The sequence below is a fragment of the Nicotiana tomentosiformis genome, chromosome 4, assembly GCF_000390325.3.
Source record: "Nicotiana tomentosiformis chromosome 4, ASM39032v3, whole genome shotgun sequence".
Taxonomy (NCBI): Eukaryota; Viridiplantae; Streptophyta; class Magnoliopsida; order Solanales; family Solanaceae; genus Nicotiana; species Nicotiana tomentosiformis.
This window is the reverse complement of record NC_090815.1, coordinates 86,885,644-86,957,732: the sequence shown is the minus strand read 5'-3', so window position 1 is coordinate 86,957,732 and position 72,089 is coordinate 86,885,644. Positions and strand designations below refer to the sequence as shown.

Below are 72,089 nucleotides of genomic sequence, written 5' to 3'. Positions count from 1 at the left end.
GGTCGGTGTCCGTAAGCCTCGGAGTCACCTTCCTCTATTCTTATTTCTTGCTGTTTTTTATTTCAGACGGTGATGTAGTAGATACTCTAGTTTTGCTCTGTAGAGCTTATGACTTAGTTCCACCGGTCTTGGGGAGTGTGTTGTTGTTGATTCTATTTTTGAAAGTTTATATCAGATATTCAGCCTTGTTTTAGTATTCTATTAATTATATCCGTCAAGTTATTATTAACTATTAGGCTTACCTATTCATAGAGACTAGGTGCCATCACGACATCCTTCTAAGGGAAATTGGTGTCGTGACAAGTTGGTATCATAGCTCTAGGTTCATAGGTGTTACGAGTCATAAGCAGGTTTAGTAGAGTCTTGCGGATCGATACGGAGACGTATGCACTTATCTTCGGGAGGCTATGGAACTATTAGGAAACTTACTTCTTTGATTCCTTATCGTGCGAATTTGTTGACTTCGAAATTCTGAATCTTGTCTTTCTATTCTATCACAGATGGGAGGAGACGCACTGCTGGATCGATCAGACACTGCACCACCTGCTAAAGCCGCGAGAGCCCAAGGCCGGGGCAGAGGCTGAGGAGGGGCACATGGTGAAGCCAGAGCACCTGCCTGAGCTGCGACAGAGGAGCCACTAGTAGCTCCAGTTGGGGGGTAGGCACCCAAGGCACCTGTTTCCACCCAAGCACTTCAGGCGACCCTCGCAAAATTCTTGAGGATGTTTTTTACCCTAGCTCAGGCGGGGTTGATTCCACTTGCACCAGTCACATCTCAGGATGGGGAAGGAGCTTAGACTTCCGCGGCCCGTACCCCAGAGCAATGGGTCAAAGTTGATTAGGTCCCAGAGGTTATACTAGTACAACCTATTGCTCCGGTTCAGCCCGTGGTTAGGGCATCAGTATCTGAGGAAGAGCAGCTTATACTTGAGCGGTTCAAGAAGTATCAACCTTCTACTTTCAGTGGTTTGGCTTCACAGGATGCATATGGGTTTCTAAAGGAGTGCCACCATATTCTCCGCACCATGGGTATTGCGGAGATGAGTGGGGTTTCTTTTGCTACATTTCAGTTATTGGGAGCAGCGTATCAGTAATGGCAAGTGTAAGAGGAGGGTAGCCCAGCCGATGCAGCTTCACTTATATGGACTCGATTTTCAAATTTATTCTTAAGAGAATTTGTTCGTCAGACCTTTCGGGATGCATGGTGCGCAAAGTTTGAACAACTGTGCTAGGGTACTATGACAGTGTCAGAGTATGCGGTCCGATGCAGTGATTTGTCCGAACATGCACCTGCCTTGGTTTCTACATTTAGAGAGCGAGTCTATAAATTTATCGAGGGGCTCAACTATGGTATTAGGTTCAGCATGACTCGAGAACTGGAGACAAATACCTCATATCAGCAGGTGATAGAAATTGCATAGAGGTTGGAGGGTATGCGGGGATGTGAGAGAGAGGACAGGGAGGCCAGGAGGCCTCGTGGTACGGGAGGATTTAGTGGTGGTCACGCTGCAGCTACAACCCATCATGGTAGAGGCTATATGAGTCGTCCAGTTCATTCAGCACTTCCAGCTTCTAGTGTAGCTCCGGTTATTCCGATATCTCAGGTTGCCCACTTTGCTCAGCGACTTTCTAGTGCACCTCCTACATGGGGTGCCTTCAGTGGTTAGTCCAGCAGACTAGTCCCGAGCCAGTCCAAAAAGCCACGCCCACCGAGAGCATGCTTTGAGTGTAGTGATACCCGTCACATGGTTAGAGACTGCCCCAGACCCAGGAGGGGTGCACCTCCATAGGCCACTCAGGCTCCACGGATTCAGTCAGGTCCATAGACTTCTCAAGCTATGATTGTTGCCCCAGCTGCCGCTCCATCCGCACAGCCAGCTAGGGGTGGGGGACGGGCAGGAAGAGCTCACCTTAAAGGGGCAGACCAGACCAGATTCTATATTTTTTCATGTAGGACGGAGGCAGTTGTTTCAGACTCAGTCATTACATACATGGTTCCGGTTTGCCATAGAGATGCATCAGTATTATTTGATTCGGGATTCACTTATTCATATGTGTCATCCTACGTTGCTCCGTATTTGGATATATCATGTGATTTTTTGAGTTCTCCTATTTATGTGTCCACACCTGTGGGATATTCCATTATTGTGGACCGTGTGTATCGGTCGTGTTTAGTTGTTACTAGTGGTTTGAGACTAGATGTAATGACCCGACTTGTCATTTTAAGAATTAACGCTCCGTTCAGTGACTTAAGGTCTCGAGCAGTTTCGTAATATGTATTATGACCTGCATGTATGGTCTAGTTTGATTTTTAGAAGATTCGGAATTTAATTTGAAAGAATAATTCTCACTTTGAAGCTTAAATGAAAAGAGTTGACCGTAGAGTTGACTTTTGAGCAAACGACTCCGGGATGGAGTTTTGTTGATGTCAATAGTTTTGTATGGTGATTTCGGACTTAGGCGTATGTTCGGATTTAAATTTTGAAGTCCGTAGGACAATTCGACGCATTTTGGCGAAAGTTGAAAAATGGAAGATTTAGGAAAGTTCGACCGAAGGTTGAATTTTTGATAACCAGGTCGGATTTCGATTCCGGAAATTGGAACTCACTCAACACACACGAGAGGGGAGAGAGAGAATGGAAAAAGGCGGAAAAGAAAACAAAAACCTAGAGCTAAAGGTTGAAAAGTGCCGCTAAGCTCATCATCTTCTTTAGGCCACCAAAAGCCAATATGAAACCTGCTTCTTCTTCCATTAAAACAGTCCGAAAACCAGCTACTCATATCACTAAAACAAACCTACAATTTAAGCTCAATTTTCAGCCCATGAACACCAAGTTTTAACTACCAAACTTCAGCTTTAAATCAGTCATTTGGAAGCCTCAAAACCGCACCTTAAACTACCCATGAAGGCCACCATTTTCACCTCCAAAATGCTACTCATTTCCAGCCCGTTTCGGCCACAAAAGTCGCACCTTCAGCTCTAAAGACTTAGCTAAAAACACAGTAGACTTCAGCCCTCAAAACTCCATGAAAACACCTGAGTTACACCACCATTTTAGCATAGAAATGCAGCTGAAAACAGCCGCAAATCAGCTGTAAAAACAGAAGCAAGTAGTCCTCAAAACACTTTGTAAAGCAGCCCTTAACCACCTTGAAACAACCGCAAAACGTCTTCCAAACCACTCCCAAAATGAGCTGAAAAACAATCACAAACAATGCTGGAAACTCCAACATCCAGCCACACGAAACCATTTGCGAACAAGGTCGTCGGAGGTCGGGTTTACGTGTCTTCAGTCGAGGTTGCCATTGAGATTTACAAGTCCAATTTGGTTCGAGTTTTCTGTCAACTTTGCTTCGAGGTTGTATTGAGAGGCTTATTTATGAATAAAAGTTCAAAAAAAAATTGCTGAAAGATTTGGGCTGTCCGAAGGTCAATTTAAGCAAGAAGGCAATTTTGGAATATCGGCCTAACTTCAAAAGGTAAGTATCTTTCCTAACCTTGAGTGGGGGAATTACCCATTAGGCATTGAGTCTTATGTGAAAATTGTGTAATTGAAAACCATGTACGCGAGGTGACGAGTACGTACTTGATTTATATGTGCAAATTATATCGGTTGAAATTCGTAGACGCCCTTATGTATTAAATTGGAAAATCGTTGGAATTTAGTAAACCCTTGAATTGTCATGCCTCATTCCTTGTTTGTCAAATTCGTATTTTATATGATAATTTGGATTTATTGTCACTTGGATTTTTATGCGAATTTCGTGTGCTTGTTGATTTGACATTTTTCATGGAATTAAATTCATTATGGAATCCTTATCTGCAATTAATTATTAAATAAGTTTAAAACGAGGCATTGATTTATATTTATAAAAATCTGGATTAAAGAAGGCGTTGTCGTATGCTGAGTTACTTTTTTATCTCTATTGTTGTTTTGATATTTTATATACGTTGTGTGGAGCCTTGGGCTATTTGTTGAAAAATTTATTGATTTTACTATATCTTTGAAATTGGTTGTGGTCATTAGGCAAGCTCTGATATGTATTTATTGTGTTGTGTAGTCGCGATAATATTCCGTGTAAATTGTTATGTGATTTGAGTTATTATTATGAGGATATAAGGGTGGCATTTGAATGTTGATATTATGTGGGTATAAGGGTGGAATTTCACTATGGTTATGTGTGCTGGGATATTGTCTGGGCGTAGTGATAAGGGTGGCTATTATACAGAGCGATAAGGGTGGCTATAGGAGCAATAAGGGTGGCTATTGATATTGTCAGGGTGGAGGAATAAGGGAGGCTATTACAGGAGTGATAAGGGTGGCTATAGGAGAGATAAGGGTGGCTATTATCAGGATGATATATGATGAGGTGTGGTTATTGTGTTGGTAATTTATATGTGATGATGCGGGGTTAACGTGTAGGTAATCTTCATGTGATGTTGTGATTTTCCTTGTGTTCATTCTTATATCTTGTACAACTTGTCTTGTAGTTTTGGTAAACTTGATAATAGTCTGATCTATGTTGAAATCGTGAGCCTGTAGCTAAAGCCGCAACAGATATGAAATGTGGTCACGAGGTACCGGGGAAAATATGATGATTTTTATTATTGGCACGTGAATTGTCCGTGTAGATGTGATATGAAATGTGGCCACGAGGTGCCGGAAAAATATGATGATTTAATTATGGGCATAAGGTGTCATGGAAATATGAAAGTGGGCTGAGACCCGTGTTACAAAAAATATAAAAGTGGGCTAGGACCCATGTTACGAAAATTATGAAAGTGGGTTGAGACCCATATCCTTTTTTATTATGAAATGAGGTGTCACATGGTGACTTTTATTTGAAAGAATGTTATATTCAAAAGATATTTATTTGTAAGAATTATATTCGAAACATATTTATTTGAAAGAATTATATTTGAAGGATATTTATTTGAAAGAAATATATTCGAAACATATTGATTGGAAAGGATTATATTCTAGAGATTTCTATTGAAAAACTTATAGATGAAAGATGTATATTTTGAAGGACTTGATTACTGGTTGTACTTGTGTTCATTATCTGTTTGAGCAATATTTTTTGAGTTCTTGCTGCCTTGCTGTTTACATCGCTAGTTGATTATTGTTGCTATCACTGCTATTTATTTTTTATTATTTTTATATACTATATTGCACAGGTTATTAGACTAGTGAGTGTTTTGACTGTACCTCGTTACTACTCCACTGAGGTTAGTCTTGATACTTACTGGGTACCGACTATGGTGTACTCATACTACACTTCTGCATATTTTTTGTGCAGAGCCAGGTATTGGAGATATCGGACTCTGATAGAGTTAGAGTGGGATCGCAAGGATTCAAGGTAGAGCTGCTTGGTCGTCGCAGTCCCTTGGAGTCTTTCCATTTTGTTGTACTGTTAATTATTATTCAAACAGTATTGAGTATTCGATCCTTGAGATCATTTCATGTATTCAGTTAGAGTTTGTGACTCAGTATTTCCAGTGTTGGGAGGTTGTTTGTAATTATTTCCGCTGTTGGTTTCGATTATCTATTTAAAACAAAATGGCTTGAATTGTAATTATAATTGGCTTACTTAGTCTTCGAGACTAAGTGCCATCACGACGCTTGTGGTGGGATTTTGGATCGTGACACCAGAGTTGATCTATTATTACTTAGCATGGCAGACTTTGATGTTATCTTAGACATGGACTGGTTGTCGACCTATCATTCTATTCTAGATTGTCACGCCAAGATTGTTCTGAGCAAGATTATGTTCCTAGGAGGGTTATATCATTTCTAAAGGCTCGGTGGATGGTTGAGAAGGGATGTGATGCTTATCTAGCCTTTATGAGAGATGTCAGTGTTGATACTCCTACCGTTGAGTCATTTTCGGTAGTGAGAGACTTTCCAGATGTATTTCCAACGGATCTTCCGGGCATGTCGCCCGATAGGGATATCGATTTTGGTGTTGACTAGTTGTTGGGCACTCAGCCTATTACTATTCCACCATATGATATGGCCCCAATGGAGCTGAAGGAGTTAAAGGAGCAGTTGCAAGAGTTTCTTGATAAGGGCTTCATTCGGCCTAGTGTGTCGCCTTTGGGTGCTCCGGTTGTGTTTATGAAGAAGAAGGATGGTTCTATGCATATGTGTATTGGTTATCAGCAGTTGAACAAGGTTACAGTGAAGGACAGGTATCCATTGCCATGCATTGATGACTTATTTGATCAGTTACAGGGTGATAGATTGTTCTCAAAGATTAATTTGCGGTCAGGTTATCATCAGTTGAAGATTCGAGATTCGGATATTCCCAAGACTACCTTTAGGACACAGTATGATCACTATGAGTTCCTTGTGATGTAATTAGGGTTGACCAACACCCCAGCAACATTTATGCACCTGATGAATAGTATAGTCTAGCCTTACCTTGATTCGTTCATCATTGTATTTATTGACGATATCTTGGTGTACTCCCGCAGTCAAAAATATCATGAGCAGCATTTGAGGATCGTGCTCTAGACCTTGAGAGAGAAGAAGTTGTATGAAAAATTCTCAAAGTGTGATTTATGGATTGATTCGGTGGCATTTTTGGGTCATGTGGTATTGAGTGAGGGGATCAAGCTAGATTCAAAGAAGATTGAGGCAGTGCAGAATTGGCCCAGACCGTCTTTAGCTACTAAGATCCGAAGTTTCCTCAAGTTAGTCAAGTATTATCATCATTTCATTGAGGGTTTCTCATCTATTTGCTGAACCTATGATCGGATTGACCAAGAAGGGTGCTCCTTTCAGATGGTCTGAGGAGTGTGAGGCGAGCTTCCAAAAGCTCAAGACTACTTTGACTACAGCCCCATTATTGGTGTTGCCTATGGGCTCGGGGTCTTATACTGTGTATTGTGATGCGTCATGTGTTCTCCTTGGTGTGGTGTTGATGCAAGACAGTAGGGTGATTGCCTACGCATCTCGGAAGTTGAAAACCCATATAAAGAATTATCCAGTCCACGACTTGGAGTTGGCAGCCATTTTTCATGCGTTGAAAATCTGGCGGCATTATTTATACGGTGTCCCTTGTGAGGTCTTTACTGACCACCATAGTCTACATTATCTGTTCAAACAGAAAGATCTTAACTTGCAACAACAGAGGTGGTTAGAGTTACTTAAGGACTATTATATCACCATTTTATATCATCCCGGGAAGGCCAATGTGGTGGCCGATACCATGAATTGAAAGGCAGAGAGTTTGGGTAGTTTAGCATATCTACCAGCAGCGGAGAGGCCATTAGCATTGGATGTTCAGGTCTTAGCCAACCAGAGTGTTAGATTGGATGTCTTGGAGCCCAGTCGAGTTCTTTGCTTATGTGGTTTCTTGGTCTTCTCTATATGATCGTATCAGAGAGCTTCAGTATGACGACCCCCCATTGGCTTGTCCTCAAGGACACGGTTCAGCATGGCGATACCAAGGAGGTTACTATTAGAGATGACGATATGTTACGGGTGCAGGGCCGGTTATATGTGCCTAACGTGGATGGGTTGCATGATTTGATTCTTTGAGAGGCCCACAATTCGCGGAACTCCATTCATCCCGGTGCCACAAAGATGTATCAGGACTTGAGCCAGCACTGTTGGGGGAGGAGGATGAAGAAAGACATAGTGGAGTATGTAGCTCGGTGCCTCAATTGTGAGTAGGTGAAGTATGAGCATCAGCGGCCGGGTGGTTTGCTTCAGCAACTTGAGATTCCCGAGTGGAAATGGGATCGTGTCACCATGGACTTCATTGTTGGGCTCCTACGAACTCAGAAGAAATTTGACACGGTATGGGTGATTGCGGACAGGTTGACCAAGTCGGCTCATTTCATTCCAGTAGTGCTACCTATTCTTCAGAGCAACTGGCTCATATCTATATCTGCGATATTGTCCGACTTCATGGCGTGCCGGTATCCATCATCTCTGACCGGGGTACGCAGTTCACATCGCATTTCTGGAGAGCTGTAAAGCGTGAGCTAGGCACACGGGCTGAGTTGAGTATAGAATTTCACCCCAGACGGACGGACAGTCCGAGCGCACCATTCAGACCTGTGTGATGGATTTCGGGGGTTCTTGGGATCAATTCTTGCTGGTTGCGGAGTTTGCATACAACAACAGCTACCAATCGAGTATTCAGATGGCACCTTATGAGTCCCTATATAGGAGACGGTGTCGTTCTCAAATTGGGTGGTTTGAGCCAGGAGAGGCTAAGTTATTAGGCATAGATTTGGTTCGAGATGCCTTGGAGAAGGTCAAGATAATCCAGGATTGGCTTCGTACAACCCAATCTATAAAGAAGAGTTATGCGGATCAGAAGGTTCGTGATGTTGCATTTATGGTTAGAGAACGAGTCTTGCTCTGGGTTTCACCCATGAAGGGTGTGATGAGGTTCGGGAAGAAGGGCAAGTTGAGCCCTAGGTATATCGGATCTTTTGAGATCCTTGAGAGGTTTGGCGAGGTGGCCTACAAGCTAGCATTGCCACCTAGTTTATCTGCGGTTGATCTGGTGTTCCATGTATCTATGCTCCGGAAGTATTATGGTTATCCGTCTCATGTTTTAGACTTCAGCACAATCCAATTGGACGAGGATTTGACTTATGTTGAGGAGCCAGTGGCCATCATCAAGTCCGAAAGTTGAGGTTCAATGGAAGGGTCATCCGGTCAAAGAGGCAACCTGGGAGACCGAGCATGACATGCGGAGTCATTATCCTCATCTATTCACTACTTCAGGTATGTACTTATGCTCGTTCGAGGACGAACATTTGTTTTAAGAGGGGGAGAATGTAACGACCCGATCGATCATTTTGTGTAATTGTGCCACGTTACTCCTTTTTATGCTTCACACATGTGTGTTTATGATTTTATGGCTTGTGAGATTGGTTAGTTCCATTCTGGGAAGCTTTTGGATTGATTTGGACCCTTTGATTCTTGACTTAGAAGTATAAATTAAAAATGTTGACCAAAATTTCACTTTCGTTAAAACGAACCCGGAACTGTATTTTTATGGCTCCAATAGCTTCGTATCGTGATTTCGGACTTGAGTGTATGCCCGAAATTGATTTTGGAAGATCGTAGGTTGATTATGTTGATTTGCCGAAATTTGGCAATTTGAAGTTGTAAAGTTTGACTGTAGGTTGACTTTTAACTATCGAGTTCGGAATTTGATTTTGGGACTTGGAATAGGTTTGTTATGGTATTTGCACTTGCCTGCAAAATTTAGTGTCATTTGGAGTTGGTTTGATAAGATTCAAATGTTTAGATGTATTTCTAGAAATTTTGAACTTTACTTTGAAATTCATGCATTTTAGTGTTTGATTCGTAGTTTTAGATGTTATTTTTGTATTTTGATCACGCGAGCGAGTTCGTAGAATATTTTTATACTGGTGTGGATGTTTAGTTTGGAGCCCCGAGAGCTCGGATGAGTTCCGGTGTCAGACCCAATTCTCCCTCCGTAAGACGTCATGACGGCACCTAGTCTCTATGACTATGTAATCCTAACAAAAAGCGAAAATAACAAAAATGGAAGCAAAACTTAACAACTAACTGCAACAGATAACTAAATAACTGGTAACAATGCCGCTCGTCATTTACAATAACCAACACTCTAGTAATACATAGTATTCCCAAAACCCGGAACATCATAATTCACAAGCTACAGAAGGAAACTAGTATCTCTATACACTAGAGTCTAATAAAAGAAGTACGGAAGGTATATGACATAGGAGAGAATAGAGGGGGACTCCGAGGTCTGCGGACGCGGCAGATGTACCTTGAAGTCTCCGTTCAACAGCAAGGACTCTCAGCTAGTAGGAGGCTGATAAGAAGCACCTGGATCTGCACACAAAATATGTGTAGAAGAGTAGAGTAAACCACAACGGTACCCAGTAAATGCCAAGCCTAACATCGGTAGAGTAGTGACAATGTAAGGTACGGGCCCTACTTGGATATAATAACAAGAGAGGTGATATAGTAAAAATGAAGCAAAACGGAGAATTTAAACGAAATCATTCACAGAGAAATAACAAATCACCACAATGAGATAACAACAGGGGCACTCCCGAGATGCCGTCTCGTAGTCCCAAAAGTAAATACTCAACAGGGGATCTCCCGAGATACCGTCTCGTAGTCCCAAAAGTAAATATGCGAAGAGATCTCCCGAGGTACCGCCTCGTTGTCTCAAAAGTAAATGTGCAGGGAGAACTCCCGAGGTACCGCCTCGTAATCTCAAAAGTAAATATGCAGGGAGAAATCCCGAGGTACCACCTCGTAGTCTCAAAAGTAAACACGCAGCTCAACCGATAAATATAAAGTTAACAACAAGAATTCTATAGTTAAGACTGATAAAGATCAAGCAAGAACAGGAAATCAACTAGGCATGCTGTAAAGAGTTCAAATAAGTAGTTAAAGCATGTAGACATGCGATATTAGGCTACACAGGTTAACTACACATGCTGTTATAACTCAATTAAGATTAAAACAGGTTGCTACTCAGTAATGGTCGAGTTTTATAACAAATAGCCCATGTACGCACTCATCACCTCACGTACACGGCGCTCACAATTCACAACAGTACCAAATCCTGAGGGGATTTCCCTCACACAAGGTTAGGCAAGCCACTTACCTCGAACTAAGCTCAAATCAATCCGTAGGAATGTCTTTTCCTCGATTATCCAACTCCGAATGGCCCAAATCTAGCCAAAACTAATTACATACCAAAAATACAACTATAACAGACTATTTTAATTAATGAAATCAAGACTTTAACAAGAAATTCGAAAATCGCCCTAAAACGCCTCCCCGGGCCCACGTCTCAGAATCAGGAAAAAGTCACAAAATATGAACACCCATTCACTCACAAGTTAACTCGTACCAAAATTATCCAAATCCGATATCAAAATCCGAATCAAAATTCAAAACTTAGTTGAAGAACTTCCGACCTTTTTTCCCAAATTTCTCAACCAAATTCCTTAATTAAATGAAGAAATCAACTATAGATTAGTGGAATATAACCATAAACGATTTAAGAATCATTACCCCAAAGTTCTCTCTGATAAATCCTTGAATTATCGCCTCAATCCGAGCTCTCAAAGTCCAAAAATTGAAAATGGGATAAAACCCTCGAACTTGGCCCTTTTCTGCCCAGCGATTTCGCATCTGCGGGCTTCCCATCGCACTTGCAAAAAATCCATCGCAGGTGTGGACTTGACTTAAGTCCCCTGGGTCCGCATATGCGAGAGGAGGGCCGCACCTATGGATGCGCTCATGCGACCAAGGAGTCGCACCTGCGACCTCATCGCTCATGCGCACCTTCCCACTGTAGAAGCGAGGCCGCTTCTGCGTAAATTTTTCAGCACCTGCGAACCCAGCCTGGGCTGCCCAAATCCACTTCTGCGATCCTCCATTTGCACATGCGTGTCCATACCTGCGGCCAACCCCACCGCAGGTGCGATGACACCAGAAGTTGAAAAACTTCAGCAGCTACACAAGTCCAAATTTCGATCCGTTAAGCATCCGAAACTCACTCGAGGCCCCCGAGACCTCAACCAAACATACCAACCAGTCCTAAAACACCATACAAACTTAGTTGAGCCCTCAAATCACATCAAATAATTCTAAAAACACAAATCAGATCAAACAAAGCTAAAAACACAAATCACCCTCCAATTCAAACTTAATGAACTTTGAAAGTTCAAACTTTTACAACCGATGCCGAAACCTATCAAACCACGTACGACTGACCTCAAATTTTGCACACAAGTCATAATTGACATTTCGGACCTACTCCAACTTCTGGAATCTAAATCCGACGCAGATATCAAAAAGTCCACTTTCGGTGAAACTTCCCAAAAATTCAACTTTCGTCATTTCAATCCTAATTTAGCTACATACCTCCAAAACACAATCCGGAGATGCTCCTAAGTCCAAAATCACCCAGCGGAGCTAACGAAACTGACAAAACTCCATTCGGGAGTCGTTTTCACACAATTCCAACTACGGTCAAAATCTTAGAACTTTAGCTACAACTTTAGGGACTAAGTGTCCCAAATCACAAACAAAACCTCCCGGCAAGTCACATAAGCAGAAAAAGATATGGGGAAAGGAGTAAATAGGGGATCGAGGCTAATACACTCAAAACGACCGGCCGGGTCATTACATCCTCCCCCTATTAAAACAATCGTTCATCCTCGAACGAGCATAGAGACATACCTGAAGTGGTGAAAAGATGAGGATAACGGTTGCGCATATCCTGCTCGGTCTCATAAGTCGCCTCTTTGACCGGCTGACCCCTCTACTGAACCTTCACTAAAGCAATGTTCTTTGACCTCAGCTTTCGGACCTGCCTGTCCAAAATAGCCAGCGGCTCATCAACATAAGATAAATCCTTATCCAACTGGACTGAGCTGAAATCTAACACATGAGACGGATTGGCCTGATACTTCAGGAGCATAGAAATATGGAATACTGGATGAACTTCTGCTAGACTGAGAGGCAAGGCAAGCTCATAAGCAACCTCTCCAACTCGCCGTATCACCTCGAATAGGCCAACAAACCTTGGGCACAGCTTGCCCTTTTTCCCGAACCTCATAACACCTTTCATGGGAGAAACCGGGAGCAAGACCCGCTCCCCAACCATGAATGCAACATCACGAACCTTCCGTTCTGCATAACTCTTCTATCTCGACTGGGCTGTGCGAAGTTGATCCTGAATCACCTTAACCTTTTCCAAAGCATCCTGAAACAAGTCTGTGCCAAATAGCCTAGCCTTGCCTGGCTCTAACTAACCTACTAGAGACCGACACCGCCTACCATACAAAGCCTCATACAGTGCCGTATAGATGCTCGACTGATAAATGTTATTGTAAGCAAACTCCACAAGTGGCAAGAACTGATCCCACGAACTTCCAAACTCCATCACACATGCACAGAGCATATCCTCTAATATCTAGATAGTGTGCTCGGACTGTCCATCCGTCTGAGGGTGAAATTTTATGCTCAACTCTACTCGAGTACCCAACTCATGTTGTACGGCCCTCCAGAACCGTGATGTAAACTGTGTACCCCGATCAGAGATAATAGATACCGGTACGCCATGAATCCTGATAATTTTGCGGATATAAACTTGAGCCATATGCTTAGAAGAATAAGTAGTCTTCACAGGAATTAAATAAGCTGACTTGGTCAGCCTATCCACAATCACCCAAACTGCATCAAACTTTCGCTGAGTCTATGGAATCCCAACAACAAAATCCACAATGATCCGCTCCCATTTGCACTCTGGAATCTCTAACTTCTGAAGCAATCCACCTGGCCGTTGGTGCTCATACTTTACATGCTGGCAATTTAAACACCAAGCTACGTATTCCACTATGTCCTTCTTCATTCTTCTCCACGAGTAATGCTGCCTCAAGTCCTGATACATCTTCGCGGCACGCGGATGAATGGAATACCGCGAACTATGAGCCTCCTGGAGGATCAACTCACACAAACCATCTACATTGGGCACACATAGCCTGCCCCTGCATCCTCAGTGCACCATCATATCCAATAGTGACCTCCTTAGCATCATTGTTTTGAATCGTGTCCTTAAGGACAAGTAGATGTGGGTCATCATACTGACGCTCCCTGATACGATCATAAAGCGAAGACTGAGAGACTACACAAGCCAACACCCGACTCGGCTCAGAAATATCCAATCTAACAAACTGGATGGCTAAGGCCTGAATATCCAATGCCAATGGCCTCTCTGCTGCTGGTAGATATGCTAAGCTCCCCAAACTCTCCGCCCGATGACTCAAAGCATCAGCCACTACATTCTTCTTCCCAAGATGGTACAAAATGGTGATATCAAAATCCTTAAGCAGCTCCAACCACCTCCGCTGACGCAAGTTAAGATCCTTCTACTTGAACAGATGCTGCAAACTTCGGTGATTGGTGTAGATCTCACAAGGAACACCGTACAAACAGTGCCGCCAAATATTCAAGGCATGAACAATAGCTGCTAACTCAAGGTCATGGATGGGATGGTTCTTTTCATCTACCTTCATATGTCTGGACGCGTAGGAAATCACCCTACCGTCCTGCATCAACACTGCGTCGAGGCCAATCCAATCACAATATACCGTATATGACCCCGAACCTATAGACAATACCAATATTAGGGCTGTAGTCAAAGCTGTCTTGAGCTTCTGAAAGCTCTCCTCAGACTCATCTGTCCACCTGAATGGAGCACCCTTCTGGGTTAGCCTGGTCATAGGTGTTGCAATAGATGAAAAATTCTCTACAAATCGACGGTAATACCCTACCAAACCAAGAAAACTCCGGATCTCTGTAGCTGAGGATGGCCTAGGCCAACTCTGCACTGCTTCTGCCTTTTTCAGATCTACCTTGATCCCATCACTTGATATTACATGACCCAAGAATTCCACTAGGTCTAGCCAAAACTCGCACTTTGAAAATTTTGTGTATAACTTCTTTTCTCTCATGGTCTGAAACACAGTCCTCAGGTGCTGCTCATGATCCTCCCGAGTTTGGGAGTACACCAGAATGTCATCAATAAACACAATGACAAATGAGTCAAGATAGGGCCGGAACACACTGTGCATAAAGTGCATAAAAGCTGTTGGGGCATTAGTCAACCTAAAAGACATCACAAGGAACTCGTAGTGATCATACCGAGTCCTGAAAGCAGTCTTCGGTATAATTGGTTCCCAAATCTTCAATTGATGATAGCCTGAACGTAAGTCAATCTTGGAAAACACTCTGGCACCCTGTAACTGATCAAATAAATCATCAATACGAGGCAATGGATACATGTTCTTTACTGTAACTTTGTTCAGTTGGCGATAATCAATGCACATATGCAGAGAACTATCCTTCTTCTTCACAAACAAGACCGGAGCAACCCAAAGTGACACACTGGGCCGAATGAAGCCCTTGTCAAGAAACTCCTGTAACTGCTCCTTTAACTCAGGAGGAGCCATACTAATCAATGCCCAGCAAAAAATCAATGCCAAAATCAATATCTCTGTCGGGCAGCCTACCCGAAAGATCAGCTAGAAACACATCTGGAAAATACCTCACTACTGGGACTGACTCAATTGTATGGGTATCAATACTGACATCTCTCACATAAGCTAGATACGCATCACACCCCTTCTCAATCATTCGTTGAGCTTTAAGAAATGAAATAACTCTGCTGGGAGTATACTCTAAGGTACCTCAACACTCTAATTGCGGTAATCCTGGCATAGCCAGCATCACGGTCTTAGCGTGACAATCAAGAATAGCATAATGGGGCGACAACCAGCCCATGCCCAACATAATATCAAAGTCTACCATGCTGAGCAATAATAAATCGACTCTGGTCTCAAAACCACTAAAAATAACCAAACATGACCGATACACACGGTCCACAACAAGAGAATATCCCACAGGTGTAGACACATAAACAGGAAAACTCAAAGAATCATGAGATACGCCCTAATACAGGGCAAAATAAGAGGACACATAGGAATAAGTAGAGCCGGGATCAAATAAAACCGACGCATCTCTATCACAGACCGGAACAATAGCTGTAATGACAGAGTCAGAAGCAACTGTCTATGTATAAGCACGAAGAACATAATATCTAGCCTGGCCTCCCCCTCTAGGGCGACCTCTACCTCCCCGACCTCCACCTCGAGCTGGATGAGCAGGTGGGGCGGTAGCTAGTGCTGTAATCAAAGCCTGAGGACCCGGTGGAGCATGCGGTGGTTGAGAAGTCTGTGGAGGTGCACACCTCCTAAGTCTAGGGCAATCCCTCACCATATGGCGAGTGTCGCCATACTCAAAATAAGCCCTCGGAGGACGTGGCTGCTGTGACTTTCTCGGACCAGTTGCTGGACTGACCGCTAAAAGCACCCCGTGCAGGGGGCACACTAGATACTAGCGGTGCATAATAAGGCTCCTGGGGCCTAGAAGGGGCCGGAATACCATGGCGGCTGGAAGTGATGAGTGGACGGGGCAATTCACATAACCCCTACCATGACGAACAGTAGCTGCGGCACGAGTACCACTATAAGTGCTAGACTCTCGAGACCTCTTGGCCTCCCTCTCATCTCTCTCCCGAGCAAGCATACCCTCCAATCTCCTAGCAATACTCATAACCTGCTGGTAAGAAATATCCATCTCCAACTCCCGGGCCATGCTAAGCCTGATACTGGGGTGGATTCCCACAATAAACTGACGAACCCTCTCTCGAACTGTGGCAACCAAGGCTGGTGCATATCGGGTCAAATCACTGAAGAAAACTGCATACTCTGACACAGTCATACCACCCTGGCGCCACTGCTCAAACTCCCCGCGCCATGCATCTTTGAGACTCTGGAGAATATACTCCCTCAAGAACATGTTCGAGAACTGTGTCCATGTAAGTGAAGCTGCCTCAGCCGGACTACCCAACTCATAAGCACGCCACCACTGATAGGCTGCTCCTCTAAGTTGGAATGTAGTAAAAGAAACTTCGCTCGACTCCACTATGCCCATAGTACGGAGAATACGGTGACACTCTTCCAGAAAACTCTGGGCATCCTCTGACGCCAATCCACTGAAGGTAGGAGGGTGGTACTTCTTGTACCTCTCAAGTCTGAGCTGCTCAACCTCAGAAACTGTTGCCCTAACCTCGGGCTGAGCTGGAGCTACCGGCTGCATCAGTATAATCTCTGGAACCTGGTCGAACTGAGCCCGCTGCTCTAGAGTACCAGCGACGGGAGTCTGTGCTCCTCCCCCGGCCTGCGATGTGGCAGGAGCAAGTGGAATCAATCCAGCCTAAGCCAAGGTGCTGAACATGCTCAAAAACTGGGCTAGAGTCTCCTGGAGGGCTGGTGCAGCAACAGGTACCTCAGGTGTCTGCCCTCCAGCTGGAGCTACTGGGAGCTCCTCTATAGCAGCTCGTGCGGGTGCTCTGGCTGCGCCACGTGGACGTCCTCGGCCTCTACCCCGGCCTCGGCCTCTCGCGACTCTAGAAGGGGGCGGGTGCCTGGTCATCAGATCCGTCTGTACGTGTCCTCACACAAGTTGCTGTAGATGTACCTTGAAGTCTCCGTACAACAGCAAGCACTCTCAGCTAGTAGCGGGACTGATAAGAAGCACCTGGATCTGCACACAAAACATGTGCATAAAAGTAGTGTGAGTACACCATAACAATACACAAAAGTAAATACGCAGAGAGAACTCCCGAGGTAGCGCCTCGTAGTCTTAAAAGTAAACATGTAGCTCAACCAATAAATACAACAGTTAACAGCAAGAATTCTATAGTTAAGACTGATAAAGATCAAGAAAGAACTGGAAATCAATTAGGCATGCTGCACAAAGTTCAAATAAGCAATTAAAGCACGTAGACATGCGATATTAGGCTACACAGGATTACACATACTGGTATAACTCAATTAAGATGAAAACAGGTTGCTACTCAGTAAAGGTCGGGTTTTACAATAAATAGCCCGTGTACGCACTCATTACCTCACGTACACAGCGCTCACATATCACAACGGTACCAAATCCTAAGGGGATTTACCCCATATAAGGTTAGGCAAGCTACTTACCTATAACCAAGCTCGAATCAATCAGTAAGAATGTCTTTTCCTCGATTATCCGACTCTGAATGGCCCAAATCTAGCCAAAAACAATTATATACCATAAATACAACTATAATAGACTATTATAATTAATAAAATCATGACTTTAACAAGAAATTTGAAAATCGCCTTACAAACCCTCCCCGGGCCCACGTCTCAGAATCGGGTAAAAGTCACAAAATATGAACACCCATTCACACACGAGTTCACTCGTACAAAAATTATCCAAATCCGATATCAAAATCCAAATCAAAGCTCAAAACTTAGTTGAAGAAATTCCGATCTTTTTCCCCAAATTTCTCAAACAAATTCCTTAATTAAATGATGAAATCAACTATAGATTAGTGGAATATAACGTATTCTGCGAGAGGAGGGCCGCACCTGCGGATGCTCTCCTGCGACAAAGGAGCCGCACCTGCGACCTCATCGCTCCTACGCACCTTCCCACCGCAGAAGCGAGGCTGCTTCTGCATAAATCATTCCCCACTTGCGAACCCAGCCTGGGCTGTCCAAATCCACTTCAGCGATCCTCCATTCGCACATGCATGTCCGCACCTGCGGCCAACCCCACCACAGGTGTGATGACACCAGAAGTTAAAAAACTTCAGTAGCTACACAAGTCCAAATTTCGATCCGTTAAGCATCCGAAACTCATCCGAGACCCCCGAGACCTCAACCAAACATACCAACCAGTCCTAAAACACCATACGAACTTACTCGAGCCCTCAAATCACGTCAAACAACACTTAAAACACAAATCACCCTCCAGTTCAAACTTAATGAACTTTGAAACTTCAAACTTCTACAACCGATGCTGAAACCTATCAAACCACGTCCGATTGACCTCAAATTTTGCACACAAGTCAAAATTGACATTCCGGACCTACTCCAATGTTCGGAATTGAAATACGATGCTGGTATCAAAAATTCCACTTTCGGTGAAACATCCAAAAAATTCAAATTTCGCCATTTCAAGTCTAATTTTGCTACAGACCTCCAAAACACAATCCGGACACGCTCCTAAGTCCAAAATCACCCAACGGAGCTAACGGAACCAAACTCCATTCCAGAGTCATTTTCACACAGTTCCAACTACGGTCAAAATCTTAGAACTTTAGCTACAGCTTTGGGGACTAAGTGTCCCAAATCACTCTGAAACCACAAATAAAACCTCACGGCAAGTCACATAAGAAGAAAAAGATATGGGAAAAGTAGTAAATAGGGGATCGAGGCCAATACACTCAAAACGACCGGCCTGGTCGTTACATCCGGACATGTATCGGAATGGTTTTGAACTTAAAATGAATTGTTGGTGTGCTAGTGCTCAGTTATCACAATTGTGAGCACCAGTATCGCAATTTCAAAGGTGACAGTAGGGGGTTAGATGTGGCGAATGGACTTCCCCTTCGCATTTGCAAAGGCAGCAGGATTTTAGCTTGATTCGCATTTGCGAACAAATGTTCGCTTTTGCGATGATGGCCAGTTCGCAATTGCGAAGCCTTTCCTTGCAATTGCCAGGATGCATGAGGCTGTCAGGGTTCGAAAATGCGAGTCCTGGTCCGCAATTGCGAGGCTTCACATCACAAATACGACATCTGCAGCTGGTTAAAGGGTTGGGAGACGGGATTTTTGAAAATATTCTCTCATTTTTTAACCCTAGACTCGGTAGAAGGAGATTTGGAGAGCGGATTTTCACTTACAAATTTTGGGTAAGTGATTCTCATCGATTTATAATCATATTCCATCAATATATCTTAGATTTTAATATCAAAATCATGTGAATCACACTAAAAATTTGTGATACCTTGTCAAGTTTTTGAAAAATAAGAAATTGAGTTTTGAGAGTCGATTTGGACTCGGATTTTGACACTAGTCACATATATGAAGTTGTGGGGTCATGGGTAGTCTGAATCTACCATTGGACCCGGGTTTTGACCTGGCGAGCACCGGGTTGACGTTTGTTGACTTTTTGGGAAAAGTGTGAAGATCTTAGCTTTATCTAATGTAATTGATTTTCCTAGCATTGTTTGATGATATTAAGTAGATTTTGGTTAGATTTGAGCCGTGTTGGACGTGAATTTTAAGGGAAAAGCTATTTTCGAGTGTTGAAGTGGCCTAGTTGAGGTAAGTATCTTGCCTAACTTTGTGGGAGGGAACTACCCCTTAGGATTGGTACTGATTGATTTATTTGTGATGTGTGAAAGTCGTGTTCGCAAAGTGACGACTGGGTACATGGGTTGTACGTAGTATTTGACTGGTTTAGGCTACTTAGACTGTTTCCATGCTTTAATTGAAATGTCATATTATGTTCTACATTTTCATAGTCAATTTATTCTTGTTTGTGTTTGTCTATCCTCACATGCCCTAATTGATTTGTTTAACACTTGATCTATATCCTACTTGGTAAATTACTCTCATGCTTTAGTTGAACTTGTTGCCCCTTTAATTGATTCTTGCCATCTCTTTCATTGTTGATTATCATTACTTGAAGTGATTGTATGTATTATCTCTTTCATTGTTAATTATCATTATTTAAAGTCATTGTTACCAGTTATCTCTTTCATTGCTATTATTCTCATTTGAGGTCGTGATATTCCTTCCATTGTAAGTTAATGGTATTTCGTTCGTAGTTACACGTTATCTTTCTTATTGTTGAGTTATTGGTACTGAAGTTGTGGAAGCCGTAACATTTTGAAGGGAAGATGATAATTGTTAAGATATCTTTCTTGTTGAGAATTTTACATTTATTATTATTGTTGATATTCTTGTACACATTGTGGTAGAGCCATGGGCTATTATTGGGGAAATATTAATATTGTTGATTGTTGGCAAGTTTTGATATATAAGCACTTGTGGTGCGAGTTGTTATTGTGATGTGATATTGACGCGCATGCAGCAGTATAAGACTTGGGGTTAATGTCCATGCGGCGGTATAAGGTGGGACTTATGTATGTTTTCCTTATAGGGGAACTACGTGAAGCAACACGGCGTCAAAAGGTGTGCTAAAGTGCGTGTAGCTATTTCGGGAAAACTATTTTCAAATCCTATTTTAAATGTAAGGCTTACGCGGCGGTATAAGAAAAGATTGTGATTAAGATTGTGAATTGTGAATACGAGGCGGTGCCTCTGTTGTTATTCTTGATATATATACACGAGGCGGTACCTCAGTGGTGATTCTTATTATACACGAGGTGGTACCTCATTCTGATTCTTGTTGTTTTGTTCTTCCTTATTTTTGTCAGTTATTGTCCGTATATGATCATTGTGGTTCTCTTTAACTAATTTTTCTATGTTATTTTCGTTCTTATAATCCGGTATTAGTTCATGCTGTTAACTGTTTCGCATCAGTTATTTCTCTGTTTTCCATTATTTATCCTTACTATGTTTTCATATTGTTTGTTATATCTTAGTAGGTGTCTTGACCTGGCCTCATCACTATTCTACCGAGGTTAGACTTGATACTTACTGGGTACCGTTGTGGTGTACTCATACTACGTTTTTGCACATTTTGTTTGTAGATCCAGGTACGCTTGCTCGTGCCGGTCGATAGTGATCATATGTTAGCTGCTTTACGGAGACTTCAAGGTATGCTTGCTCGACGTCCGCAGGCCTCAGAGTTACCTTCCTTTATTCTTATTTCCTATTAGATTTTATTTTAGACAGTGATGTAGTAGATACTCTAGTTTTACTCTGTTGAGCTTATGACTCAGTTCCACTAGTCTTGGGGAGTATGCTGTTGTTGATTCTATTTTCGGAAGTTTATATTAGATATTCAGCCTTGTTTGAGTATTTTGTTAATTATTTCCGTCAAGATATTATTAATTATTATGCTTACCTAGTCGTAGAGACTAGCTGGCATCATGACATCCTATGAAGGAAAATTAAGGTCATAACAGGATGGTGATGTCATGTGATGACCCGATAGGTCATTTTTAGTTTTAACCTTCTTTTCTGTGTTCTGTGACCTCAAATAGCTATGTTTAGCCTTCCTCGATTTGCATGCGCAATACGTATCTTTTTCGGAAATTTTTTTATGTGAAAAGTGAAGAAAATGTTAATTTTAACTTTAAAAATGATTTGAGTTGACTATGGTCAACATTTTGTGTAAACTGACCCAGATTAGTGTTTTGACGGTCTCGGTGGATCCGTATCCTGATTTGGGACGCGGGCGAATACAGAGAATTGAATTCGTAAGTCCCTAACTTGATTTAACGTGATTTGTTGAAAACTAGTAATTTGAAGGTTTAAAGAATTCCTAAGTTTGACCGTAGGTTGGAATAGTTCATTTCACTATTTATGACTTGTCTGCAAGATTTGGTGCAAAACGGAGATGAATTGACATAATTCGGACGTCTGGTTGTAAATTTGCAAGTTCTTAAGTTTCTTTGAAAATTTCATTCATATTGATATCTGATTCGTAGTTCTATGTGTTATTTTGGTATTTTGATCGTGCGAGCGAGTTCATATGATGTTAATACACTAGTGTGCATGTTTGGTTTGGGGTCCGAGGAGCTTGGGTGAACTTCAGATAGGCTACGGAGCAATATTTGGACCTAGGCATCTACTAGTTTTTGTTGATATCTGGCACCTGACACTTTGTGCTTCGCGATCGCGAAGATACTCTCACGATCACGGAGGGGAGACTGGGTTGAGGAGGAATTTACTAATCATGAACGCGAGTAGTTGGTCGCGAACGCGGAGTAGTGGGGGTCTACCCTTCGCGAACGCGTAGTGTTAGGAGGGGGACTGGGAAGTTGAGCTATTAACCTACGCAAACGCGAGCCCTGGCTCGCGAACACGAAGGCCAGAGGGGAGAAACCTTCACGAATGCGTAAGGAACATTGCGAATGCGTAGGTCAATAGGGCTGTTGTGCATCGTGAAGGCGTCAGGCCCTTCGCGAACGCAAAGAAGGCCTAACGCCCAGTCAATTATATATCCCAAAGTCGGGATTTTCTTCATTTTTCACCATCTCCACATTTGAGCTCGGCCAAGAGGCGATTTTGAAGAGCAATTTCATCCTCATTTCATAGGTTAGTAGATTTTAATTCGTTTTCTTCCGTTTCCACCAACACCCATTGATTTCTTGCCTTTAATTCATGCTTTGTCATGATATAAATTAGGGATTTAGGTAAAAATTGGGGAATTTGAGAAATTGAGATTTAGATCTCAAATTGAGGTATTTCGAAACTAATCACATAATCGGGCTCAGGGGTGAATGGGTAATTGGGTTTTGGTCCAAATCTCGGGTTTTGACCAAGCGGGCCTGGGGTTGACATTTTTTGACTTTTTCCAAAATCATCAAAGATTGAATCTTTTTCACTCATGGGTAGTTTCTAAAGCTTATTTTGAATTGTTTGAACTATATATGGTTAGATTCGATTTGTTTGGAGGAGAATTTTAGAGGAAAGGACCTGATTGAGCTTTTATTTGATTGAGGAGCGAGGTAGGTATTGTGGTTAGCCTTGACTTGAGGGATTAAGACTTGTTAGTCAATTTTCTATGTGTTTTATGTGTGGGAACACTATATATGTGAGGTGATTTGGAATGCCGAATTGGAGTGCCGAACAGCAGCTCCATTTTGTGACTTCTCCGCTTTCTTCAATAGATTTATTGTTCCTCTTGTTACTATTATTGCTCCGTATTTGGCACTTGTTGTGTAGCCAATTTGGATAACTTATGTAACCATTTTATTATTATAGTAGAGCTTTTTGGATCATTGTAATCCCGTAATGTTTACTTTCGATTTGAACCACATTAAAATTTGGTGTTCTTTATCTTCTTTATATTTGGGTTTGACTCTTCTTCGACATAACAATACTATCATAAAAATAAGGTAAAATAAGTATAGTATTTATTTTTATACACGGTTATTTGTTCATGCGGCTTATTTTTTCCTACGTGATGGGCGGGTGAGGTAGGGATATGGGAATAATGGGTTACAAATAGACAGAAAGTCCGATGGTTTGTGATACGGAGTAAAGAGATGAAGCTTGAAAGTTGTACATTGAGCTAAGAAGGAGATACCTGACGGTTAAAGTCGTTAGGATATACGATTATATAGATGTTTCAGGGGTGTTCATTTAAGTACCTTATCTTTTAAATTACATAGTTTTCTTGGTTACATATTGGCCCCTTAATTTCTTTTGTCCGATATAGGATAGGTCTTGACCAGTTAGTTACTGGAATGGTAGAGAGGGTCGCGTACACAATTGTAGGTTACTTAGGTCATCTTCTTATCTCTTCTCTTATAGGGCGTAATTATCCTCTTTTATCAGTATGAATGAAGATCTCTTTTATTTTGCCCTAGCTTATCTTTTCCAGTTATCTTTTCTCTTCTTTCTTTTGCTTTTACTGTTCATCTACTATTGTTTCATTGCTTCCCATATTAGTGGTATCAGAGCAAGTATTGGATCTGTGGGTAACGATGTCTGATAACATGAATGAGGTTATGGAGGTTCTTAAAAAGATCTCCCTTGATATGACAAGCTTCACAGCTAGACAAGACCAGTTAGAGGCAAACCAGGAGCAAACCAGCAGAAATCAGGAAGAGGCTATAAGTGAGCTTAGAGAGGTGCTCAATGAAGTCATTCATGGAGGGAGGAGGCCAGAATGGGACAAATTTGTGACCCACAATGGAGGTGAGCTTTATTCTCCTAATGGGTTCCCAATTATTTTGGTGATTTAGCTTCACCTAACTCAAATGAGGCTAATAACTCTACTATACATGTAAGTCAACTTACTGTCAGCACCACCCTTCCAAACCCCCAAACTAATTTAGCCATTACTTTAATGACATAAGCCCCCCAAAACCCCTTAAACCCTAGTCCTTCCCTGCATATTCAAAACCCAAGGACCTCTTAGCTACAACATTCCTCAGTTTAAACTCCTGGTTTGCAGAATTTCCAAACCCCCATTTCTAGGGCAGTTGTGCCCTCTGTCCCTTATATTCCAAGTACCTAAGGCATACTACTAGCCTCTGCAGCATCAAAGTTCATCATTGGAAATACCACCAATCTATCAAACCTACAACCAACACACCCAATTCCCATCTGCGTATTGTAACCAAACCACACACATCTCCCCACCTTTGTACCACAAAGTCCCATGTGTATCTACTCCATATCCTTACTAGAGTGTTCTAACCACCAACCATCACCACCACCCTCCATACACTCACAATGTTACACTTTCCAATATACCTTTCACCAAGTACCACAAGGTTGAATTTCCCAAGTTCAATGGTGAAGACCTCAAGACATGGATGTACAAAGTAGAACAATTTTTTTTGATGAGGACCTTAGCATTCAACACAAAATAAAGCCGATTTTCATGCATTTTTAGGGGGATGCCTTGCAATGGCATTTGGGATACATGAGGAAAAGAGAAAAAATGCCACTTCCTACTTGGGATGAGTATGTATGGGCTTTATATGATAGTTTTGGGGTTGAGTACTCTGACTCGATGACTGAAATTATGAATGTCAAACATACTGAAAGTGTAAAGGACTACCAGAAGGCCTTCAACAATGTTATGACCAGGATGAATTTGTCAGTAGAACATGCCATTAGAATCTTCTTAAATAATATTAAGCCTGAAATCAGTAATGCTGTGAGAATTGGTAACCCTACTAGCTTTCCACATGCCTGCTATTTGTCCAGGTTGCATGAGGCTAGTATTTCTGCACAGAGCAAAGCTATCAAAGCAACATCCGAAGCCCATATACATCCTATTTTGAGGACATCTCAAGGTCGGGGAACTACTGGTTGGACTAAGGCTGGTACATCCACCTACAAGCCTCATATTACTGCTAATCTTGATAGTTTCAAAAAAGTAAGCTTACAATAGCTGAGATGGATGAAAACGGGCCCAGGGACTGTGTTTTTTATGTAATGAAAAATTCACAGTAGGGCATAAATGCAATGCTAAAAGGCATCTATACTCCATGAAAATAGGCATAGAAGAGTTAGACGTGGGTAAAGGAACAGAATTAGAGGTGGAGAACACTGAGTAACATCAAGAGGAGGAAGATCTTGTAGTAAATTGTGAGATATTCTTTCAAGCTTTGAATGACACCAGAGGTTACAGAACTCTCAGGATACAAGGCTTCTCCGAAGTGAAGCCTATCAATGTTCTTATTGACTGAGGTCCACCCATAATTTTATCAATGAGAAGGTTACCGAGAGGATAGGGTGCACAATTAACCAAATCCACCCTCAAGATGTGTTTGTGGCTGATGGTAGAATCATTCAGTCTGTTAAGGGAAGGAAAGAGTTTAAGTGGCTCATGCAAGGGGTTCTCTTTCAAGATGACTTCTTACTGCTTCCTATAAGGAGCTATGATGTAGTATTGGGGATACAATGGTTATGCAAGCTGGGTGAAATGGTCAATTTTGAAAATCTTTTTATGCACTTCTTATATAGGGGGAAGTCTATCACCCTGCAGGGTACCCATACGTCCTTCAAGACTGTTGATGCCAAGGCTTTGAATAATATCTCTGTAGATACTGCTCAGATTTTTATGATCAAAGTATTCTTAGAAAGCCTGCAGCATACTGACAATTCACAAGCCCAAGAAAAAATACCAGTGGCAGTTTAACTATTGCTAGCTGAGTATAGAATGTTCTTCCAAGAACCTAGACATTTACCTCCTTCTATGAGAGTATTTTACCATCACATTCCCTTAGTGGAAGGGAGTTCACCTATTAATTCTAGACCATACAGGTACTCCCCTATACAAAATAATGTGATAGAAAGCATGGTGCATTAAATGATGATTCAAGGGATCATTTAGTACAATTCTAGCTCTTTTGCATATCATGTGGTATTAGTAGGGAAAAGGGATGGATCCTGGAGATTGTGTGTTGATTATAGGGCCCTAAAAAAACTCACTGTCAAGGATAAATTCCCTATACCTATAATTGAAGAGTTATTGGATGAACTTGGAGGGTCAGAAATATACTCAAAGATAGATTTAAGAGCAGGATATCACCATATTATAATGTCGCCCTCTTATGTGCACAAGACTGCATTTAAAACCCACTCGGGGCACTATGAATACTTGGGCATGCCCTTTGGGTTGACCCGTACACCTTCCAGTTTTCAAGGTCTCATGAACCACATCTTTCAGGCATATTTGAGGAAGTTCATACTGGTATTTTTTTATAACATCTTGGTTTTCAGCAAAACATTGGAAAAGCATGTGCAGCATCTCACAATCACTTTTGAATCACCACCAATTATTTGCTGAGGAGAGTAAATGTGTATTTATAGCCACCGACATTGAATACCTAGGACACTATATCTCTGTTGAAGGAGTGACCACAGACCCCAAGAAAATAGTAGCAATCCAAACTTGGCCTGAACCTGTGAACAATCAAACAAGTAAGAGGATTTTTGGGACTAGCTAGGTATTACAGAAGGTTCATCACAGGCTATGGGATTCTCAGTAAATCACTCAATTATCTACTTAAGAAGGATCGTTTCAAATGAACTCTCATGGCTACTTCAACTTTTGAAGAGTTAAAAAGGGCACTTACCTCTGCACCGGTACTGGTATTACCTGACTTCTCTATACCCTTTATAGTAGAGATTGATGCATGTAGCATAGGCATTGGAGTAGTGTTAATGCAAAAAGGCCAGCCAATAGCCTACTTGAGCAAAGGACTTTCACCTCAGCATCAAACTCTTTCAGTGTATGATAAGGTTTTGTTAGCACTAGTCATGGTTGTAAACAAATGGGCACAACACTTGACTAGCAGACCTTTTACAGTAAAGCTGACCAAAATTCTCTCAAGTTTCTTTTGGAGCAGAAGCTGCACATAGGATTACAACTGAAGTGGATAGATAAGCTCATGCAGTATGATATTATTATTTGAATATAAGAAAGTAAAGGAGAACAAATTGGTTGATGCTCTGTCCAGATTAGCAGTAGCTGAACTAGCTGATCTCATATTGTCATCCATTCAGACTGACCCGTTAACTTTGATCATGCAAAGTTGGATTTGGACACGGACTTGACTACATTGATTCAAACTCTTAAGGGAGGAACAGAAGTACCGGGGTACACTTTTATACGTGACCAACTGAGGAGAAATGGCAAGTTGGTAATTGGACTAAATGACCAATTGAAAAGAACATTATGCAGTTATGACATGATTCTCCTATGGGAGGACACTCTGGGATTGAACAAACCTATAAAAGGATAGCATCACTTTTTTTAGTGGAAATACTTGAGAGAAGATGTTCATACCTATGTTAATGGTTGTGACATCTGCCAAAGACATAAGTATGATAGGTCACCTTACCAAGGGTTATTGCATGCTTTAAATTTGCCAGTCACAGCTTAAAGCAGCATCAACATGGATTTTATAGAGGGCCTGCTTAAGTCAAGGGAAAAACTGTAATTTTGATTGTGGTAGATAGACTCACTAAGTATGCCCACTTATTGAGTCTCTCTCATCCCTACTCAGCCTCAAATGTGGCTAAATTATTCATGGAACAAGTGTATAAATTAGATGGCATGCCTGAAGACATAGTAAGTTATAGGGACCCCATCTTGACTAGAAAAATTTGTCAAGAATTATTTTCTATGCATGGGGTAACACTCAATACATCCACAACCTATCATCCACAAACTGCTGGACACATAGAAGTCATCAACATGTGCCTAGAAACATATCTTAGATGTTTCTGTTCTGATTCCCAATCTGATTGGTGTTCCTATATCTCATATGCTGAGTGGTGGTATATTACTATCTTCCATTGTTTCATACAAACGACACCATATGATGTTCTTTATGGACAACCCCCACCCTTGAACTTGCCTTATGTAGTAGGTGACTCAGCTATTGAAGAAGTTGATAGAAACCTACTAACTAGAGAATTAAAATTGTAATTGCTCAAATACCATCTCCAAAGGGCACAACAAAGGATGGCTGCACAGGCTAATAAATATCGATCGGATAGGAAATTTAAGGAGGGTGATTGGGTTTATCTAAAAATTCAACCTTACAGGAAAGTGAGATTATCAGGGACTCACTTCTCAGAGCTTTCAGCTAAGTACTATGGACCATACCAGATTTTGAAGAAAGTTGGCCATGTTGGTTACAAGTTGTCTCTTCCACCTTAGCTATTACTGCACCCCACATTTCATGTTTCCCAAATAAAATCGTGCCACAACTTGACTGCCAACATATCTCACCGTCCATTGCTTGACATATCCATTCCTTACTGCCCAAATCCTCATAAAATACTAGATAGGCGCAAGGTGTACAAAGGAAATAAAGCAGACACTCAAGTTTTAGTGCAGCGGGATCACTTAAAAGCAGGCTACTTGGGAAGATTATCATTCTCTCATGGTTAGGTTTCTTTCATTCCTTCCTTAAGGACAAGGAAGATTTTGATAGGGGGATATGATACGGTGTAAAGAGAGGAAGCTTGCGGAACTTGTACATTGAGCTGAGACGGAGATACCTGACAGTTAAAATCCTTAGGATATAATATTATATAGATTTTTTAGGGGTGTTCATTTAAGTCCCTTATCTTTTAAATTATATAGTTTTCTTAGTTACACATTGGCCTCTTAATTTCTTTTGTCCGATATAGGATAGGTCCTGACTAGTTAGTTATTGGGATGGCAGAGAGGGTCGCGTACACACTTGTAAGCTGCTTAGGTCATCTTCTTATCTCTTCTCTATATATGGTGTAATTATCCTCTTTTATCATTATGGATGGAGAACTCTTTTATTTTGCCCTAGCTTATTTTTTCTCTTCTTTCTTTTGTTTTCACTGTTCATCTACTACTGTTTCATTGCTTCCTATATCACTGTGATAGTCCAAATATAACTTCCATGAATCTAGTCGTTGAATCCCACACTTTCCCGATTTTCTTCCTCCCCAAATCTCCTGGATTACTACCATTATACTCCTTAATTCTTTGTTTCTTCTGCTAGTTAATTCTAATGGCCGCCTTGCAAAAACAGCCTTTTTTGCTCCTGATTTCCCTCTTTATGTTCAGTAAGTTTTCATCTCTTTATTTGCCTAGTATGCTTAGAGATTCGTTGTATAGGGTGTATTTTACCTAATTTCAAATTGAGACCTAATTAATATTAAGAACATAGGCGTATGTAAGAACATATGTTTTCGGCTACACTTCTATAGTAAAACAATTACTAAATATATATAAAAGTAATTTTGAATTCAATGGCATTTCAAATTCATAAAATTTAAATCTTGAATCAGCCCCGAGCATTTTTTAATTTATCTTCGGTGTGATTCAAGTAAGTGTATCTTTTGTTTTCTATTTTTTATGTATGCGTTCCTAAAATTTTACCAAAACAGAGCATGTAACAGTTTGTTTTTACCTTTTTTGCAGAAGCAATTACTGTTTCAACCAAGTTGTTTACCCTTCAACATAGTTGTGGTTACACGGTTTGGCCTGGTACACTTTCCGGCAACGAAGTCACTATCTCCGGTGATGCGGGTTTTGCATTAACCCCCGGCGCCACCATCCAACTCTCTGCCCCTGGCGGGTGGCCTGGTCGATTCTGGGCCAGAACAGGTTGCAGCTTCGACGATTCCGACAACGGTAATGTAAAACCAGCTACTACGGCGCATTAAAGTGCACCGGAGGTGGTGAACTGCCGGTGAGTCTAGTCGAGTTCACCATTGCTAACGGCAAAGATCAGAAGGACTTTTACCATGTTAGACTTGTCGATGGCTACAATATCGATATCGGTGTACGACCTACCGGTGGCTCCGGCGACTGCCAATATACCGGTTGCGTCAATGATTTAAACGTTAATTGCCCGAAGGAGTTACAGATAATGGATACCGGCACAATGGTGATGTGTAAGCCGAGGCGGATGTAGTGTACTGGCTACAGGTTCAACTGAACCCATAACTTTCGACGCGCAGTAATAATTTGTATGTAAAAATTCATTAAAATTGCAAAAATAGTAGATATGAACCCATAACTTTAAAAATATAACGGGCTCAATGTTAAAAATCTTAAAATTGAACCCATAAAATTTAAATTCTGGATCCGCCTCTGTGTGTAAGAGCGCGTGTGCACAATTTAACACGTCGGAGTATTGTTGTACCAGCGATCATGCGACGCCGGTAACTTGCTCGCCGACGCAGTATTAGAAATTTTTTAAGGATACGTGTCATGACCCCAATCTTCCTCTATAGGTTGTCGTGATGGCACCTAATCTCTAAGACTAGGTAAGCCTAACACACATGAAGAATTAACAGAATAATAATAAAATTCCCAATTAGACTAACAACTATCATAAAAAGGACTATATAATACAACTGAATACAATACCCAAAATCTGGTGAGACCGAGTCATAAGCTCTATAGAATATAGCGGAGCATCCCTAAAATATCAGTATCTATAATAGGAATATGCAATAGAAACTAAGATAGAGGGTGACTCCGAGGCCTGCGAACGCTAACAAGTATACCGTGAAAATCTCCGATGCAAGCTCAACTTAGGGATGCCTAGGCTGGTATGAAGCACCGGGATATGCACAAAGAGATGGGCAGAAGCGTAGTATGAGTATACCACAATGGTACCCAGTAGGTATCAAGCCTAACCTCGATAGAGTAGTGACGAGGTCTAGTCAAGACACCTACTGAATAAATAAAGAAGTTGAACATGTATAGTACAATATAATAATGGAAATAAGGAATGAATAAATACAACAAGATAAGATACACCGAAAGTTAAGGCAATAAAGGTATCAACGGAGGAAACATGTAATAAGAACACCGAGGAAAACGATGCAAACAAAACATAAGGGATTTGAATGAAAGATAACAACAAGAATCATGTCCGAGGTACCGCCTCGTATCTTATTTCATAATCACAATCACAAGCTTTCCTTATACCACCACGGGAGCCTTACATTTAGTTTTTTAAAATTTATTTTTCTGAAATAGCTACCCGCGTTTTAGCCTACCTTATCACACCACGTGACTTCAAGTAGTTCTCGTACTAGCAACACGCGTATCAAGCCCACCTTATCTTATATCATCGCATGTGTATCAATATCACAACATATCACAAATCGCACATAGTGCCCAATACCACTACTTGCCAAAGAACTCAACAATAATAGTATTTTCACAATAAATAGCTCATGGCTCAACCACAATATGTACAAGAGTCTCAACAATAGCAACCGAAAGTGAATAATTCAACAAGAATTGTATTTCAACAATTTATAACTTTGCCTCAATGTGATCACAACTTTCACAACTTCAACGCCAAACTCAACAATAAGATATTCCAAGAAATAACAACTTCAGGTAAGGTAACTCACAGTTAAAGATTTAACAAGGTAATGAGAAAACAGTAACTTCAACTAAGCATTTAAGGGCAAATAACAAGTAAAAGATAAGATACGCATTTACAATGTCAAGTAAATTATGTAAGGATAGATTAACGATGATGAAGATAACATGTTATGACAATTCAATTAAAGGCATGAAAAGAATCTACATAACTATAACCATTCAATTGCCACATTTAGCCCGTGTACCCACTCGTCATTTGCATACACAGCCTTCTCGTACCACAATTAACACAAAACAATACCAATCCTAAGGGGTAATTCCCCGAAATAAAGTTAGGCAAGAAACTTACCTCAAAACATGCTAACTCAATCCAGTAGTAAGTCTTTTCCGCGATTATCCAACTCTAAGCAGCTCCAATCTAGCCAAATAACTTTATACTTCAAATACAAACTATAAAAACTATTCCGAACAATAAAGTTGCAATCTTTAAAGAAAAATAAAGAGTCAACTCAAAAAGTCAATCTCTGGCCTGCGTCTTAAAACCCGACCAAACTTATAAAATCCGAACAACCATTCAATAACGAGTCCAACCGTACTAAAATTATTTAAATCTGACATCAAATCGCATTTCAAATCTTCAAAATATAGTCTATGAAGTTTTCACAAATTTTTTCAATTTTTCAAACTCAAAACACTAATTAAATGGTAAAAACAATGATGGATTCATGTATAATAGCCAAATCTAAGTTAGAATCACTTACCCCAATCAACTCCTTGAAAATCTCTTCAAAGATCGCTCAAAACCGAGGTCTCTAACTCAAAAGATCAAAAAAGGAACAAAACCCTCGATTTGGAAATTAAATACTGCTGCCTAGTCATTGCCTTTCGTGATCGCGGAAACACGCTCGTGATCGCAGAGAACAAATTCTCCCTGCTCACAAAACCTCTTTCACGATCGCGCGAACTCAGTCGCGAATGCGAAGAACTACCTTCCTAAACTACGCGATCGCACCCCAGGCCACGCGAACGCGAAGAACATCGCGTGCCTCAGCTCAGTCTCTCCTTCCTTATACGCGAAGAGTAAAATTCCATCAAGCTCTTCAACCTTCGCGATTGCATCCCCAACTTTGTAAACGCGAAGAGTAAAATTTCATCAATCCCTAAGGACTCTACGTGATCGCAGGAGAACCTTCGTGAACGCATAGAAGAAGACCATAATAGAAAACCAGCAATCCTATTTCAAGAATAAATGGTCCAAACTCATTTTGAAACCCGCCTGAGGTCCTCTTGGGACCCCGTCCGAACATATCAACAAGTCCTTAAACATGACACGAACTCGCTCTAAGCCTCAAATCATATCAAGCAACACTAAAACCACGAATCGCATATCGATTCAAGCCTAATGAACTTATGAACTTTTAACTTCTAAACTAATGTCGAAACATACCAAACCAACTCCAATTGACCTCAAATTTTGTACACAAGTCATAATTGACACAACGGATATATTCCAACTTCCGGAACCAAAATCGGGAACCGATATTAATAAAGTCAACTCTCGGTCAAACTTCTCAATCTTCCAAACCTTTAACTTTCCAACTTTCGCCAATTCAAGCTGAAACGACCTATGAACCTCCAAATCCATATCCGGACACGCTCCTAGGTCCAAAATCACCACACGAAGCTATCAGAACTAACAAAACTGTATTCTAGAGTCGTCTACACAAAAGTCAAACTCCGGTCAACTCTTTTGACTTAAGCTTCTAACTTTGGGACTAAGTGTCCCATTTCACTCCGAAACTTACCCGAACCAAAACCAAACACCCCGTAAAGTCAAATAACCACAATATAACATAGATGAGGCCATAAATAAGGGAAGGGGGCTAAAATACTCAAAACGACAGGCCGGGTCGTTACATCCTCCCCCTTTTAAAACAAACGTTCGTCCTTGAATGAGTATAGAGACGTACCTGAAGTGATGAAAAGATGAGGATAATGGCTGCGCATATTATGCTAAGTCTCGCAAGTTACCTCCTCGACTGGTTGACCTCTCCACTGAACCTTTACTGAAGCAATTCTCTTTGATCTCAACTTCTGGACTTGCATGTCCAAGATGGCCACCGGCTCCTCAACATAAGACAAATCCTTGTCCAAATGGACCGATCTGAAATCTAACACATCTGACGGATCACCGTGATACTTCCGGAGCATAGAAACATGGAATACTGGATGAACTGCAGATAGACTAGGTGGAAATGCAAGCTTGTAGGCCACCTCACCAATCCTCTCAAGAATATCAAAAGGTCTGATATACCTAGGGCTCAACTTGCCCTTCCTCACGAACCTCATAACACCCTTTAGGGGGAAACCCGGAGCATGACCCGCTCTCTAACCATGGATGCAACATCACGAACCTTCCGATCTGCATAACTCTTTTGTCTAGATTGGACTGTACGAAACCGATTCTGGATCAACTTGACCTTCTCCAAGGCATCTCGAACCAAATGTGTGCCTAATAACTTAGCCTCTCTCGACTCAAACCAACCAATTGGGGAATGACACCATCTCCCATATAGGACCTTATAAGGATCCATCTGAATACTCGATTGGTAGTTGTTGTTGTAGGCAAATTCTGCAAGCGGCAAGAACTGATCCCAAGGACCCCCGAACTCCATAACACAGGCATGAAGCATATCCTCCAATACTTGAATGGTGAGATCGGACTGTCCATCAATCTAGGGCTGGAATGTTGTACTCAACTCAACCCGTGTGCCTAACTCACGTTGTATGGCTCTCTGAAAGTGTGATATAAACTGCGTACCCCGGTAAGAGATGATGAATACCGACATGCCCTGAAGACGGATAATTTTTTATGTCCTTAAATTGTGGAATTGGAGAGTCATAGATTGTCCCCGGTAACTTACATGATTTACTTGACTGTGGAATTGTGGAATCTATGCCCTCAGATGATGAAGACATTTTATTAAATTATGTCCTTAGTCTATCCTTACATGGTTTACTTGACATCTAAGGACTGCCCATCAATCCTTACATGATTTACTTGACATGAAGACATTTTATTAATCCACAATCACGTAAATCATGTAAGAGATGATGAATACATGTAAGAGATGATGAGCAGGATAGTCGTTTAGCAGCTCCATCACAATCTCTACCCCTAAAAATGTTCAAAATCTGTCGAGGACCGGCTGGAAATAATGGGTTGTAGTTGGGCATCACCACCACACATCATTTTGAAGCACATCTTTGCAAACGGAGAGACTGGGAAGAAGCGTGGAGCTATTTTCTATTTTGGCACGTGTAACCAGCATAGTCAGAGCAACGGAACTCACAGACTCCATTGTCACAGACCCCACAGTGAAGGCTGCACTGCTCGTCACATACAGCTGCATATCACCAACAAAAATGTTAGCTAAAGTTACTAAATTAACCATAACGCATCCTTTGAGTGATGTATATTTAAAGGAGACTGAGACATGCACAAATATAAGGTATAACATAAAGTAAATGTAGCCAGAATGCTGTCGTATAAGAGTAGTCAAATTTGAAGTTACAAGATATTCTTCTACCTAATGGTTTCTTCAATACCTTTACTTCCAAGCTCCATATCAAAATAATTTGATTTAGTAAAACAAAAAAAAAAAAGTGACTGCTATTCCAAGAATTATAAGCTGGTTTGACATACTAAGTAGACTACTTAGAGCATAACTAACATATGCAACTGACAAAGTATATGGCGTCAACAATAGCACATTACCAGTGGAACAGTCAATGCCAGTATACCCATTTTGACATTCACAAACACCACTCCCAAGACACTTGCCATGTCCACTACAATTCCCAGGACAGGGACCTGTAAATAGAAAGCGGAAATAATAACAACAATTAAACAGACTTTCCAAAAGTTCACAAAATCAAAGAGAATGTATGGCAGCTTACGTTTGCTACAATCATGACCACCAAACCCAATAAAGCATTGACATCTTCCACCTAAGTAATCTCCATTGAAATTGCATGAATTGGGACAATGATTAGACAAAGAAACTGGATCCACATCACAGAGTTCATGGTAAGCTGGGTCATATGAGCTCACCTACAATTGGAAAAAAAAAAAGTAAATGAAAAGGAGGGTTAAAGTTGCATAAATAAACAAAGAGGCACTTTAGTGATTAACCAGAAGTAGCACAACTTTGACTACCATTAAAGGCAGGAAACTGGATAGGTCCACCAGCTTTGGGACAAACTTTCCAAATGCCGTCTACAGCAACCACCAGCTTTGGGACAAACTTTCCAAATGCCGTCTACAGCAACCTGCAGTGACGAGTCCGGAACCTAAATGTAATCATTTTGGACTCAAAAGACCGAAATAAGTGAAAAAATAATTTAGTGACCAAACTATATATAACGCTCTTTTAAAGGTGCTATATATGAAGCTGATTAGACGTCTATGTGTAGCACGGTTTATTAAGGCGCTATATGTATAGCGTATACATATTCAAATACTCATCCCCTTCCCTTCCCCACATTCAAAACAGATTGCAACCCCCCCCCTCCCCCCCCCAACCATTTTTAATTGAGTCCAGCAGTCCCCCCATTAACGAGCCAAAAAAACTCGAGTGGACCTCACCCGTCGCACAAAAAGTAAAGATTCTTGTCCCGCATCGTAGCTAAGCCTTCTCTCGTTGTGGGTTGCTCGTTTCGGATTCAAATCTTCAAATCTTCAACTTTTCGTAAAATATAAATTGAGGTATTCCGATTTAGTTTTTGTCGAAACTCGTATAAAAAATGCATATTAGTTGTTTTAAATGTGTTCTATGTTGTTTTGTGTTTTTTGTTTTTGCAATTAAACTGGTATGTTATTTTTATCCGGACTAAGATATTAGTGTGCTAAACAAATATGTAAAAATTGAGAAATCATTATTATTTGTTCAAAAAAATGTTAATAAGTTACTTTTTACTGTTGTATATGTATTTTCGTGAATGTTTTGTGATTAAATGTATTTGTTATTTTTATCTGGTTTAGATTATTTATTTGCTTAAAGACTAGTAATATAATGCCCTTTTAGCGTAGTACAATTTAGTGCCTTTTAGCGTAGTATCCCTGTAGTTATTAAAATTAATCATTTAAGTATCTCTTATACCCAAAAATACGTCAAAATAGCTGATAGCTCAAACACAAACTCTGTTCAATTCTAGTCAACGATCGTAAGAAAATAACATGAAAAAATAACAGTATTTTCGAGATATCTTGGTGCTACTGGGTCTCAATTATCGAGCATGGAACCCATATGTGAATACTTAATAATTAAATCTTGTATAATTATAAAATTAACTATTTAATTTATAAACAAACATATAAAATTATAAAACTAATATGTAAAATAATAAAACTAACACATACAATAATTCTGGATATCTTGGTGCTACTGGATCTCAAATATCGAGCATGGAACCCTTATGTGAATACTTAATAATTAAATATTGTGTAATTATAGAAATTAATTATTTAATTTACAAACAAACATATAAAATTATAAAACTAACATGTAAAATAATAAAACTAACACATACAAGAATTCTGGATATCTTGGTACTACTATGCCTCAAATATCGAGCCTGGAACCCATATGTGAATACTTAATAATTAAATCTTGTATAATTATAAAAATTAATTATTTAATTTACAAACAAACATATAAAATAATAAAACTAACATGTAAAATAATAAAACTAACACATACAAGAATTCCAGATATCTTGGTGCTACTGGGCCTCAAATATCGAGCATGGAACCCATATGTGAATACTTAATAATTAAATCTTGTATAATTATAAAAATTAATTATTTAATTTACAAACAAACATATAAAATTATAAAACTAACATGTAATTAATGTTGTTTAATTTACAGTAGACGACATGGAGGTTCCGCCTATGCATCTCGGACCCTCTAGCGATGAGCTACTGTCATTACAGGGCGATCATAGGTCCTCCCACATATGGGAGGGAGAGTTACTGGCCCAGACTCTCCGCGTCAGGAGAGTGGATGACATGTGGGACTTTCTGAAGGGTAAAGTTCTCCATCCCCGTATAGTCAGACGCCTGCAGGATACGGGCTTCTGTAGGAGTTTGGAGATTGGGCGGCTGCAGCTCGATTGATCTTTGATCACGGCCCTGATAGAGCGGTGGCGACCGGAGACGCACACATTCCACTTGTCCATTGGCGAGACGTGGATGTTATATATGGGCTACCCATTGATGGACGCCTCGTTGCTCTACCGCAGGCCTTGAGAGAGCTTACAGGTGTTGAGTACCTGGACATGCTGCAGTAGCTCACTGGTTTCCGGCCACAGGAGGAGACTGCACTGACTGGGGCCAGTGGTCTGCAGCCGACGACTATCCAAGACCATTTAGAGGTATTGCACCCTGACATTATAGGCGATACACCGGAGCTGTATATCCACCGGTACACGAGGTTGCTGCTACTCCTTATGTTTGGAGGGGTCTTGTTCATGAACACTTCGGGGAACCTAGTCAGCTTGAGATTTCTTCATCATATTGAGCGGCTAGATGATTTACCACAGTACAGCTGGGGTGCTGCTGTTCTCGTCTACTTGTATAAGCACATGTGTCGGGCGACCATGGGCACCCAGCGTGACGTTGCTGGATTTTTTCCGCTGCTACAGGTAAAAACATATTCGAATACTCTATTCATTATAACATACCTAGTAAAAATATATCTTAAATTTTACGTCCACTTTGTATGTTAGGTTTGGGCCTGGGAGATGTTCATACAGTTGCAGCCACCTCTACCATCATTAGCCCCGGGTGTATCACCTCCATTTCTCCCTCTAGCTAGGAGGTGGGTTCTCCGGCGGGGATATGGACGAGAGTACGAGACTCGACATAATCTCCCCTTGTGCAGAGATTTGTTGGATTTGCTGGAGGGCGCACAGGTAAATGTATACCTAAGTGTACTTGGCCTGGCTTCACATGTGTTGCGTATACTCACGTTTTCTCTTGTTACTTAATAGTTTATCTGGACGCCATACAGCGATGCGCTGATAGCTAGCTTGCCCGATTATTGATCGGCCGACCGACTTATTTGGAGCTCTTCCATCTCGTTGATATGCCTTGATATTATGGAGCATCATGCCACCGAGCTGGTTTTTTGCCAGTTTGGCCATCCGCATCTTGTACCGCCACCGCCCACCTGGAAGACCACACATTTCCAGCGGGATGATCGTTCCAGGGTGGACCAGGCATATGTGGCATGGCTAGAAGCGCAGATCGATACTTGGGACTGGCGACTTGACCTCATTCCTCTCCCCCCCTTCACTGCGCCGGACGGATACTAAGCATGATTATATGGGCTGGTATCGCAGCGTTACCCGACTTTTCGTCGGGAATCCCATTCATCGCGTTGGCGGTCGATACGCTCCACACGCCGGGAGGCACGAGGCATTAGTATGTTATTTGGTATTCTTACTTATAACTGTAACCTAGCATTCCGTTATTTATATTTTACATGTTGTGCAGGCTATTGGCCTACATTTGTTCCACCAGTTGGGACTGCAGATGCAGCAGCATGCCGGCAAGGGAACGGCCACCTTGCACGAGTATGGTCGGCAGGTTATAGAGCTAGCTGCCCGGACACTGCGGCGAGCCCGAGAGGATGAGCACTTAGGACAAGACCCTGCTTATGTGGCGCTAGAGCATTACCATCGAGGTAGGGCTGTCCCACAAGGTCGGGTTGTCTCACGAGGTAGGGTTGTCCTACGAGGTAGGGTTGTTCCACGAGGCAGGGCTGTCCCACGGGGTCATGGGGGCAGGCGAGGAGACGGTCCCCAACAAGGGGGTGTTGAGGCACCTGTTCAGCTGGGTGACTTCCATGATCCAGACTACCATCACAGCAGCATGCCGTCATACAGCCTTCAGTTGCAGCTCACTCCAGGGTCTTCGTAGGTGACCCCGTCAGATCCATTGTTGATCACGGGCACGAGCATTACACGAGATGATTAGGATCAGTACTTTCCAAGCCCATCGATCGCTGCTGATGATCAGCCGACTCGAGATGTGGATAGTGCGTGCCGGCTGAGTTATGGCTCCTCATCGAGGGGTGCTGGGGATCTTTCACAAGCGCATGTATGTTTGTATTACTATTAAATTTAAATTTGTTTTTATCTCATTGATTAGCCATAAATATCTTAATGTTTTTCTTATTAAGGCTTCATCCTCGCTCGTCACGTAGGCCACTTTATGCGATGCTGACCTGGCTGCGACGTATGATTATATTCTGGAGCCCGACGAGACTATGGTAAGACAATTTAAATTTTTGTGACTTAACATGTACATTACTAATATATATTTTCATATACTGAGCTAACTTATTCTTCTGTAGGTTACTGCTGGACCGATGGCCCCTTCTATAGAGCTTGCTAGCACTATTGACGATCATGCGGTAGCGCATCCAGCGATAAAAAGGCGAGGTGATGAGGATGATCCTGATAGCATAGCCGGGCGGGATGGGATGCGCCTCAGGCCAGCGGCTGCATTGAAGCCCACAGGTTGTGGGACGCATTGATTTCTTTTTTGTATTTTATGTAAATAATAGCAACAATTTTTATTGTTTACATTATATGCGCATTATATTTTTATTTTCTCGGTTCTTCGTTATTTTAATACTACAACACAAACACAACAACTTAACATAATTTAACATCAGTACAACTAATGAAAATATATGACACGGAAAGTATAAAGATAAAATACTACACTCAATACATGTCATTGTTTAGTCAATACCGCCTAGTATTCTCTGCCCCAACCACTTTAATTTCTCTTCCATCCTATGTTTTTCTTCTTTTGCCTCTTTTAGTTTCTCCTACAATACCGCAATTTCTCGTTTCATTTCAGACTCACGGCGTTGGTATTCACAGTTCATATCCCAATTATATTGCAAAGTTCGTTAGTAGCATTCCTGCTTAATGGGTTCATCAAGCCATACCTCAAAACTACAATAATTTCCGTCATTGCCTCCAAACCTGTTTACAAACAACCAATATCAGCGCCCAACATGACCATCGGACCAACAATCCTTCACCATACAACGTTTACCACAATAGCACATTGGTACATAATTGCGTCCAGACATTTGTTAATGCAAAAAAAAAAACATGCTTTTCTGGAAAGTTTTGCTATTTGTATTGGTTAAGCGCAGATAATAACTAAAATGCGCTAGTTATTTATAGGCAAGGAAACACACATAACGTAGTATTTAACCGCACTATGCTTCGCGTGTTAAAGATTCTTTCGGGTACAATACAACTTTTGCAGGCGGTCAACTTTTCAGGCCGACAAGACAACACACATAACGTAGTATTTAACCGCGCTATGCTTCGCGTGTTAAAGATTCTTTCGGGTACAATACAGCTTTTGCAGGCGGGCAGCTTTTCAGGTCGACAAGACAACACACATAATGTAGTATTTAACCGTGCTATCCTATTACATACGGTACTAGGACTAATTTTATATATATATATATATATATATATATATATATATATATATATATATATATTCACATAATTATCAAACATCTTCGTTCTCCGACAGTGTAGGTTAAATATCAATAAGATTTAACTACAATAGAAACATAATTTTTTTTGATACATTTTGCAACATAAACAAGTACATACACTTATTACAACCACATTACGGAAACAAAACACTACGTGTATCCTTGATAATTGGGCGCATTAGATGAACTTCCACCAGGAGCTGGATTACCACCGCCACCTAAACCAGCTGAAGCACATTTTTGATGGCCGTGTCCTGTTTGCGAGCATATACCAAATTTGCGCGCATAAATGGTAACCCTAACATCCATTTGGTTCTGTATACGCGTTCTTTTTTACACTTGTCACTGACGCAAAAACTCCTTGTTACACACCATTTTAAATGGTTCCGGTGGCCAATAATGCTCAGTACCCACTGGCTGCAACTGCCCACTATAGGTGTTTAAGTATGCAGCAACGCTATATTATTTATCAACGAAGTTGATTGGCCCTAAACCTGTATGTTGAAAGCACTTGATGGCATATGATAGATGGACTATTTGCCACAAGAGCATAACCTTATAGATTCATTTATGGTGTGTTCACTATTCCCCCGGTTTTGATGGATAGCGATGCAAACTTCAAAAATATTTCGATCGTGATCATATTGTAAAAATGAATGCCAATATGCTCGCCGCCTGTATTTCTCAAATCTTTTCATTGGTTATGGCATAAATTCAACACCCCTTTCCATCAATGACATTGCAGCTGCAGCCCTTTTAACAAACCTTTCTGCCATCTCCTTAAATGACATTCGCACCATGGCAGTGACAGGCAATCCTCGTGCAGACTTTAATAACCCGTTGAAATACTCTGACACATTTGTAGTCAGAATTCCCCATCTTCTACCACCATCCGCATGCAAAGTCCACTTTTTAGGCTTATGTCGCATCAACCAACGATAGGCTGCCTCGTCTTCCTGCCTGATAGATTCCATGTGCCTCCGAAATTTATGCTCTTGGTGATATGTTGCAGACATCCACATTAAATCATGCAAATCCTTGTTGGGATGTCCCTTCTGGAAATTGGCCTTCAGGTGCCTCATACAGTAAAGGTGGTAGACATATAGTTCTTGCCATGCAGGTAAATTCTCTACAGAACTTATAATACCACCATGCCGATCAGATATTAGACAAATACCTGAACGCTGTTTGACAACGTACTCTTTCAAGTGGTTCAAAAATAGTGTCCACGTCTCTTGGATTTCATTGGCACAAATAGCAAAAGCTACAGGAAATATACTTCCATTAGCATCTACTGCAATGTCGATCAACAACTTAATATCATACTTTCCATAGACATGAGTGTCGTCTATGGATATTACCGGCCGAAAATGCAGAAAACCATCAATTGCTGGTTTAAATGCCCAGAACACATATTTGAATATATATTCTGGTATTCTCGGACTCCGCTCAAGTTTCCATTCAACAACGGTCCCAGGGTTAAAGTGTTGCAATGCTGCCATATACTTGGGTAGAGCTGCAAATGACTTATCCCAGTTACCATAAACAATTTCAAATGCATGTTTGCGACCTAGAAATTCCTTTCTTTTGGTAATGGTACAGCCATATTCCTGGTGGACGGATATAATGCACTCTTTGTTCTTGTACCTTATGGACGCTTCAATGTGTGGAATCAGGACAAGAGAAATCAAGTCAACATCCAAGTTGAAGTGATTCCCACTGAATGTGTCCATTTCACAAGTGTGGGTGCCAATGTATTTACCCACTTTCCACATACATATTTTCTTCTTGCTCGCACGCAGCATCCAATGACAACCCATAAACCATCTACGGCAAACAACCTTGTATACATCCGGTGTTGACTCCCATACCGTCATCTCATGACACTCTTTTACGCTGTACATTTTTGCCGCCCTGCTTAGGCGCGTTTTATCAGGAAAAAACATGCCCTTTGCCAGCACCGTTGGTCTAGACTCATCCCACATTGCTGTCCAAATTTCGTCAGTATCCCTTGTGAGGGAATCCACATCCGGCATACTTGGCAAATGATCAAGGTAAGGAATCTCCCTTGAATGAAACGAAACGTGAGACTCGTACACTCTTTGTCTAACGGGGGGTGGAGCATGCTCCCTCGTCAAATTCTCTTCCTCCTCATCACCACCCTCATCAGGGAAGGGTGTATCATCTCCGGACTCATCGGCATTGTTGTCATAATCACTGTTCTCTTCCTGACTCTGTGCATCTGCCAGATCCCGATTAAATATATTGTCTTCGGGCAATTGAGTCAGGACAGGAGGTTCAACTTGCTCGTTTTCACTGCAGAAACAACAAAATAATGAGCTACTCAAATTGATAAATACTTTATATATAGATATATCACTTCTCTTATAAGTCATAATGTGTTGACGTCCCATGATGGACATTATCCTGTTAGTGATGACTCCCGGATGGACCACCATGATCCAACACACCAGAACTACGCATATTCCAACTGGGCCTGGGTTCATAACTTGTTAAATTCATATATGGTCGGTACCCTCTGTGGAATATATGAGTGTTAATATAAATTCAATACAACAAAAATAAACATCGTAACACAAAGAAAAATTAAAGTTTACGACTCGTCTTGTGGATTATGTAGTAGGTGAAAAATTATTTCCTCGCTCCTCATTCGCCCATGGAGATAAGTTTAAATCAGGCCAAACTCTTTCAGCCGGAACCTGTTCGGCAAAACCTGCTCTAGAATAACCACCCGATGACTGAGGGTTATCCCTGCTTTGCGCAACCTTATTATTGCGAACGTCTTCAACCTTCACGTACATTTCCAACATTTTTATCAAAAGAAATTCCTGGTATTCATCTGTAGTCCTCAAAATATCACTCAAAGTTTCATCATCCTTGATGTTAAACTCAACGTAACAAGCAACCCCTTGCGGAGTGACAGAATACAGATATCTTCCAGTTACTTTTGCTCACACTCATTTTGTTACACAACAACAATACCAGTATATCGTACTCCATTGTAAGTGGCAACTTAACATGACACTGTGGAGATAAACTATAGCTCACTAAGTTATTCGCCACCACAACCTCACCCCCCCACCCCAATATAATAAAACCCTTACTTTTCGCTCTTCAGACATTATGACAAAATGCTTGAGAATTTAACAAGAAGAAAAATTTAACAGGAGTTGAGAATATTTCTGAATGGATTTTTACAAAATCCTTAACGCCTTTAAATAAGGCAAATCCCAATCCGGGGGTCGAATTTTTTGATGTATAGCGCCCTTTAAAAGGGCGCTATACCCATTTGAATTATTGTTATGTCAGTTAAGCGCAAAAGAGTTATTTTATTGGTGGGCCTACAAAATATGTATAGTGTCGTTTATAAAGGCGCTATACCTGGCAGTCTTGTACCATAGCGCCTTTATAAAAGACGTTATATATATAACGCCCTTTAAAGGGCGGTATATGTATTTTGGTCACTAAGTTATTTTTCCACGTATTTCGGTCGTTTGAGTAAAAAAAAAAGACCACGTTTTGATTCCGGACTCTTGTTCTCGCTTGCCTAATGAAATTATGAAATCATTAACAAAGTTAAAGAAATTGCTTTTAGCCGGAGACGATTTGACAGGTTGAATTGTACACACAGACCATTACGGCACCTTGGCATGTTTTCCTCTAAATCAAATTTCGTATTCCGAATAAATTGCATGAGTACAAGCTCCCTCGAAGCACCACACGATAAACAACAACAACTACTACGACGCTTTAATCTCAATTACTTTGAGACCGGCTATAGGAAATTACGAATCATCACTGTTTATGTAGACCACTATACATACACACACACAAAAAAAAAAAAAAAAAACACTTCAATCTCTCCCCCACGGCGGCCCCTCTTTCGCTCACAATGACCAAGACTTTCGTGTGGTAAAGGTAATCAAGTTGAAAATAATCTGCAGAAAATGTAAACAAATGTTGAAATCAAACTATCGAACAGAGGACAACGGGTTCAAGCCCGAATACTTAACTAACAGATATTCCGAGAAATATTGAATCAGTAAGGGAAAGAGAAAACAACACGAAATGTACTTGCATATATTCATGAAGCTAATGAATCTGATATTGCTGTTCTGAAAATAGAAAGGCGAAAAGCAGTTCGTTCCACATATCAGGCACACCAGGTAAGCAGTAATGACTACAATCTGGAACTGATGGATTGTCACTCCAATTACCAACATGTGCATCGCTTCGGTATGCCCCCATTGGAGTGACATGCAGCAGTGTCACAGGGATCGCTACATTTTTCACAGTATCAATTATCATGTCCGAAAATGCATTCTTATCCTTGCCGTTGGTCTCCGACCAGGGTTGTCGGGTCACGTTGCATTTTTCACGGGGTTCAGCACTGATTTAAGTATAAGAAGGCTCTCATCAAATTTAGAAAAGAGATAAAAGTGAAGAATAAACAGATCTGTGTTTACCTGAAAAACGGATAGAGTTGAATTTATACGTAGTTCTAAGGGTGCGTGGTATAACTTGACACAAATCGTAAGAGTAAGTAGAAATATCGAATATTGACTATAAAGAAAAGATACAAACCAAGTTGAAAAGAAGATGATTTATGAACAAGCAAAATGAAATTATGTGTGAACCTCAAAAGGATAATCTCTTAATATGGGAATGTATCAACAGTATTTGAGTTACAGTGTATTAATGACTTGATGCCCCCTTGCAGGAATAATAACCATCCCTCTTATAGTGGAGGGATCCTACTTTGGAAATAAAAAATACATAGTGGGGAACCCATGATAAATCAGTTTTTCCCTAATTTCCGCCGAGATTCCCTTTCTTAGTGCGGTTGTAACGGCTCTTGTCTCTTGGCTCTATCTTGATCGGACTTGGTATCGGTCGGTTTCCAAGCTTAGAGCTCGATGTGGGCTCGAGCTCGATATTAACTCGGGGTCCGATATTGACTCGGGCTCAGTATTGGTTGGCCTTTAGCTCTTAAGCTTGATTCCATCGCTTCTCATCATAGTTCGATTTGGATTCGAGCTCGATAATGACTTCGAACTCGGTATTTGATCTGTCCCTGAAACTCAAAGCTCGTTTGTGCCTTCTTCGGATGTCATCTCGATGTTATGAATACTTTCTTCGGTCCATTATGTTCTCATATCGACCAGTCGTACGAAGGCCGAAATAGATTTCGATCGTATACAGATAGTCCCCTCGTTTCTCGGGAAGAATGTGGCGAGAAACGACGTAATTTTTCAACGGCGCTATTAGATATACATTGACGTTTGCACTGAGCCCGACCATGACGTACGTGATAGATGTCCCATCGGTTAAGTTTACCAAGGCATTTTATGCGTGTCAGACGATGGTCGGCCACTACTGATATTGAACTGCCATTGCTCAATCTATAAATAGCCCTTTTTTTTTTATCATTTATCACTTTTACATCTTCAATCTCTAAATTTTTCAAGTTCTTTCTCGCACCTTCTGAGTTCATCTATAAATCTGTGATTATCACTGCAAAATTTTTCTTTTGTGATTTTCACTGCAAAATCTTTCTTCTGTGATTTTCACTGTAAAATCTCTTTTTTTTAAAAAAAAAAACCTTTGTCATCTCTTTCTATTTTCGATCTTTAAATCCAGAATGGAGAAAACATCTAAAATCGTTCCTCAAAATGAAAAAGCTTCTTCTTTACAGCCTGTTGCCGACAAAACACCGGTGGAGCCATGGCCTGAGGAATGTGTTCCCGGGGCGTGTGTTCTTACCTCCAATTTTAAGATCAGCAAAGGCTCGTCGGTTCCCGATCGATGCGAGCCAGTATCGAGGTATATGTGCTCGATAACCGAGGGGCATCTTGAACAGATAAGGAAAGATTGCAACTGGGAGAACAAAGAATTGGTAATCCCGGCTCCCGAGGAAGATATTACTACTTACGTGAAAGGATCTTTAAGTGTGTATACCTACCCTTTCACATTAAGACCCTTCGACCCTGTTGTCATCGATTTTTGCCGTCAATACAAAATAACCCTAGGCCAAATCCATCCTTCCTTTTGTCGGATCGTTGTTCTGATCCGTTTTTTCGTGAACAAAATCAAGGGGATGCCTTTCACCCTCGACCACTTATTAGATTGTACAGCCCCCGCCTCTTTCGAGGTAGGTTAATAAAACTCCAACGGCCGGCTACCAAGGTGATGTTCTCCAGCATAGACGAGGACAAGGATCGAGGCTGGATGGGAAGGTTCGTTTGAGTGAAGACTTCGGACCTAATTCCAGCCGAGAAGATGCCATTCCCCAAGGAATGGAACATGAAGCGTAAGTGTAATTCCGCTGTTATCTCCTATTGCCTTGCCCCTTCGTTTCTTTCTCACCAATATCCCTTTTTGCGATGCAGCGGTTCCTTGGATGCCCTACACAGTTCCTAACCTTAAGAGCTGGGTACGGGACCTGGCTTTGACCTCTACATATGCCGAGCGCTCGTGGCGTGATTTATCAAAGGGCCGATGGGAGGCCAAAATATCATGGTAAGCTTTTTTCTCATGTCTTTGATAGTTCGAATGAAATGTTTTCCATATACTTCACCAATTTTCTTGTGTGTAGGCCTGGGAAAAGATGCAGTTTTGAGGGCCCCGTCTGGTGAGGAAGAGACACCGGTCCCGGTCCCGAAACCGGCGAAGGACCATAAGAGGAAAATGGCCTCTATTATTGAGGATCCACAACCTAAGACAAGGGCGGCTCATAAGTCGAGGAAGAATACCATCCCTTTGATCGAAGAATGAGTTTGGCGTCTAAGGAATGAAGATGAGGAAGAAGAAGAAGACGACGGGTCTGTACTGGTAGCCCGAGTGAAGAAAACCATCAATGACCCAAAGGCAGCTGGATCGATGGTGGTTTATGAGCCTCTGCCTCGACTCGAGGGGATATCGGAGAAGGGTTCGGGCAAAGTCCCCGAGTTGCTGAAGATCGAGGATGCCTCCCACCAAAGTGAACAAAAGGTGGATATATCTGAAGGGGCTAGTTTTGAACATCTTCAAACCAAAGAGAACGCCCCAAGCGACTCATTTGGGGTAATAGTAATCGGAGACTTGCCTACTCTCCCCGCTTTTTCCGAAGGGGCGATTCGGGAAGCCTAAAATTTGGGGACCCTCGAGGTAGGCCGGTCTCACGAAGGGGAGGACCCCTTCCGTGATTTGTTTACTAGTGTCGAGGATGTTGCTGGACCTAGTGATGTGTCAGGCCTTTTGTATGAAGTGCAACAAGCTCTGAATCGAGTAAGCTCTAACTCCCTTATTTGGTACCACCTTTATGTTTGTTTTTCTTTTCTAACTTCTTTTCTTCTTTCTTCGTAAGCTTCAGTGGTTCATCGAGAAGCATATTATCGATCTCGAGCTAAGCTGAGTCGGTACCAGGCCGACCTCCAAAGGGTCACTGAAGAGAGAAACGCCCTTAAACTCCTCTACGGGCAAATAGAAGAGGAAATCAGGGAGCTTTGAGCCGAGTTGGCCAAGGCTCATCAAGACCAGACCAACCTGACTGAGAAGGTAATGATGATCTTAAAAACTCACGAGCTCAATTCTGGAATGATGGTTAATATTTTGATCTCACAGTTGCAGCAGAAGCTTGAGGTGATCGGGCTGCTTCGTGAGGAGGTTGATACGATAAGGGCGGAGACCTTGGGGTGGAAAGATGGCATGGACCGCCTTGCTGCAGAAAAAGAAACTACTTGAGCCCAATTATTATAGGCCTAAAGTCAACTTCAAGGCATAAAGGAGAGGAGCTCGGTTTGAGCAAGGAAAATAGAGGAGCTCGAGGCTGGGTTGGCTTCCGAACTTGCTAAGGCCAAAGCTGAAGCAGAAAAAGCAAAGGCCGATGCAGATGTATTCATGACAGTCTATCGGGCCGATGTTGAAACCGCTCAGATTCAAGCGAGAGAGGCAGCTGAGACCGCTCAAACTCGAGCATATTGGATTACTGAACTCGCCCAATGCCAATCTCGGAGGGAAACCCTCGAGGAGATCCATGCTCGAGGTTTTGATCTTACCGAATAGATAAAAAAGGCTAAAGATCTTGAAGCCGATACTGGAGCCTTGACTTGCGATGATGATGATGATGGGAGCAAGAGTGGGTTCGAGAGCGGGGATGAGCCCGATGGAGAAGCGATCACCCCCGGAGATAACCAGGAAACTTAGGGTTTTTTCCATTTTGGATTCTTGTGTAGGGTCCTGTTCGGGCGTTGTAAACACTTTTGTGTGTGTGTGTGTGTGTGTATATATATATATATATATATATATATATATATATATATATATAAAGATCTTTTCTTTCCCCGGCATGTCTTTGTTTTATTTTCTTCCTTGTGAAGATCTTGTTTCATTCATGCCTTATGAAAGTTTTCTTAAGTTCGAGGCTTTGGGCAATTTGATCGAATTCGGACCTTGTGGTCTTTGTAATCAAGTGAGTGCTTCCTCGGACTTGAAGTAAGAGTAGCCCTTAGGATTTATGGTTGAGTGATTGCTCAGACTTGAAGTAAGGTAGCCCTTAGGCTTTATGGTCGAGAAACTGCTCAAACTCGAAGTAAGGTAGCTCTTAGGCTTAGTAGTCGAGTGAATGATTTGCTCGAACTAGAAGTAAGAGTAGCCCTTAGGCTTAGTGGTTAAGTGAGTTATTGCTCGAACTCTAAGTAATTAGCCCGTAGGCTTAGTAGTCGAGTGAGTATTTAGTCGAACTCGAAATAATGTAGCCCGTAGGCTTAGTAGTCGAGTGAGTGTTTGCTCGAACTCGAGGTAAGATTATCCCTTAGGCTTAGTAATCGAGTGAGTGATTGCTCGAACTCAAACTAATAGTAGCCCGTAGGCTTAGTGGTCAAGTGAGTGTTTGCTCGAACTCGAAGTAATGTAGCATGTAGGCTTAGTGGTCGAGTGAGTGTTTGCTCGAACTCGAAGTAAAGTAGCCCATAACCTTAGTAGTCGAGTGAGTGTTTGCTCGAACTCGAGGTAAGAGTAGCCCTCAGGCTTAGTGGTCGAGTGAGTGTTTGCTCGAACTCGAAGTAATATAGCCCGTAGGTTTAGTCGTCGAGTGAGTGTTTGCTCGAACTCGAGGTAAGAGTAGCCCTTAGGCTTGGTGGTCGAGTGATTGCTCGAACCCGAAGTAATAGTAGCATGTAGGCTTAGTAGTCGAGTGAGTATTTGCTCGAACTCGAAGTAATGTAGTATGTAGGCTTAGTAGTCGAGTGAGTGTTTGCTTGAACTCGAGGTAAGAGTAGGTTTTAGGCTTAGTGGTCGAGTGAGTGTTTGCTCGAACTCGAAGTAATGTAGCCCATAGGCTTAGTAGTCGAGTGAGTGTTTGCTCGAACTCGAGGTAAGAGTAGCCCGTAGGCTTAGTAGTCGAGTGAGTGTTTGCTCGAACTCGAGGTAAGATTATCCCTTTGGCTTAGTGGTCGAGTGAGTGATTGCTCGAACTCAAAGTAATAGTAGCCCGCAGGCTTAGTGGTCAAGTGAGTGTTTGCTCTAACTCGAAGTAATGTAGCATGTAGGCTTAGTGGTCGAGTGATGGTTTGCTCGAACTCGAAGTAAAGTAGCCCATAACCTTAGTAGTCGAGTGAGTGTTTGCTCGAACTCGAGGTAAGAGTAGCCCTCAGGCTTAGTGGTCGAGTGAGTGTTTGCTCGAACTCGAAGTAATATAGCCCGTAGGTTTAGTAGTCGAGTGAGTGTTTGCTCGAACTCGAGGTAAGAGTAGCCCTTTGGCTTGGTGGTCGAGTGATTGCTCGAACCCGAAGTAATAGTAGCCCGTAGGCTTAGTAGTCGAGTGAGTATTTACTCAAACTCGAAGTAATGTAGTATGTAGGCTTAGTAGTCGAGTGAGTGTTTGCTTGAACTCGAGGTAAGAGTAGGCTTTAGGCTTAGTGGTCTAGTGAGTGTTTGCTCGAACTCGAAGTAATGTAGCCCGTAGGCATAGTAGTCGAGTGAGTGTTTGCTCGAACTCGAGGTGAGAGTAGTCTGTAGGCTTAGTAGTCAAGTGAGTATTTGCTCGAACTCGAGGTAAGATTATCCCTTTGGCTTAATGGTCGAGTGAGTGTTTGCTCGAACTCGAAGTATGATTAGCCCGTAGGCTTTATGGATCTTTATTTCTTCGGTATTTTAATTGGCAGTCCCCGATTTATGGGGTAAGTTTTTCAAACTCCTTCGGTCGTGATCGGCCCTTAAACCTGTTTGAATCATGAAGTAGAACGAACTTTCCAAAATATGAAATATCGGTAAAGAGGTTTCTCTTCATAAGTCATTATACATGTGTTCGTGTTTTGTGCCAAAGTTCGAGCAAAACTATGCGGGCATGGTTTGTTTTGACCATTTGGCCCTTACACTTTTCCCTATCGAGACCCTGTTTGACAAGAAGTAACTTTCTTGTATCGAGCTTGATTTATTCGATGGTAATGCCCCCAAGTATTCGAGGTTGATTGTAAAGAGGCCTCGGATACTGTTGAATTGTTCTAAGTTAGCATGGTCAATGGTTGCCTCATTAAAAACCTTGTCGAAAAAACCATTTGGGATAAAACCGGTCTAAAGGAAAAAGAGTGCAACGCGTGCTCTCAGGCCTAAGGCTTTGTGTTGAATAATCCATCCCTGTTCCTGGTCGAACTCCTGCAAGGGTTAGTTTCGAAATATAAAAGAACATAGGAGGGTCGTACCTTAGCAGTAGTATCATTTTAGGTGCGACACATTCCAACTGCTTGGTAGTTGTTTGCTGTTTATAACACCGAGTTTGTAGGATCCTTTACCGACGATTTCGAGTACCTGATATGGTCCTTCCAAGTTTGGACCCAGTTTTCCTTCATTTGGATTTCGGGTACTGATGGTGACTTTCCTTAGCACTAAGTCCCCAATTTTAAAATGGAGAAGATTGGTTCTTCGATTATAGTATCTTTCGATCCGCTGCTGTTGGGCGGCTAATTGGACGAGGGCGGTTTCTCGTTTTTCATCCAATAATTTGAGACTACTATTCATAGCCTCGTGATTTGACTCTTTTGTTGTATGTCAAAACCTGGCACTGGGTTCCCCGACTTCAACTGGAATCAAGGCTTCGGAGTCATATACTAAGGATAACGGGGTTGCCCCCGTACTGGACTTTGATGTTGTTCAATATCCCCAAAGGACTTCGGGTAGAATTTCTCTCCATTTCCCCTTAGTTTCAACCTTTTCTTTATGTTTTGAATGATAGTCTTGTTCGTCGATTCGGCATGTCCGTTACCACTAGGGGTAGTACGGTGTTATTAATATCCTTTTTATTTTATGGTTTTCGAGGAATTCCGTCACTTTGATGCCGATAAATTATTTTCCATTGTCACACACTATTTTTGCGGGTATCCCAAATCGACATACGATGTGATCCCAGATGAAGTCTATAACCTCTTTCTCTCTCACCTTCTCGAATGCATGTGCTTCAACCCATTTAGAGAAATAGTCAGTCATAAATAAAATGAACTTAGCTTTACCTGGGGTCGATGGCATACGGCCGACGATATCCATCCCCCATTTCATGAATGGCCATAGGGATAAGAATGAATGAAGTTGTTCTCCGGGCCGATGGATCATCAGTGCAAATTTTTGACATTTATCATATTTTCGAACAAACTCCTTGGCGTCTTTTTCCATGCTATCCTAGTAGTATTCTGCTCTAATGATTTTGTGAATCAGTGATTCGGCGCCGGAGTGGTTCCCATAAGTGCCTTCATGGACCTCTCGTAAAACATAATCGGTGTCTCCTAGTCCTAAGCATACTGCCAATGGTCCATCGAATATCCTTCTGTATAATGTTCCATCTTCAGCCAATGTGAATCGGGCAGCTTTAGTTTGTAGGGCCCTAGACTCTTTAGGGTCCGATGGGAGCTTTTCGTTCTTCAAGTATTCAATATATTTATTCCTTCAATCCCAGGTTAAGCTTTATCTCGGCATGACCTTCCTCGATCACGGATCTCGAGAGTTGAACGACGGTCCCCGAGCTGATCTCATCTTCCTCGACCGATGACCCTAGATTTGCAAGTGCATCGGCCTCACTGTTTTGATCTCGAAGTACATGATGTAAAGTCCATTCCTTGAAACGGTGCAAGGTTACCTGCAACTTGTCCAAATACCTTTGCATTCTATCCTCTCGAACTTCGAAGGTTTTGTTTACTTGGTTCATTACCAGTGAAGAGTCTCACTTGGCTTTAACGACTTCTGCTCCCAAGCTTTTAGCTAGCTCGAGACCTACAATCATGGCCTCATACTCGGCCTCATTGTTAGTCAACATAGAAGTTTTGATATATTGCCTAATAGTGCTACCTGTGGGCGGCTTCAAAACGATGCCTAGCCCGGACCCCTTCACATTCGAAGCACCGTCTGTGAAAAGGGTCCATACCCCTGATGATGTACCCGATTTTAACAAGAGTTTCTTTTCGACTTCGGGTACGAGGGTTGGCATGAAGTCGGCCATGAAGTCCGCTAAAATTTGAGACATGATGGTCGTCCGGTGTTGATATTCGATATCGTACCCACTGAGTTCGACGGCCCATTTGGCCAATCGGCCCGATAATTCGGGCTTGTGCAAAATATTACGAAGTGGGTAAGTGGTTAAAACACATATGGGGTGACATTGAAAGTATGGTCTTAACTTTCTAGAGGCACTTATCAGTGCAAGAGCCAATTTCGCCAAATGTGGATATCTAGTTTCTGCTTCTCCTAAAGTTTGACTTACATAATAAACGGAAAATTGCGTACCTTGCTCTTCTCGAACTAGGACACCACTTACCGCGATTTTCGATACTGCTAAGTACAAGTAAAGTTTCTCATATGTTTGGAGTGTGAAGTAGTGATGGGCTCGATAGGTATCGCTTCAATTCCTCTAATGCCCGTTTGCATCCCAGGGTCCAGGAGAAATCGTTCTTCTTTTTTAGCAGAGAGAAACACTTGTGGCTTCGATCCGACAACCTTGAAATGAATCGATCTAAGGCGGCTATCCGTCCAGTTGGCCTCTGCACAACTTTTACACTGTCCACGACGGTGATGTCTTTGATGGCCTTGATTTTATCGGGATTGATCTCGATTCCCTGATTCGATACCATGAAGCCAAGGAACTTGCACGAACCGACCCCGAAAGCACATTTCTCGAGGTTGAGCTTCATGTTGTATTTCCTTAAAATCTTGAATGTTTCCTGCAAATGAGCCAAATGGTCCCCTGCGCGCAGGGACTTAACTAGTATGTCATCAATATAAACTTTCATTGATTTACCTATTTGTTGTTCGAACATTTTGTTTACTAGACGTTGGTAAGTAGCTCCTGTATTTTTTAGCCCGAAGGGCATTACATTATAACAATATGTTCCATACTTGGTGATAAATGAAGTCTTTTCTCGGTCCTCCGGGTTTATTTGGATTTGATTATACCCGGAATAGGCATCAAGAAAAGTAAGAATTTCGTGGCCGGCCGTGGCATCGATCATGCGATCGATGTTAGGCAGTGGAAAAGAATCTTTGGGGCACACCTTGTTTAAATCCTTATAATATACACACATTCTAAGTTTGTTCCCTTTTTTAGGGACTACAACTATATTGGATAACCTTACGAGATATTTCACCTCCCGAATGGACCCTATTTTGAGAAGTTTAGTTACCTCGTCCTTTATGAATATGTGTTTTACCTCGGACTGGGGTCTTCTCTTTTGCTTCATCGGTTTGAACCTAGGGTCCATGCTTAGCCGATGTTTCATTATCTCCGGTGGGATTCCTGTCATGATTAAATGGGACTAAGCAAAACAATCTATGTTAATCAATAAGAAATTTAAAAAGCTTTTTCCTGAGTTCGGGGGTTAATCCCGTTCGCAGATATACCTTTTGTTCGGGTAGATATTCGATTAGTATGACTTGCTCCAGCTCTTCAACCGTTGATTGGGTAGTGTCGTAATCATCGGGGACCACGAAGGATCGAGGGATCCCTCGCTCATCATCTTTATCAATCTTCTGATTTTCTAGTTGGGTCGAAGCTGACGTGTATGATTGCTATTTGGAATCACGTTCCCCCTTCGAGTCTGACCCCTTTGTTGATGAAGGCGAGGATATTGGAATTGCTTCTTCGACGACAAACATTTTTCTTGCGGCCGGTTGTTCCCCGTACACTGTTTTGACTCCCTCCGATGTTGGGAATTTAAGAACCTGGTGGAGGGTCGAAGGCACAACTCTCATATTGTGGATCCATGGCCTTCCAAAAAGGGCGTTGTACCTCATACCACCTTCAATTACGTGGAACTTCGTTTCTTGGATAGTCCCGACCACGTTTATCGGTAGAATTATCTCGCCTTTGGTAGTTTCACATGCCATATTGAATCCGTTTAGAACCAGATTTGCGGGTACGACCTGGTCCTGTAGACTGAGCTCTTCTACGGCCTTTGATCTAAAAATGTTGGCCGAGCTACCTGGATCAATTAACACACGCTTAACTTTAGTTTTATTCATATGTACGGATATTACCAGTGCATCGTTGTGAGGTTGCATGACTCTTTCTGCATCTTTATCATTAAAGGACAGGGTTCCTATGGGTGCGTAATCCTGAGTTCGAGGTCGTTTCTCTCTCATAACTGATGTCCTAGTGCGTTTAAGCACTAGCCCTTGAGGGGTATCGACGCCACCGATGATCATGTGGATGATGTGTTGTGGTTCTTCCTGTTCGTTTTGCCTACCGAAATCCCTATTTTTGAAATAGTTTTTGGCCTTGTCGCTTAAAAATTCTCGAAGGTGCCCTTTATTGAATAATCGGGCTACCTTCTCTCTTAGTTTCCTGTAATTTTCCGTTCGGTGGCTATGGGTGCCATGATATTCGCACATTTTATTGGGGTTCCTCTGGGCAGGATTGGTCTGCATGGGCCGAGGCCATTTAGTGTCTTTGATGCGTCCGATAGCCTATACGATAGCGGATGCATCGATGTTGATGTTATACTCCGATAACCATGGTGCTTCCTTAGGTCCGACATACCTATCGAACCCATTTCTGTTCACCAGCCCCCAAGATCCTTGACCTCGATCATTTATTTTATTGCCTTGTCCGGGGTTACGTTTCGATTTATTCCCCCTACGGTCTACACTATATGGTCGGTATCGGTCCCTGAACGACCCTTGTTCTCGATTGATGTCCCCTCTAACAGTGGGTCCAGAACCCAACTGATCGTCTTTGACTCTAATTTTCGATTGATACCGATTATGCACGTCGGCCCAAGTAATAGTTGGGTACTCGATTAGGTTATGCTTCAACCGTCGTGAAGCCATCGAACTTCGTTCGTTCAAATCTTGAGTGAAAGCCTGAATAGCCCAATCATCTGTGACTGGTGGTAGATCCATGCGTTCCATTCAGAAACGAGATACGAACTCCCTTAGCATCTCGTTATCCTTTTGTCTTACCTTGAACAGGTCCGACTTCCTGGTCTCGACCTTTATGGCCCCAGTGTGTGCTTTTACGAAAGAATCTGCAAGCATACAAAAGAATCGATAGAATTAGATGGTAAATTATGATACAATATAATTGCTCCCTTTGACAGGGTTTCATCGAATTTCTTCAATAATACGGATTCGATTTCATCGTCCTCTAGATTATTCCTTTAATGACACATGTGTAAGAGGTGACATGTTCGTTGGGGTCGGTAGTTCCGTTATATTTAGGAATCTCGGGCATGCGAAACTTCTTTGGGATCGATTTAGGAGCCGCGCTTGGGGGGAAAGGCTTTTGTACGAATTTTTTGGAATCTAAGCCCTTCAATATCGGTGGTGCCCCCAGGATCTGATCAACCCTGGAGTTATATGTTTCCACCTTTTTGTCCTTTGCCTCGATCCTCCTTTCTCCTGATTCTATTCGTTTGGTCAGTTCTTCGAACATCTTAATAATTTTGGGATTAGTCCCCGACTCTTGCTCATTTGACCTTACTATAGCTCGTTCGGTTCTATGGGTGACTTCTCGGGGTGGACTGGGCTTCGGCTTGCTCGGTATCTGGGTTTGAATCTGCAACTGAGATATTGCTGCCTATTGAGCTTGCAACATTTCGAAAATCATATGCAAGGTGATTCCGTTTTCCTCAACGTTATGGGTATCTCGAGCTGCAGATTGAGTACCACCATGAATGCTATTTTCAGGTTCAGAACGTAGGTTTTCCTCAATGGCCACATGCGAATTAACATCTAATGGCACTTCGACTTCAGCTCCAACGGCATCGACAAGCGACCTTTCGGCCCCGGGCGTCAAGTTGTTATTCTCACCTTGAAGGCTAGCTTCGTTGTCGATATATAAGGCCATTTAATTGAGAGCTCGTCATTGCTAATCCAAAATCAAAGACACTTCCGAAAACAAGCGTAAAATGGTGTGTTTTTCAGATTCGTATCAAATAACCACTGGGCGCCAAACTGTTTACCCGAAAAACGGATAGAGTTAAATTTGTACGTAGTTCTAAGGGTAAGTGATATAACTTGACACAAATCGTAAGAGTAAGTAGAAATATCGAATATTGACTATAAAGAAAAGATACAAACCAAGTTGAAAGGAATGATTTATGAACAAGCAAAATAAAATTATGTGTGAAGCTCAAAAGGATAATCTCTTAATATGGGAATGTATCAATAGTATTTGAGTTACAGTGTATTAATGACTTGATGCCCCCTTGCAGGAATAATAATTATCTCTCTTATAGTGGAGGGATCCTACTTTGGAAATAAAAAATACATAGTGGGGAACCCATGATAAATCAGTTTTTCCCTAATTTTTGCCGAAATTCCCTTTCTTAGTGCGGTAACGGCTCTTGTCTCTTGGCTCGATCTTGATCGGACTTGGTATTGGTTGGTTTCCAGGCTTAGAGCTCGATGTGGCTCGAGCTCGATATTAACTCGTGGTCCGGTATTGACTCGAGCTCGGTATTGGTTGGCCTCTAGCTCTTAAGCTCGATTCCATCGCTTCTCATCATAGTTCGATTTGGATTCGAGCTCGATAATGACTTCGAACTCGGTATTTGATATGTCCCTGATGTGAGCACCTAAGTTTTTACTATATTTAAATTTTTATCACCTTCTACTATGTAAATATTTTCAGAAATTTAATATATAGTTTTTAGCTTTGTTACACTTTTTTTATATATAGGGTAAAAATTAATAATAATTTAAAAGGTCAATTATTACTATCAGATGGGAATAAAAAAATAGAAAAAGTAAAAATATAGAATTAAAAAAAAGTAAAAGTAAAAGTAGGTGGAAATTATTTAATAAAATATAAAAAACAAGTGGAAAATTAAAAAAAAATAAAATTAAAAGAATGTGGAAATTTAAAAAATAAAAAGTAAAAGAAAGTTGCAATTAAAAAATAAAAGTAAAGGTATCTAAAAAGTTTTAAAAAAAAAGTAAATGTAAGTGGAAATTAAAAAAAAGAAGAGTAAAATAAGTGGGATATAAAAAAAGAAAAGTAAAAAAGGTGAAAATTTAAATATAATAAAAGTAAAAAAAGGGAAATTAAAAAATAAAAGTAAAGGAAAGTGTGGAATTATTATTTTTTTTTAAAAGAAAAATGGGAAGTGAGAATTCTTTTTAATTAAAAATAAAATAAAAATCTGAAAAATTCCGAAATTTTTTCTATAAATAGAAGAGAAATGTGAGGAGAAAGAAGAAAGGGGAGAGAAGGATAAAAATAGGGAGGAGGGAATTGAGAAAAATGTTTTTGCTTATTCTACTTTAAGGGAATTTCTATTCGTGTAATTCTTTCTTCTGCTTTCTTTCGAAAAAATCCAGCAATCCATCATTAAACTCTAACTCCGAAACAAACTGGAAACCAAGCTAAAAAGCACGAAAAAATGAACCGAAAACCCAGCAAAATAGTCCCCTTTTGTACAGAAAACAACAACTCCAAAGTTGAGTCGACAAGTTCGAGCTCCATTTGTCGATTTTGGTCGAGGCTCCGTTTGCATCCTTCTCCATTATTCGAGCTTCAAAACAGTCTTGTAAAGGTCCATTTCTCCCATCATTGTTTTGTTAAGATATTATGCTTGAATATATAATTTGATCTTATTTAGCTTCATGAAGATTGAAATGTTTTTCTGTATTAATTGTTAGGTCTCATTAGCTTTGTTAAATTTTATTACTTTCTTGTTTGATTAACATGAAGATTGATGAAAACATAATTTTTGGGTACGTAGTGAATGTTTGAACTTTGGGGATAAAATCCATGTCTGCTAGTTAAAATTGGAAAATGAGATTTGGACTTTAAAAAAAAAGATGATTGGGCCCGGTGGTTGGGCTTTGCTTAATGAAGCATGTACTACTGCAATTGACTAATGGATAGTGGAGTAGCTTGATGAACTAGTAACTGGACATACTCATTAATTGGCTTTAAAAAGTCAATTGTGCTATGATCAATTTTAAGTTATCTGGGCCAGAATAATTAAGAACAAAAGCTGATCCTTTTCCACAATTGATTTCATAATTCATCGCCTCACAATAATCTCAAAATTAGTAATTGAATAATATTCGAACATCCTAGCTTGCTTTAGATGCGATTAATAATAAATCATCGTGACTATGAGTACGGTTCCCGTGGCATAATCATGATACGTTAATCCCAATTCAAGTGTGCGTTTCACGCTACTTGACCATAACTTCAAATAATAATAAACATGTTGCAAATCACGGGTACGTTTCAGGTGGCACAGTTTGCAATGTGTACAAAAATAACGAGTGCGCAACATCATGACTTGTTCAAATAAATTTCATAAATATTAAAAGCGGTTAAAAAATAAAAATGCACAATAATTTTAAAATATGTAATAAGTCAGATAATTAGGCTAAGTATTAATTGTTAAGCGACCGTGCTAAAATTACGGAATTCGGGAGTGCCTCACACCTTCTCCCGGATTAATAGAATTCCTTACCCGGTCTTCTGTGTTCGCGGACGGTAAAATAGAGTCAATTTCCTCGATTTGGGATTTTAAAATAAACCGGTGACTTGGGACACCATAACAATTATTCCAAGTGGCGACTCTGAACAAATAAATAATCTCATTTTGATTAATGTCACTTTAATTGGAAAAAACTCCCCTATCCCTCGGAAAAAAGGAGGTGTGACAGTTCTGGCGACTCTGCTGGGAAAACGAACCCAGAACTTCTGGTTCAGGGTTCAGAATTCGAGCTTAGATGACTTTTATACTTGGCTTTTGTCTATTATCTGATTTTTTTTACGTGTTTGAGCCTAATGTGCTAATTGTCACTCTTTACCGATTTGATATTGCCGTGAACTGTATATAAACTGTTACGAAAACCCTTCTTCTCTTTGAGTCTTCTAAATCTTATAGGAAGCGTACGCTTCGCGTGGCTTCTTTTCTGTTAGAGTCATACCCTAATTTTAGAATGAAGATCGGACAAGTTACAAAGCCGATGGAGCTTATGTATTCCCGGTACGCTGCCCCTCCCCCCTCATTCGGCTCGAGTTGTCCGCTCGGGTAAGCCAGGTCTAGAACAATACACTCAGGATTTAAACTTAGAATGACATAACCTCATGTCGAATCCCTAGTAGGTACGTTTGTTTGCATCACGTGCATTTGACTTTGGGACTCAACACAGGAGTTGGGTCCGTCTAGGACATGTGTACCCAAATCAAAAGGCTATCCTGATGCATTTTTACGTGCTTCGGTTTGTATGTTGACCAGTTTCTAGAATGGGTAAAGAAAATCAAGAAAACCAAGAGTGAGGTAGGAAATAAAACCTCTTGGTTCTGAAAATCCCGGTATTCAAAATATCCCGAAACTCTGTCGAAATTTTGAAACAAAAAAGAAGTCATTTCAAAATAAGTTATATTTTCTTGTGCATCAAAACTTACCGAACTACGCGGGTCTGATTCTCACCTGATGTGAGATACGTAGGCAAACCTCATCGGTTCCGGCCCCAACTTTCAAAACAAAAATCAAAAAATATTTTTCCTTTCCTTAATTCCCTTTCTTTTCCGAAGTCTTTCATTCGAAAAAAAGAAAAAAAAGATTCAATCAAAATCCAAAAAAATATTTTCCTTCTTCTTTAAGAAGTCTTCTTTTCAAAAATTCCCAAAGAAAATAATTAAAAAGAATTAAAAAAAGAGAGCTTGCTTATGTACTTTATTCTCGATCTTACTGAACTATGCGGGTCTGATTCTCACCGGATGGGAGATACGTAGGCAAACCTCATCGGTTCTGACCCCAATTTTAAAAAATTTAAAACAAAATTTCCTTTCCTTAATTCCCTCTTTAGAATTCTTTCCTTAAAAAAATCCAAAAGTATTTTTTAAGAATTCTTTCCTTAAAATCCAAAAATATTTTTCTTCTCTTCCGAAGTCTTTCATTCGATAAAAAGAAAAAATAATTCAAATCAAAATCCAAAATATTTTCTTCCTTCTGTAGAATTCCTTCTTTTTTAAAAAACTTTCAAAATTCCAAAAAACAAAATCCAAAAACAAAAGCAATATTTAAAAGTCTTTATATAAAAATATTTTTAAAAAATGGGCTAATCTATTCTCGATCTTCCCGAACTACGCAAGATCTGATTCATGCGGCGTCATGATACGTAGGTAATCCCCATCGGATTCGATCATTGACATCAAATAAACTGAGTGACAAAAAAAAGAGAAGAAAGAAAGGAGTGACAAAAATAACAAAGAAAAACAAAAAGCAAAAAAAAAAAAAAAAAAAGCAAGAGTGAAAAATCCAAAAGGAGAACTCTGTGTCCAGTTTGACAAAGAAAATCGCGAAAAGTTTCCATGAATATGTTGTCAAATGGCGCGAGCAAGCCGCCAGGCTAAAGCCTCAAATGGACGAAGCAGAAATGGTTACAGTCTTCCTACAGGCCCAAGAGGCGGACTTCTTCCAGAACATGATGTTAGCTATAGGTAATCCGTTGGCCAAGGCTATCAAAATTGGGGAGATGATCGAAAATAGTTTAAAAACGGGCCGAATCTTAAGTCATGCTGCCTTTTGAGGCCACATCACAGGCCGTTATGAATGGTTTAGGGGTTTTGATGAATAAAAACGGGAGAGAAGAGGGAGCCATGATGGCTTCAAGTTCAAGCGGCGCACTGAGGTCATTCAACCAATCATATATGCTTTCTAAGATCCCACAATACTATTATCCCCATCAAGATGCTGCTTATGCCATGGAACCGCCTCCATATGCGGTGATGAATGCGCAACCTTACACGCGGTCACATCATTATATACAAAACCGAGCTCCACCTCCCAGAAATGCCTGTCTCTACCAAGCTTCATATAATTCCCAACCAAATATTCCTAATACAATCCTCACCCAAGAGAGCCCCTCAAAAGGAATCAGTCACCCCTATTGGTGAATCATATTCAAGTTTGTTTCAAAAGCTAATTGAGCTAGGTCTGTTGCAGCAAATGGCCCCGAACCGGTCAAACCCTGAGTCCTCCATGCACCAAGATGATACTATATGTGAATACCATTCTGGAGCAGTGGGACATGATACAGAGGACTGTTGGACCCTCAAAGAGGCAGTTTCAAGACTTGATGATCCAACACTGAAAGCCACAGTAGCCATTGCCGCGGCAGAAGAGAAACCTAAAAACGGGCGCCAAACCTAAAAAGTTCTCTGTCACATGGGAGTCTCGGTAGCCGGTCTTGCTATCTTTTCTGCGTCGGGATTATTTCAGGGTGTAATCCGGACATTTTACTTTTATTGTCTTACTTTCTGATGTAAACCCTTCCATCTTTAAAAAAATTTAAAAAAAAAAATCAAATCAAATGAAATTAATATTTCATTGTCCACGACCGTCTCTTTTCTTAATCTTGTCACTTTTCTTATTCTCTTTTCAGTTCTATTAATGTAGATTTTAATGACATGACATGCTTACGGACTTCATGCCCAGATCCTAAAATGCTGTCAGACCCCAAAATAATGAATCAAGAAACAGAATGTTTTGAAGACAAGGCTTGTAAGAAAATATATAGAAATTGGAACGAAGTTGAGATTCCCTCTCTTCGGATCATTGTTGAAGCCGAGATTGAGGATAAAGATTGGGTCAAGAATCGATTGGAATAATTGACACTGATTGATGAAAAATGATTGGTCGTAGTTTGCCACGGGCAGTTGTACCAACAAATAATGACTTGTGTCTACAGCAAGAAGGTGCGGCCCAAGAAATTTGAAATAGGACAACTCATTCTGAGACGTATCCTCCCACCTCATGAAGAATCTACATAAAAATTGGCTCCAAATTAGTCCATACATTGTAACAAGAGTACTACAAAAGGGAGCGTTGTACCTGGGAAGCATCGAAGGAAATGTCCCTGAAACAACCGTCAACGTTGATGCAGTCAAAAGGTACTACTATGTTTGACCCTCTATGTAGCATAAATGTTCTCTGATTGGGATGATGAAGGCTTTCATTCTCGCTATCCAAACACCATCAACCCTTTGCTAACCCTTTTGAGTCGGTTACCTTTCTTTAATTACCCTCTTTGGAACCTGAAGATGTTATTAAAAAAAAGAGAAGAAAAATAAAACAAAGAAAAAAAAGAAAAAAAGGAAGAAAAAAGGAAAAAGAAAGAGAAAGAGAAAGAGAAAGAGAAAACAAAACAGAAGAAAAACAAAAGAAAATAAAAAACAAAGGTCTTTGAAATACGTTCGACTTGATTCCGAAAGGATACGTAGGCAGCCTCTCTCTGGGGTTCAGTCACACCAAAACGAAAATTCAAATTCCCCTAAAAGTGAAATTGGGGCATGTATTATAATGGTTCGTTGATGGTTTCGCCTCGAAAGTTCCAAAGTTGTAATTCAATCTAAATTCTTTTTACCCCAAATTCTGTTCAAGTCTTTCCGATCAATCGGCAAAGAGGTTCAAAATTGGAGGATACAGCCACTTGGAGCTGCTACAATCAAAATGAGAGAAATAAAATAAGAGAGTCTTAAGGCGATGGTAAGCAGAGATTTTAAAAATAAGAGTCTTGTTAGTGAAAACTCGCAAAGAGCACTATAAGGCGATGGTGAGAAGAGAAATGAGAGAGGTTAGCTGGCAAAAACCCGCAAAGGGCGCCACTGATCGAAAAGAGGATCCTCACAGCCATCGGCATCGACACAGTCCTAGGCAAGGTTTCTCGGTTGCGAGGAAAAGGTTATAATGAATTTCTGAGAGTCGGATGGTTTACACGGGTCAGGCATCTAGTCCAAAAGGTATGTCATGTTCATTGAAGTCCTCATGTACTCCAGATAAGTCCTTCTTTCTTTTCCCGAAAGGGATGCCTCTTGTTTAAACTCATTCTCTGTTCCATTGTTCGTTTTCTTTTAATCCCTTTCAGTCAAACTTTGTTCCAAAGACTAAGGAAAAGAAGAGATAGCAAGATTGATATACAAGGCTCTCGTTTGATACAAGCTAATATGCAAAAAAGGCACCCACAGCCTCGACATGGGTATCAAGTCAACCTCGACTGGCCATGGCGGCCGATGCTCCGAAATCAAAAGCTCTTAGAAAGAGGAAATCAAATTGAAGTGCCTACAAAGGCAAAATGAAATTGAAAAGGTTAAGTCCCATGTAGCTAACCGTCTTGGAAAAGTTTGAAAAGCAAAAGATTCCCCAACGCTCTAAAGTTAAATTTAGAAGAAAGAAGTGAAAAGCCTACAAAGGCAAAATAAAGCTGAAAAAGGTTAAGTCCCATGAGACCAACCATCAATGTAAAGTTTTAGAAAAGACAAGGGTTCTCCAGGGCCAGAAATGAAGTCGGTGTTCAGGGAACAACCAGTTGTAATTGAACGTACCATAAAAAAGACGAGCCGAGATCAAGTGACTGAAACATTCAAGGACACAAAGCCAACTACCGTTTCAAACTGACAAATTGTTCTTTGTTTGAGAAACAGGAAACAAGTGTAATCCAAAGAAACCTTGCAAGAAGCAGGTGCAACCAAAAGAAAATCACGCGGAGACTGAAATAGCTCTACAGCAACAACCACTCAAAAAAAGGGAAGTCTTCTCCAAATTTTTTCCCGCATTTTACTCATTCTATAAAAAAAAAGTTCCAAATCATGGTAGTTTAGGGTGTCCAATCTCTAGCTGCATTTTCCAACATAGGGTCTCCACTCCTTATTTGATTTTTATCTTTAGACATAGGGTCTCCACTCCCTAGTCGCTTTTCCAACATAGGGTCTCCATTCCCTAGTTGATGATTATTAGACATAGGGTCTCCACTCCCTAGTCGCTTTTCCAACATAAGGTCTCTATTCCCTAGTTGATGATTTTTAGACATAGGGTCTCCACTCCCTAGTCGCCTTTCCAATATAGGGTCTCCACTCCCTAGTTGATAATTTTTAGACATAGGGTCTCTACTCCCTAGTCGCTTTTCCAAAATAGGGTCTTCATTCCCTAGTTGATGATTTTTAGATGTAGGGTCTCCACTCCCTAATCACTTTTCCAACATAGGGTCTCCATTCCCTAGTTGATGATTTTTAAATGTAGAGTCTCCACTCCCTAGTTGATGATTTTTAGACATAGGGTCTCCATTCCCTAGTCTTTTGTTTTTCCAACATAGGGGCTCCACTCCCTAGTTGATGATTTTTACACATAGCATCTCCACTCTCTAGTCTGCTTTTCCAACATAAGGTCTCCACTCCCTAGTTGATGATTTTTAGACATAGGGTCTCCACTCCCTAGTCTTTTTTCCAACATAGGGTCTCCACTCCCTAGTTGATGATTTTAGACATAGGGTCTCTACTCCCTAGTTGATTTTTCAACATAGGGTCTCCACTCCCTAGTCGCTTTTCCATCATAGGGTCTCCATTCCCTAATCTGCTTTTTCAATATAAAGTCTTCACTCCCTAATTGATGATTATTTTAGATATAGGGTCTCCACTCCCTAGTTGATGTTTTTAGACATAGGGTCTCCACTCCCTAGTCTGCTTTTCAAACATAGGGTCTTCACTCCCTAGTTGATGATATTTTAGACATAGGGTCTCCAATCCCTAGTCTCTTTTCCAACATAGGATCTCCACTCCCTAGTTGAATTTATTTTAGTCATAGGGTCTCCACTCCCTAGTTGATTTTATTTTAGACATAGGATCTCCACTCCCTAGTCTCTTTTCCAACATAGGGTCTCTACTACCTATTTGAAGCTATTTTTAGACATAGGGTCTCTACTCCCTAGTCGCATTTCCAACATAGGGTCTCCACTCCCTAGTTGATGATTTTTAGACATAGGGTCTCCACTCCCTAGTCTCCTTTCCAATATAGGATCTCTACTCCCTAGTTGATTTTATTTTGGACATAGAATATCCACTCCCTAGTCTCTTTTCCAACATAGGGTCTCCACTTCCTAGTTGATTTTATTTCAGACATAGGATCTCCACTCCCTAGTCTCTTTTTCCAGCATAGGGTCTCCACTCCCTAATTGATTTTATTTTAGACATAGGGTCTCCACTCCCTAGTCGTCGTTTCCAACATATGGTCTTCACTCCCTAGTTGATTTTATTTTATACATAGAGTCTCAACTCCCTAGTCTCTTTTCTAACATAGGGTCTTCACTCCTTAGTTGATGTTATTTTGGACATAGGGTCTCTACTCCTTAGTTGATGTTATTTTGGACATAGGGTCTCCACTCCATAGTCTCTTTTCCTACATAGGGTCTACACTCCCTAGTTGATCTTATTTTGGACATAGGGTCTCCACTCCCTAGTGTCTTTTCCAACATAGGATCTCCACTTCCTAGTTGATGTTATATTAGACATAGGGTCCCCACTCTCTAATCTCTTTTCCAATATAGGGTCGTCACTCCCTAGTTGATCTTATTTTAGACATAGAGTCTCCACTCCCTAGTCTCTTTTCCAACATATGGTCTCTTCTCCCTAGTTGATGTTATTTTAGACATAGGGTCTCCACTCCCTAGTCTCTTTTTCGAACATAGGGTCTCCACACCCTAGTTGATTTTTATTTTTTAGACATAAGGTCTCCACTCCCTAGCCGCCTTTTCCAACATAGGGTCTCCACTCCCTAGTTGATTTTTATTTTTTTTAGACATAGGGTCTCCACTCCATAATCTATTTTCCAACATAGGGTCTCCACTCCCTAATTGATGTTATTTTAGACATAGGTTCTCCACTCCCTATCCAATATAGGGTCTCCACTCCATAGTTAATTTTAGTTTAGATATAGGATGTACACTCCCTAGTCTCCTTTGCAACATAGAATCTCCACTCCCTAGTTGATTTGATCTTAAATGCAGGGTACACCACTTCCTGATATCTTTGCCAATATAGGGTATCCCATTCTCTGGCCACATTTTTCCAACATAAGGTACACCAATCCTTAGTTGAGACATCCTTTTGACAATAAAGGAACACCATCCAAAAAAAATATGACTTTTTTGGGGTACACAACTCTCGACTTTTTATTGCTTTCAATAAAGAAGTAGTTTAGAGGTCTGTAGACCGTCATGTATCGTTATATAGTATGTGGCCTTGTCGGCTCGCCCTACCGTATTCTAGAAAATCTAACGTAAAATTTTGAATATCTAAAAAATAGTAGTCTTAGGTACATATTGAGCAAAGAACTATTATCAAACGATTGGGCTTTAGTTGCAAAAGCTCAAATGAAATAAGAATAAGAATAGCCCCACTAGTCCTGTTACATAATATAGGCCATGAGTCAACTTCAGATGCATAAGTCTTGGAAATTTTCATTTACCTTGAAAGTGTTAACTTTGTGACATGGAGACTGATTCTCATTATCAGGAAATGACAATTCTATCAAACAAAACTGATTTAAAAGGTAGGCATGATAAATGATAAATAGTTGTGCGCTACTTGAGAGACTGGGTTAAGAAGCTTTTATACCGTAACCGGTCCTTATAATCAGAATGACCATCATCATGATCTAAAAAGGAGAACCAAGAAGTGAACAAACATTTTGTTCCCAACTAGAAATAAATAAAGGTAACTTGGGTGATGTAAGATTCTCTAGTTAGATATGATGTGGATTTGGTGAGGACATCTCCAATCTCTCTAACTGCTTAGATTAAGATCTCAAATTCTGCTTACGAAGACTCTCAAAATTTCATAGCGTCCATTTTCAGACTCCAAAGCACAACTGCGACGAATCTACATGTCTCCTAGACTTAGGTTATCTCAAATAAAAATGAAACAGGTCAATTATTTGATGATCAGTAGCATCATCGGTTATTTTACCAGCTTAAGAGCATGCAAATATATTAATGATAAGTTTCCAAGCTAAAGTTCTAGCACAAGAGAGTTGCAGTATATAGCATGAAGAAAATTACCACGGTAAGCAAGGGCAAAACACCAAATGAAAGTAAAGAGTCTTGCACAAAAGAAGAACTAACATTTTCAAGAACAAGGAATTCAGCATGACCAGATCACTTACAGTTCAAAAAGCTTCGTGGGAGTCCACCAATGGCCGCTATTAAAGATTAGTACATCGGAATCAATCCATTACTTGTTTATATCATCCAACTTATCAACCATTAGCACTTTCTTGATCATCTTTGGTAAACGTTTTGGTGGCGATCCAGGTTGTACTAGGAAAATTGACCTATAAAAACTCAACTGTAAAATTAAAGGAGCTAAATCGAACTTGTAAATGCCTAATTTGTCTAGTGATCTTTCTTCCCTTGACTTCATATACACTTTACTTGTCCTCAACACCAGTCATCAATATGCATATCATTGACTCCCATTGAGTTCTACTTAATGAATCACCAACAAAGACAATCCTTTTTCCCCTAAACTTTTCCAAGATTACGTGAACATCAAAACTTGAAATTTCACATTTACTAGGTTTCCACCTCCACTTGAGATACTCTTTATCCTTCCTACCATTATCTAAACAACTAAAACCTTGTTCAGCAAATGGACATTCTGATGCATTGTACAAAGGATAACTTTCATTAGGCACCCAATTTCCAACAAATAAATTGCATTCACCACTAAAGTTAGTATTTGTTCTATTATCCCCTACATTTTCATGAATAATTGGTTGTGGAAAAGAATTTGTAGTGTAAAAGTAAGCAGACCCTATTGCCACAAGAAACAACAATGATAGTGATCCAATTACAAGGACTGTACTGAAAGAATGAAAATGCTTCAACTTGCCAAAGTTCAAAACTTTAGGCCTAAAATGGCCAAAAGAACTCAAATTCAACCTATTCACCATCTATATGGACACCAAGAATGAACATTAAGTTGTAAAACAGACCTTATAGCAACAGCCAAATCAAGCTATATCTCCAAATCAAGATGATAAATCAAGACTTTGAAGAGCACCTACGAATTTAAATAGCTTATTGTGGCTGAGTATTAGCAAAAAAGAATGAGAAATATAAAACTATAAATGGATCTTGAAGCTTCTTCAGTTGCAGTTGGTGGTTAGGACATGCAGAGGAAAATATGGCTATGAACTGAGGGTAAGTTTGTCATTTCCATTTCAAAGTGGCTTTGGCAGTTTGGCTTGTCCGAATGTGATCTAAGAACTATAAATTTGGTAGAGTTAGTTTGGCTAATAATTCCGAAAAGCACTTTTAAGCAATAATTTGTGTTTGGTCAAACTTTTTAGAAAGTGCTTTTAAGTATCAAATTACGAAAAAGAACATGAATATATTTACTTAATAGTTAATATTAAAAGTAAATAAATAATTTCAAAATTTTATTATTACAAGCAATAATTAAATCTTTTTATTTTATTTAAGTAAAATATAAAAATAAAATTTAAAAGTACTTAATTCTTTTAATATAAGTTAAATATATTAAAAATCATTCAACAAATATAAAAGTATTCACCCTAAAGTCACTATATATTAGAAAGCTATCCTAAAAATAATAAGAAATATTTAAATCCTAAGTATTAGGTTTAACGATTATTTTGATATATACTATATTTTGTTAAGGATATTTTTGATAAGAAGAAAAGTCAAAACTGCTTCTGCTTCAGTGAAGAAACTATTTTTTTTTATTTCTCAAAAACTGCTTCTACTTTTTCCCAAAAATATTTTTTCCCCCAAAAAAATAGGGCCAAACACATCAAGTTAGGAGAAAAAGTACTTTTTGAGGGAAAAGAAACATTTTTTGCCTCCCGAAAAACTTGGCCAAACAGGCTATAAATATAGCAAAGGACTAAATTTATAGGTTGGAATCAGCTGCTAACCGGAACAAATATGCTTGTGTACGGCTATATCTCATTGGCTAACATATTTAAATAGAGGAAATTTTTACCTTCTTTTCTAGTTTTGTCTTTCCTTAGAGCAACTCCAACCTTGTCCCCAAATTGGAGATTTTACCATTTTTGGGGACAAAAATGAGGAAATTTCACTCCAACCCTCCCCCATTTTTGTCCCCAAAATGGGGAGTGATTAGTGTCTCTCCAAATTTGGGGACACGCTATTCATCTCCCCATTTACTATTCTCCATTAAAATATTATTATTTTTATTATTTAATCTTTTAATTTATCTTTTTATATATACTTAATTATTTTTATATAATATATTTAGCTAATTAATTTTTCAGCTTAACTTTGACGTATAATTTTGAAAAATTAATTATCGTGCTTTTTTTTTATATGTAAAATTAATAGTTAATTTTATTATGAGTTATAATTGTATGAAAAAGATATAACCATCACAAAAAATGAAAGGTGCAAATATAAAATATTTTATGTTTCTAAAATTAAAATATATGCTCATTTTGCACTTCATAATGCATTAATAGATCATTTATGGGAGAATACTAGAGGTTGAAGTTGAATATTTATGTATTATTTCGAATGAATTTTATCGTCATGTAATATATATTTAATTAATCTTGGATCGCAATGATTTCACTTTTATTTGAATTATTAGTTAATCTATAATAATTGCTTACAATTTATATTACTTAAAATTTTATGGAATTATTTTAATTGAAGTTACAAATTAATAAAAATAAAATATGAAATTTGTTTAATGAAAATTAAAAAATAAAATTAAAATGAAAGATAATAATATAATATAGAAAAGAGAGAAGAATATAAAAAAGAATATTATCTTTTGGGGAAAAAAATAAGAGAATGGTTGGAAAAAGTTATCCTTAAAATAGAAAAATCCCCATTTTAAAGATCAAAATGGAGGTAAAGGTTGGAGATGTCCTTAATGTTTCTTTGTGTTCCGCGGAAGCTTCCTTTTGTAACCTAAACATACTCTATGTTGGTCAATTCCTACTGCGACCACACCACAAATAATTTCCTTTAATTGGAAATTAAGAAGAAAATGTTTATTAGATAAATCGATATTATTAAAATTACATAAATATGTAGCTAAATGCATGATAATAAGATAGTTTATTAAGAAAATCATTAGAAATTTTCATATTAAGAGATTGGGATTGTTTATTGAAAATAACAAAAATTATGTCTCAATCCTAAACTAAAATTATCATGGAAACACGGACGTAAATGAGAAGAACTAAGAAAATTTAAATGGCTTAATACATAAATTTTTGGTATAAAGGAAAATATTTTTCGAAAAATATTTTCAA

The 72,089-nt window shown here is 40.4% G+C and overlaps 3 protein-coding genes and 1 pseudogene across 3 annotated transcripts; all 4 read right to left on the bottom strand.

Moving 5' to 3' along the window:
* Positions 1 to 12,309: 12,309 nt before the first annotated feature.
* Positions 12,310 to 12,654, bottom strand: LOC138910076 (uncharacterized). Its single transcript, XM_070201298.1, has one exon. The coding sequence runs from the start codon at positions 12,652 to 12,654 to the stop codon at positions 12,310 to 12,312; it is 345 nt and encodes a 114-aa protein (XP_070057399.1).
* Positions 12,655 to 35,173: 22,519 nt separating this feature from the next.
* LOC108944998 (uncharacterized) lies at positions 35,174 to 36,229 on the bottom strand. The gene is made up of 4 exons (XM_018770521.3): positions 36,157 to 36,229; positions 35,898 to 36,051; positions 35,716 to 35,811; positions 35,174 to 35,344 (listed from the first exon to the last, which is right to left on the bottom strand). The coding sequence occupies exons 1-4, from the start codon at positions 36,157 to 36,159 to the stop codon at positions 35,238 to 35,240; spliced, it is 360 nt and encodes a 119-aa protein (XP_018626037.1). The 5' UTR covers positions 36,160 to 36,229; the 3' UTR covers positions 35,174 to 35,237.
* Positions 36,230 to 42,239: 6,010 nt separating this feature from the next.
* LOC138910075 (uncharacterized) lies at positions 42,240 to 43,574 on the bottom strand. The gene is made up of 2 exons (XM_070201297.1): positions 42,920 to 43,574; positions 42,240 to 42,802 (listed from the first exon to the last, which is right to left on the bottom strand). Exons 1-2 carry the CDS (start codon positions 43,572 to 43,574, stop codon positions 42,240 to 42,242), a joined length of 1,218 nt encoding a protein of 405 aa, XP_070057398.1.
* Positions 43,575 to 68,842: 25,268 nt separating this feature from the next.
* LOC138909006 (protein trichome berefringence-like 7) lies at positions 68,843 to 69,774 on the bottom strand (annotated as a pseudogene).
* Positions 69,775 to 72,089: the final 2,315 nt, after the last annotated feature.

Coding starts and splice junctions, on each gene's coding strand:
- LOC138910076 (XM_070201298.1), bottom strand. CDS start 12,654: ATGGTTGGGGAGCGGGTCTTGCTCCCGGTTTCTCCCATGAAAGGTGTT.
- LOC138910075 (XM_070201297.1), bottom strand. CDS start 43,574: ATGCCGGATGTGGATTCCCTCACAAGGGATACTGACGAAATTTGGACA. Junction 42,803..42,919: donor ATTTAAACCAGCAATTGATG/GTTTTCTGCATT, acceptor TATTTCCTGTAG/CTTTTGCTATTTGTGCCAAT.
- LOC108944998 (XM_018770521.3), bottom strand. Junction 35,812..35,897: donor TGGTCATGATTGTAGCAAAC/GTAAGCTGCCAT, acceptor TTCTATTTACAG/GTCCCTGTCCTGGGAATTGT. Junction 35,345..35,715: donor TGGCATTGACTGTTCCACTG/GTAATGTGCTAT, acceptor GGTGATATGCAG/CTGTATGTGACGAGCAGTGC.